Genomic DNA, 68,938 nt, shown 5'->3' on the forward strand with positions numbered 1-68,938 from the left:
AGTGCTGCCCGACGCCTTTCGCCACCGGGCATCCCTGTTTCTCCACAACACAAAGACGTTGCTTGTGTGGAGCGGCCGCGTGTGCGGCTGGCTCTGCTGAAGGCAGTGCGTGCAGCCAGGGATCTCTCGGGACTTGTGCTCCCACAGGCCTGACCCTGTCTTGCTATCCTTTTGCTACCACCACTGCGTGCTACTCAGCCCTCCCAACCCCACCAGGTCTCTCTCGGCGGTGGTCCGGGCCCCTCGGCCCAGGGAGAAAGCATTCACGCTCTTCCTGCCATGGACTTGCAGGCAAACCTGGTTTGCTCCCCGGCACCTTGCCCCTGCGCGTGGACCGTACCTTCAGAGGGAAGGTCTGAATGGCCTCCTTTGCCACGTTGTACGTGAACGTCCCAAGGAGAGTTTCCTCTTCTCCGTCCGCACCCACTCCCTCAGGGGCAAAGCACAAGGAGAGCAGCTCAGACTCGTCCCCACAAAGAGGGAACCTACGTGCTGGATCAGCCCTGCTATCTCCCCACCCTCTCCTGGGGCTCTAGCAGTAGGCTAGCACTCGCCATGGTGGAGCTCAGTCTCAGCCTTGACTTGTGCTCAGGAACCCTGAGGTGCGTGTCCCGAACAAGTCTCAAGAGGGATGAAACCCCTAGAGCCCTTGAAGTGTCCCGCTAGGGCACTGCGGTGCTCAGGAGAGAGCAGGACGTAAACCTCAGAGGACGCACAAAAGCAAGCAAGACCCTGCCATGGCTTTCCCCCAGGGCCAGATCCCCGCCAGAAGCGCCCAGCAGAGACTCACAAAGACAGCGACGTCTCTGGGGGCGCTGATGACAGTCCCAGATGGAGAGACTTCTTTGAAGATGTGCTGCACAGTGATGGCAGTCAGATGGACTCGTGCTGGCAGCCTGATGACCACCTGGCCCTGATCCCCTTGTAAAGGCCAGCAGTTTCCTGGGGAAATATCCGGCTGCAAGCAGAACGCGAGAGCAAGGAAGAGTGAGAGAGTGTTGGGGCCAACACAGCGGCCCGCGTAGCTTGAAGCGTAGGCGCCGTTGTGTCCGCGGGGTCTATTTTGGCTTGAAAATGAGGCGCGTGGGAGGAAATGGACAGAAGCAGGAGGCCTTTGTCCCTGCCTGACCGAAAGGGGGCTCTCAGGATTATGGGGCAGAGGAGACTAGCAGTTATGAAACCGTCCCAGTCAGGGCCTAGCAGAAACACCTCTCTGCCCAGTGGCTCTGCAGGGCACCCCCCACCAGGGAGAAAGTCTTTCACCCAGCTGGGGCAGAGCACTGTGGGCGAGATGCAGCAGTTTGGCTCCGTTCAGCTCCATTCCCCTCCTGAGGGGAAGCGCTGATTGCTAGCAAGCCCAGCCCTGTGTTCGAGCTTTGCTTTCAGGAACCTGATCAACACTGTGGGCTTGAGCAGTGCCACTGGAGCGAGGGGAGAGCCCCTGAGGTCGGTCCCCAACTTCAGCGGGAGGCAGGCAACCTTCCCGGAGGAGTTCCGCTACGATACCTGCAAAATAGTGTCGGGAGGGTTGGCAGTGCGAAAGAGCCATAAAAGCCTGCAGCCCCAATTCTCTTTGCAGATGTAGGTCTCGGAAGTTCTCTGCATGTCGATGGTGGCACCTGGAAGGGAGGGAGAGCAGGTGACTACTGGAAGAGGCCACATTCTAGGAGGACTCGGTGCTCAGACAGCATTTCTGATGCTGCCGGCCAGCTCCACGTCTGTCAGTCCTCTCCTCCTCCCCACGCTGCTGGGGGTGCCCAGCTGCACAAGGGAATGACGGCCGCCACGTGCCTGGTGGTGACTGCTTCTCTCACAGTGCCACGAGGAGAAGGTGTGAGCGTTCTGGGAGACAGCAGGCGCCCACGTCAATGACAGCACACCAAAACTGAGGGCTTGCGGCATGGGCAGCAAAGGATGGCCCAGCCATTCCCTCTTCCAATGCAGTGGAGAGGAAGAGAGCCCTTCCAACAGCACAGGAACACGTGCGGGGGCAGCGGCGGAGGCCCCCGTGCGGAGGCCCCCGTGCGGAGGCGGAGGGCAGGACTGGGAGGGAGTCTGGGAGGGCCACTGTGCCACAGCCTTGCTCTTGGACCCCATGAAGCATTGAAGCTCCCCCCCTTTGGAGAGCAGCGCCCGGAGCACAGGCTTCTTTGGGGAGTGCTGCAGACAAGCGCAGGGCAAGGAGACTGGGCTGCTCGTGTCCATACCAGAGCTTTTCAGGGCCCAGTCAGACATCTCGACGTAGACTTCCGAAGCCATCTGGGACGCTGCCTGGTTCACTTCCTGGGAACGCCATAAACGAACACAGAAAAGGACCACATCAGCGGGCAGTTCAGCATGGCTACTAGCGCCGGCAGAGGCAAAGGGTCAGTGTCAGAAAGGCAAGGCAAGCCTAGTCCACAGAGCTGCAAGACTCTCTGCTGCTGACGTGCTGACGGCCATGGCCGCGAGGTGGGTTGACGAGGGTCCCCACACCCTCGTCCCCACCCTCCACGCTCTGCAGGTAAGCGGGGAGATGGGCTCGGGCCCTGCAAGCGACGGCTGGCCCCGTCAGCGTGCCTGGGTCTCATCCCTGCCTCAGGAGCCCAGCCAGAGGAGCCAGAGTGCCGGCGTGCCAAGGGAAGGCTCTCAGGAGTCCTCTGCTGCCTCAAGCAGCCTGCTTGAACTGGGCCTGGAGAAGGGCCTGTGCAGCGCAGAAGCTCACCCAGCAAGCCCCTGGGGCAAAGGCTGGCTTGCTGCAGTCAGCAGTCCGACCCCACCAACAAGCCCAAGGAGTGCTTTCTCAGGGGTTCTGCCCAGCCAAGCCTCCTTCCCCAAAACGCAGCATCACCTTTGCACTGCTGATCTCTGCCCTCAGTTGAGCCACCTCCTCCATCAGAAGCTGCATCTTTTGGCTGTGCTCCGCCAACAAAACGCGAAAGTTCCTGCATGAAAGCACGAAAGCAGATCTTGTCAGAGAGCGGCCCGTCCCCTCTGGGGAGCGTCTCAGCTCGGCAAGAAGGAGAGACACGTGTGCTTTCCCTGCTTTGCGAGTGCTTCCCTTCCACACCAGTTTGAGCAGAAGGCAAAGGCAGGTAGGAGGTATGGGAGCCCTGGCTGTTAGCAAAACGAGTGCAGGTAGCACGAGGTCGGCTGACGCTTCTGCACAGAACCAATGCCAGCTCAGGAAACGTCTCTTACCGCAGGGTCTTCAGGTCTTCTGCAGACACAAGTGCCAGCTCCTGAAAGGGAAAAACGCTCGGTTCGAGCATCCGCTACCAGAGCCGCCGGGGCTTCCCAGGAGAGGCTTCCCTAGGAAGACTCGGCACAAGCTGCTGCTTCTTTGGGTCACCCTGCGTGGCAGCAGGAGAGCCCGTGATTTATCCAGCCGCTCTCAGCAATGCTCTGTTGCAGGAGGTGCCTGTGCCACAGGAGTCACCGACCTCTAGCAGTGCCTTTGTCCGCATTGTCCACCCTGGCAGTGAGGTCCCGCAGTAAACACCGGCTGCAATTCACATCATCAAGAGAGAGTTATTTTACTGAGGTCGCTAGCGATGCCTGCCGTCGCGTTGTCTCCAGCCTGTTGCCTTAGGGGTGGGGCAGCAGGTGAGCTGAGGAGGTGGGGAACGTGGGGTGCGGAGAGAGGACGCGCCTCTGCCCAGAAGCCATCGGCCCAGGCTTGAGGGGACTGCGCAGCCGTGGGCCTCAGGTGTGCTCAGTGCCCCAGAGCTATTCCCCGCTTCCCCTCGCTGCTTCAGGGAGCCCCGAGACCAGGCTGCATGGGCTAGGAGAGGTACCTCCCCATGGGTCCCCCTGCACGGCCCCTCCCCTCTGGGAATGCCCAGTTCAGGCTTGGAAGTAGCTACGCCCTTCTCTCGCGGACTTGCAGACGAAGCAAGCCATGTGGTCCAGTGGCCAGAGCAGCAGCATGGCTGGGAGACTCCCAGTCTTACTGGCAGGCCAAAAGGCAGTCCCAGTCCGGGACGTACTCGGGAAGCGCTTGGGTCATGGGAGTTTCCGCCCATACTGGCCCAAAAGGAAAGCCGGGCAGCTGAAAGCTGGCATCCAGCACAGCCTGGCTGTCGCTCTCAGGTGTCTGCTCATGCAAACTCACCAAGAGCCACGGGGAGCAACAAGAAGACAGCTTGGAAGATCCTCTTCTTCTGCAGGGCCACCTTTTGCCTGAAAAAGAGGGAGTCCTGTGGCTGCCCATGATCCAAGTCTTGGGCAAAGCCCTCCACCGGTGGAGTTCCCTTTTCAGGCCAGAAAGCCAGCCTTTTGGAAGCCTCCTGCTGCCAGAGAGCTGCCAGAGCAGCGCCCAGGAGGAAGACGATTTCTGTCCACACCGTTCAACACTGCCGGCAGATCTTCCCCAGAGGAAGGCCTCCAGAAGCACCATCCCAAAGGGAATGAAAATTATGCAGGGAAGTAAAGAGGCCGAGCAAACGAAGACTGCTTTTCAGCCGTCTTTCTGGTGGGGACCTTGCTCTCCCTTTGGCTGAGAAAGCAGGCCTGTTCTCACTTGCGATCACACAGATCTCTTAGGGGTGTTTTTCTGCACAGCTGGGAAGCGCAGGAGCCTTGTCTGCCTTTCCTCCCAGAGCCCTCCCAGACCTGCGCGGTCACTTGCCAGAGCTGGGGAAAAGCCTTCCCCTGCGGAGGCTTGGCTCTGCACCCGAGCGTCTGGCTACGCGGCAGTTTGCCCTACCGTAGCCAAAGTGTGGGGCTCTGGCAAACGCGTGGGAGTGAGACTGCCGAGGGGCTTTGCTCTTGGCTCTCCCTGAGAATGGCCACAGCACGAGCAGCGCCCCAGCTTGGGCTCCCGACTGGGAGCCCTGGGCTGCTGGCTGGGGAACACCCTCTGCTCTCCCCTTTGCTTGCACCGGCCCTCAGACATCCCCTTTCTTTCCCCCGTCCACAGCAGAAACGTGGTGTAATACGTACACGGCGGAGATGCACGTCCTCAGCAGACGTCTCCGCGGGGAGACAAGGGCGCCTGCCGGACAGCACGTAAGGCTGAAGACTGTCCCTGCGCAAGGAAAGCAGAGAAAAGTTAGGCCTGTCTCTTGAGGTCTCCTCTCTAGGATGCCCAGCCCCACGTGTCTCAGCTGCCTGCGGGGAGGCGGGCACCGTGTCCTACACACTCCCTCCCTGGGGCAAAGAGCAGGGCAGCCTGCACTTCTCCTGCCGCCTGTGACGTTTGGCCAGAGCTCCAGCGCAGCGCAGCTCTCCAAGTTCACCCCCGAGGAGGTCACAGCAAGCAGCAGTGCTGAGCTTACTTGCAATTTCCGTGGCCTTGTGTCGTGGTTTAACCCCAGCCAGCAACTAAGCACCACACAGCCGCTCGCTCACTCCCCCCCGGTGGGATGGGGGAGAGAATCGGAAGAGTAAAAGTGAGAAAACTCATGGGTTGAGATAAAGACAGTTTAATAGGTAAAGCAAAAGCCGCGCGCACAAGCAAAGCAAAGCAAGGAATTCCTTCACTACTTCCCAGCGGCAGGCAGGTGTTCAGCCATCCCCAGGAAAGCAGGGCTCCATCACGCGTAACGGTTACTTGGGAAGACAAACGCCATCACTCCGAACGTCCCCCCCTTCCTTCTTCTTCCCCCAGCTTATATACTGAGCATGATGTCATATGGTATGGAATAGCCCTTTGGCCAGTCTGGGTCAGCTGTCCTAGCTATGCTCCCTCCCAGCTTCTTATGCACCTGGCAGAGCACAAGAAGCTAAAAAGTCCTTGACTAGTGTAAACTCTACTCAGCAAGAACCAAAACATCAGTGTCTTATCAACATTATTCTCATCCTAAATTCAAAACACAGCACTCTACCAGCTACTAAGAAGAAAATTAACTCTATCCCAGCTGAAACCAGGACAGTATCCACCCCTTATTCCATACCATTTACGTCATGCTCAGGTCCCACATTATCCAATACATCCTCATTAACCACCACCCCACTTATTCTATGGACCACTCCTGTAAAATGTCTGTAAAATGTCCATAAACATCCACAAATGTCCACATAATGTCCATTGGGTTCATTTAGTCCGTGACTGGGCTCCATCGGTGATGGTGATCACTCAGGACAGGAGAGGTGGTGTGTTGCGTGGAGTTATTGGGCACCAAAGCCAGCTCAGGTCGGGTTACTGCTGCACTTGCACTGCTTCTTGTAAGGCTTCTCCTCCATTTGTTCAGGTGGTTCCTGCTATGGTAATTCCTATAACATGTAACTCAGATCATGGGTTACAACAATTTAAAGGTATTTCCATTACAATCTCCACCCCTGGCCCCTTTGGACCAGACCATTGGGTTTAACACTGCAATGGACTCCTCCCCTTGCCCCTGCTTCGGCTTGGACTTATCCACAGACTGTAGTCCCTTAGGGGTTTACCTGCTCCAAGCGGAGCCTTGTCTATGAGCCACAGTCTCTCCAGGGGTATACCTGCTGTGGCATGGATTTATCCACAGCCACAGTCACTTAGAGGTGCACCTGTTCCCACATGACCTTCTCCATGGGCCACAATGCTTTCAGAGATATACCTGCTCCAGCGTGGCCTTGCCCGCAGCCACAGTCTCTTCAGAAGTAAACTTGCTCCACCATGGCCTTACCCGCAGCCACAGTCTCTTCAGAAGTAAACTTGCTCCATCATGGCCTTACCCATGGCCACACGCTTTGAGGTGCTCCAGCATGACCTCATGCACAGCCACTGATGCTTCAAGGTGTACCTGCTGCAGCACGGACTTATCCACAGCCACAGATGCTTCGAGGTGTACCTTCTCCAGCGTGGACTTATCCTTGGGCCACAATCCCTTCAAGAAGTATACCTGCTGTGGCACAGACATAACCATGGCCACAGACTCTTCGAGACATACCTGCTCTGGTATGGGCTTATCCACGTCCACAGGCGCTTCGGGGTGTCCTGCTCCCACATGGACTCATCCACAGGTCACAGTCCCTTTGACTCGAGTTCACACTGGAGTTCCAGCCTGTCCAGTACAGCAGTGCAGAAACAGCAGCGATGCCCTGGCCATCTGCCAGCCCAGGGCATGGCCGTTGTTGTTATCAAAATGTTCCCAGGCACAGCACAGTAAGATGATAAGCAGTTCAGCAAGTAGCAAAAGCAAAAAGCAGCCACTAACGAGCACTAGACTCGAATATACAGTAAGGCAAGCAAGCCCCATGGCAAGTACAGAAGCGTGCTGATTAATACCTAAACAGCACTAACAACTATAAATTCAATCTAGCACACTCCAATTAAATCTGTCATTATCTCGAACCCTTCGAGCCCCACGTTGGGCGCCAAAAAGGACTGTCGTGGTTTAACCCCAGCCAGCAACTAAGCACCACACAGCCGCTCGCTCACTCCCCCCCGGTGGGATGGGGGAGAGAATCGGAAGAGTAAAAGTGAGAAAACTCATGGGTTGAGATAAAGACAGTTTAATAGGTAAAGCAAAAGCCGCGCGCACAAGCAAAGCAAAGCAAGGAATTCCTTCACTACTTCCCAGCGGCAGGCAGGTGTTCAGCCATCCCCAGGAAAGCAGGGCTCCATCACGCGTAACGGTTACTTGGGAAGACAAACGCCATCACTCCGAACGTCCCCCCCTTCCTTCTTCTTCCCCCAGCTTATATACTGAGCATGATGTCATATGGTATGGAATAGCCCTTTGGCCAGTCTGGGTCAGCTGTCCTAGCTATGCTCCCTCCCAGCTTCTTATGCACCTGGCAGAGCACAAGAAGCTAAAAAGTCCTTGACTAGTGTAAACTCTACTCAGCAAGAACCAAAACATCAGTGTCTTATCAACATTATTCTCATCCTAAATTCAAAACACAGCACTCTACCAGCTACTAAGAAGAAAATTAACTCTATCCCAGCTGAAACCAGGACACCTTGTCACGCCACTTGGCAGGCCCTTGAGTGGCTGAGCCGGGAGCTGACATCGAAGAGAGTATCCCCAGCTCCACCTGCATGCGGAGGTTCCTGTCGGAGGAAAAAGACAAATGCCCGTTGCCCACCATCCCCACGCCGTGGGAGCCGAGGCGGGCAGGAGTAGCCTGAGCGGCGGCCCTTGCCAGAGGACGGGCCTTCCCAGCAGCAGCGACAGAGGCCAGCACAGCTGGGCTGCTCCCAGCGGGCCCCCCCCCCCCCCGCTTCCCCATCCTTTGCTTTACAGGCCTGCAGTGGGAGCAAGCTGGCAGCAGCAGACCCCTGCCTCGGGAAGCCCACCCGGCAGCACAGCCCGATTCTCAGCCCGTCCCTCCCTGGCCCCTGGCACCACCCTGCCCCACGGCAGACACCTCCCAGTGGCCATTTGGGGAGGGGGCACAGGCTGCTGCCCCCCCCCCCCAGCCCCCCCACCTCTTCCCTGGGCACTCCCAGGTCTCCCGACCCCTCTCTGCCCCGCACAGCTGCTCCCATCAGCCAGGCAGGATCGCGCCTCAGCGTCCCGAGGGGACCAGTCTCAGGCCCCAGGGGCTTGGCCTCCCCGTACAGCAAAACCGCCCCGTGCAGCAGGGCTGGGCTCCGACCCTGCAGCACGAGGCTACCGCCTCCCCAAAAGCCCCTGCTGCACACTGCCTTTTGGCTGCGAGAGTGAGCCAGGCTTTCCACCGAGACCCGTCCTCACAGAAGGGGGGCTTCGCAAACCACGGGGCTCTTCTTCAGAAAACTTCTGTCGGCTTCCCCAGGCTGCTCCGCACCCCACTGACCGTGCTAGGCCACGTCCGTGCTACCAGCCCAACCTGATGCCCCGGGCACATGCCAGGCTTCGTACCTACTCGTCTGGCAGCGGCTCGGCCCCGCTGCCTCCCCTGCCGGCTGTTGGCCAGCCTCGTTCCCCAAGGAGCCTTGGGAGGGCCCTTGGCGTCTTCTCTCGGGGGCCTTTCTCCTCGCCATCTCTGGGCAAAGGCAGGCTCCCCGCTCTGCTCTTCCCTCTCAGCCCCAGCAGTGTGGCCTGCCCAGGCAAAAACAGCTCCGGCAGCAGCCCCACGCTGCCCCACAGCAGGAGCGCGCCTGCCCAAGGTAAGAGCCACACGGCAGCTGTGGGCTCCTTCCCCACGCGCCACAGGGCTGTGCGGGCGGCCAGCTCTGACCTCACACGGGTGGCTCTGACATCACACTGGGGGAGGCATGCGGCCTCAGTCAGAACCTGAGAGCAATGAAGTGAGAGAGGGTGTTGGGACCGTTAAGCGTCTAGTCATGTTTAGAGCCCCAGTGTCTGTGGGGCTGTGAAGTGCTCCCAAGGGAAGGTTAGGGTCAGAAACAGCTTTTAGTCCTGGCACCTTTGGTGTGGGTGAAATTGCCGTCTATTTGCAACTTCAGAGCTGGGCTCTGGCTACAATGAGCGGGAGACAGAGAGAGTTTTGGACTTTTAGGAGGGCAGGCAAGCGCAGAGGCCCAGTGTTTATGGGCCTGTGTCATGGTTTAACCCCAGTCAGCAACTAAGCGCCACGCAGCCGCTCACTCACTCCCCCCTCTCCAGTGTGATGAGGGAAAGAATCGGAAGGGTAAAAGGGGGAAAAACTCGTGGGTTGTGATAAGAACATTTCAATAATGGAAATAAAGTAAAATAGAAGTAGTAGTAGTAGTAGTAGTAGTAATAATAATAATAATAGTAATAATAATATAGTAATATACAAAGCAAGTGATGCACGATACAACTGCTCACCACCTGCCGACTGATGCCCAGCCTGTCCTCGAGCAGCGATCGCTGCCCCCCAGCCAACTCCCCTCAGTTTATATACTGAGCATGACGCCATACGGTATGGAAGAGCCCTTTGGCCAGTCGGGGTCACCTGTCCTGGCTGTGCTCCCTCCCAGCTTCTCACTGTCAGGGTAGGGGAAGCTGAACAGTCCTTGACTGGTGTAAGCACTACTTAGCAAGAACTAAAACATCAGTGTGTTATCAACATTATTCTCATACGAAATCCAAAACACAGCACTACACCAGCTACTAGGAAGAAAATGAACTCTAGCCCAGCTGAAACCAGGACATTTTGCTATTGTCCTGAGCATTGTTTTTATTATAGTTCTAAGGCTAATTTTTCTAAAAAGAAGCATATTTTTCAGGTGTGGTCTTCAAGAAACTATGCAGATTAACAAGTACATGAAGAAAAGCTAGGTCCCTGCGGCCATTGCCACTGCCTAATTCTCTTACTATTCCATTAGTTACTAATATATGCCTCTAGGGATACTAAATTTGATACGAGCGCAACCCTTACACAGTTCATACTTTTGGGGGGAAAAGATACACACATCTTCCCATTGTGACGCTAACAGGTAGAACTTTACCTCTGCCAGCTGGAAGAGTGCCAAATTCCTACAGTGCTTTACTGGCTCAGGCCTTGACAACTGGGAAGTACTTGATGAGATCTAGGTCTTAAATGAACAGAGAAAATAGCTCAGTGGCACACAGGAAAGACTGAAAGGAAGGGAGAAAAAAAAGCTGCTTATGGCTTGGATGGGCGTGCTCTTTGCTGGGTAAAAAACTGGCTGAATGGCCGGGCCCAAAGAGTTGTGGTGAATGGAGTTAAATGCAGCCGGTGGCTGGTCACAAGTGGTGTTCCCCAGGGCTCAGCATTGGGGCCAGTCCTGTTTAATGTCTTTCTCAATGATCAGGATGAGGGGATCAAGTACACCCTCAGTAAGTTTGCAGATGACGCCAAGTTGGGTGGGAGCGTTGGTCTCCTGGAGGGCAGGAAGGCCCTACGGAGGGACCTGGCCAGGCTGGATTGATGGGCCAAGGCCAACTGTGTGAGGTTCAACAAGGCTCAGTGCCGGGTCCTGCGCTTGGGTCACAACAACCCCATGCAACGCTACAGGCTGGGGGAAGAGGGGCTGGAGAGCTGCCCGGGGCAAAAGGAGGGGGTATTGGTGGACAGCCAGCTGAATATGAGGCAGCAGTGTGCCCAGGTGGCCAAGAGGCCAATAGCATCCTGGCTTGTATCAGAAATAGCGTGGCCAGCAGGACTAGGGAAGTGATCGTCCCCCCATACTGGGCACTGGTGAGGCCACACCTTGAATCCTGTGTTCAGTGTTGGGCCCCTCACTACAAGAAGGACACTGATAGAGCACAAATTGCTACTTAGCACGGAAGGTAAGTGTGGGCAGGGGCACAACCGGTGCAGGTACTTTAAGAAGAGATACCAGATCCATCCCAGACACCAAGGGAACTGCCTTTTATACTGTTCAACTTGTGTCAGTTATTTTTGTTGCAAATGACACCCCTGATTAATGTTAGACCTAGGTACAGTACCAATTGCTTTGCCATTGACACACATACCTGCCACGCACTGTTTAGGTGCAGCCTCACTCCAGGCTGCTGAACATCCTTGAAAAGTAAGACTGGCCAACATGCATGTCTAACTACTGATCATCAGTGAGCTACTGCTGAACCGCACGTTTTAGCGGTGTCCATGAGCTCGTTTCCTGGCACCTACTCAAGTTCTTCTTTGATGGGTAAGGAAAAGCCAGCAGCCACAAGCCCTTACCAAGACTGCATCTTGCAGCACAGAACACAATTCCTGCCTACTACCACATGGCTCTGGCACTTTCCTTCTTGGGCGCTGTAAAATGAACTGAAACAATTCAGTGCGCTGGTATTTGTCTTACTCTTTAAAGGACTTAGCAGTGAATTTCAAGAAACAGACTGTTATCAAGAGGAACTATACAAAGTATTACATTGCTCAACTGACAGTATAACTGACCGTTTAAGCATGCAAAAGCATCTTAGAAATGCTGGAAGATGGCTGTGGAGTTATTACCACAGAAGTATCATAAGAGACACTGGAATTAACCAATTTTAAGAAGCTTGTAAGCTCCTGCTGCAGGAGCTCCTGCAGACACCGCTCCCTCCCCGCGCTGCCGCTGATGCACCCGCGGTGACGGAGGATTGAGCGCGCCCCAGGCCCGGCTCGCTGCTGCCAGGACAGGCCGTGGGGGCCTGGGGCTGCGGGACAAGCCTCAGGGGAGGTGCTGGGGCCAGGGCAGCTGCAGGGGCTGAGCGGGGCTGGGGAGGCTCCGGGGGCGCTCTGGGAGTCGGGCTGCCCGGTGCCTGTGCCCGGGGGGGTCCGTCTGCGTCTCCTTCGCCTCCCCAGCTCTCGGGTCACTCCCGGGGCTGCCCCGGCCGGGCCCGGCTCCAGCTTGGAGCTCCCCCCGCCACCCGTGGGGGGCCAGCAGGCAGGAGACACCCCCGCGCCCGCCCAAGGGCCTCACTCACCTCACGGGCAGCCCCAGGCCTCACCTCAGCCGGGCCGCAGCTGGAGCTGCACCTCCCGAGACCAACACGGCTGCCGGGAAGGTGAGCGTGGGGCCATGACGGCTCCGGGCATGCCCCGGTAACCAACATGGCCGCCCGGCAGCCCCATGTCTCAGGACTACAGCTCCCGGCATGCCGTGCTAACCAACATGGCCACCTGGCAGCCATGTGCCCCAGGACTACAGCTCCCGGCATGCCACGGGGCGCAACTGCCCTGCTGCCTGACCCTGCGCGGCCACCGTCCCCCGCCCCGGCTGGGCCCTGCCCCACGAGCAGGCCCCATGGCTGCCTGCGCGGGGCTGCGCTGGCCCCAGAGCCCCGGTGGAGAGGGAGGAGGAGGGGGAGAGGGGGACAGAGCGGCGGAGAAGGGTGGGGCAGGGCGGTGGGGTGGCCGGAGAGGGACAGGAGCAGGACAGAGGGACAGGAGATGGACAGAGGGATGGTGGGAAAAAGGGGTAGCTGGGCAGGGAGTGGAGAAAGGAAAAATAGTGGTGAGGAGCAGAAACAGGGACAGAGAAGGAAGGAGATGGAGGGCAAGTGAAGAACATGGCGCAGGAAGAAAAGTAGTGCTAAGCAGCAGGACAGAGGGACAGAGAGAGAAGAGGGGCAGGAGGGAGAACAGAGGGATGGACAGACACAGAAAGGGCAAGGGCACGGGACAAGGGGGTGGAGAGACAGAAGAGTCAGCAGGAGGGCAGAGTGACAGAGAAGTGGGGCAGGGAACAGGACAGAAGGCCAGAAGGCAAAGGGTGAGAGGGAAAAGAAAGGGGAGAGGGAAGGGGAGAGGCAGGGGCAGAGAGTGGGACACAGAGCAAGGGAACAGACACTCTCTGTTTCTGGAGCCTCCCAGTGTTGAATGGAGTCTCTCTCCCTGGCCTGCTGAGTACAGCCAAAGTCCAGAAAGAAAACTGCGAACGTCCAGGGATTCCTCCCACCCCAAAGGTGCCAGGACCAAAAGCTCTTGCTGCTTTTGCAGGAGCGCGCCTGCCCAGGGCAAGAGCCACACGGCAGCCGTGGGCTCCTTCCCCGCGCGCCACAGGGCTGTGCGAAAGGAGCTGATTTTCCCCTTCCCCTGCTTCTTCCCGGTAACCCCTTCCTGTGCCTCCCTTCTCTATCGGTTCCTCTAGGAGCCCCTGTTAAAGCAGCAATCCATCTCCCCTCTCTTAGGTGTTCCCTTTGAACCTGTCGTGCCTCTTTTTCCTTCTCTCTCCTATGAAAAATCATCCACGCTACCTCTAACATCTTTCCCAAATCCCTGGCTCCCCTCCCAATTTCCTCCAATGTTTCACGATACGTCCTAGGGGAGATCTTTTCCGAATCCCCCCTTCCGCAGAGGGCTTAGTACCCACCACAAAAGACACAGCAACACCAAACAGAGAAACAATAACTTTGCACAAAATAGTCAGAGGCATTCCCCAGAAGGGGACTCGAACCCCTAGATTACCTTCAGTGGGGCTCCAACCCACCCCTTCGGCCAAAGGTTTCCAGACACAGGTGTCCTAGGGACTTTGGCCCGATAGGATCCAATCCTTCCCTTAGGTACCTTTACAGCCCAACCCTGCGAGGCCTTCGCCGCGCCTGACGGGCAGGCAACTGCCCTTTTAATGAGAAAAGGGATGCTTTTACCTTCCCAGAGGTCCTGCTCAGAGCTCTTCGGTCCGGGCTTCGGAGGTTCTTCCCGAGAATCCCTCGGTGCCGGCTGGGGGTCCTGCGATCCCACGGATCCATCGAGATTCAGAAGCAGAGTCCCATCTGGGTCGCCCAAACTGTCACCGAAATGGGGAATCAACCTCTTCACACCCATGTAGCATCGAGAAGCAGGCATTCTCTTTATTACAGCACTGGATGCGTGGGGGATGGTCCCACCTAAGGTGCCTACCATCATACAAAGCTAATGGGAAAATTGCCGTTTCTGCTTAGCTTTAGAAGCCATTTCCAGCAGCATGAGAAACCCCCCAAGCATCCTGGGATGCCCACTCCCCAGCCCCATCTCTCAGGAACCCCTTGGGAGCCTCCAGCACCCCCCAGGGAATGCTCCTGCCACCCTGACCCCCTCCCAATACTCCCTGCTGTTAGGCAGCTGCCAGGAAGACGGGGTTCTAACCCTCCCCATCCCTGGAATCCTTTGGACGAGCTTTCCGACTGGCTGCCCGGGATGTCCTTAGCACAGGCGGCGTTGTAGCCCAGGACACGATGCCCATGATAGCAACAGCGGGAGGGAACAGCCAAGTGTTGCAGAATGCAGCACTGGGGGACCGAGGGGCCTCGAGTGTTAGATGGTGGAGCCCATGACGGGAACAGCCCAAGGGCTGCAGAACCGCACAGCCTTTCTGGGAACCCCAGAGAGGGTGGTCCGTCAAGAAGACAGACAGGTCAGGGTTGTCCCAATGCCAAGGGGAGAATAACCAGGGGCCAAACGCTGGAAAATTCCCCGTCGACACTACTCAATGTGACACAAAAGGACCCCCAACAGAGAGCAGCGAGCTCTAGAGTGGGGACGTTGATGGGCCGAGGAACGGGGCTTCCCACAGGCCACTCAGACAGGCTCCCCACCCCCCTTTCACAGAAACTGGGGGGTAACCGACAAACCGACAGCCGGGATGCTGGGAAGGTGCTAGGCCAAACGGTTCCATCGGCTCCTGCGGCAGTTGTAAACTGCAGCCGGGCCCCTCTGCCTGCCCTGGGCTGGTGCCACTTGCGGAGCCTCCCGGGGTGGCGGGAGAAGGAGCGGTGCCAGGCTGGGCCTCTCCTCTCTGGAGTAAACCTTAGGAGTGCTTACTGCCTTCCTCAGGTTGAAGAAAAAATTAAGGAGAGGTCCTAACGGTTCCCGCACGCTCCCGCCCTCCCCCCAAAGGGCCTTCTTGCGCACCCCACTTTGGAGACAGAGCTTCTGCACCAATCTCAATTGCCACATCTTTTTTATTTTTTTGTTCCTTCCCCTTCTGCTGCTCTTTTTCTGTATGCCCTTCTCTTTTTCCTCTGGTTTCAGTCGAGGCTTTCTGGTTTTGCCATCTTCCCGTGAACCTGCACTCGATAAATGCAGGTGTACGCTGGGTTTCCCCAGTTGCTCTTCACCAGAAGTTTGACACGTGCAAAGGCTCTGGGAAGCGGCGCGTTCTGGGAAGAAAAGCGGGAAAAGGAAGCGGGGGTGTTAGGAGCGACAATGCAAGGAAGGTGTCTCCCCCTGCCAGCCCTGCTCCTGCTCAGGAGCGAGCTCCTGCAAGTGGGTGGGAGCGGCTGTGGCAATCTGAGGCTCGCTGCTGGTACCGGGGCTGCTGGGGAGGCTGGGGACACGGGAAGGGGGAAGGCAGCTGGCATCCTCTGCATGCCGGCCCTGCTGGGGCTCAGTCTCCCTCCCCTCTGCCCCTTCCCTCTGCTGCTTGCTCTGTGCTGGCAGAGAGGCCGGGGAGGTGCTCCTGTGCGGGGGGCGGCTGCTGTGCAACCCCACCAAGCTCCCGCTGTCTGCTCTGCCTGCTTTCCTCCTGGCAGGCGTGAGAGCACGGGGAGAGAAGGGGCACGCTGTGCTGGGAGGAGAGGACACTGCCCAGCCTGCCAGCAGGCCACAGGACGGAGCGACAGTGCTGCCCGACGCCTTTCGCCACCGGGCATCCCTGTTTCTCCACAACACAAAGACGTTGCTTGTGTGGAGCGGCCGCGTGTGCGGCTGGCTCTGCTGAAGGCAGTGCGTGCAGCCAGGGATCTCTCGGGACTTGTGCTCCCACAGGCCTGACCCTGTCTTGCTATCCTTTTGCTACCACCACTGCGTGCTACTCAGCCCTCCCAACCCCACCAGGTCTCTCTCGGCGGTGGTCCGGGCCCCTCGGCCCAGGGAGAAAGCATTCACGCTCTTCCTGCCATGGACTTGCAGGCAAACCTGGTTTGCTCCCCGGCACCTTGCCCCTGCGCGTGGACCGTACCTTCAGAGGGAAGGTCTGAATGGCCTCCTTTGCCACGTTGTACGTGAACGTCCCAAGGAGAGTTTCCTCTTCTCCGTCCGCACCCACTCCCTCAGGGGCAAAGCACAAGGAGAGCAGCTCAGACTCGTCCCCACAAAGAGGGAACCTACGTGCTGGATCAGCCCTGCTATCTCCCCACCCTCTCCTGGGGCTCTAGCAGTAGGCTAGCACTCGCCATGGTGGAGCTCAGTCTCGGCCTTGACTTGTGCTCAGGAACCCTGAGGTGCGTGTCCCGAACAAGTCTCAAGAGGGATGAAACCCCTAGAGCCCTTGAAGTGTCCCGCTAGGGCACTGCGGTGCTCAGGAGAGAGCAGGACGTAAACCTCAGAGGACGCACAAAAGCAAGCAAGACCCTGCCATGGCTTTCCCCCAGGGCCAGATCCCCGCCAGAAGCGCCCAGCAGAGACTCACAAAGACAGCGACGTCTCTGGGGGCGCTGATGACAGTCCCAGATGGAGAGACTTCTTTGAAGATGTGCTGCACAGTGATGGCAGTCAGATGGACTCGTGCTGGCAGCCTGATGACCACCTGGCCCTGATCCCCTTGTAAAGGCCAGCAGTTTCCTGGGGAAACATCCGGCTGCAAGCAGAACGCGAGAGCAAGGAAGAGTGAGAGAGTGTTGGGGCCAACACAGCGGCCCGCGTAGCTTGAAGCGTAGGCGCCGTTGTGTCCGCGGGGTCTATTTTGGCTTGAAAATGAGGCGCGTGGGAGGAAATGGACAGAAGCAGGAGGCCTTCGTCCCTGCCTGACCGAAAGGGGGCTCTCAGGATTATGGGGCAGAGGAGACTAGCAGTTATGAAACCGTCCCAGTCAGGGCCTAGCAGAAACACCTCTCTGCCCAGTGGCTCTGCAGGGCACCCCCCACCAGGGAGAAAGTCTTTCACCCAGCTGGGGCAGAGCACTGTGGGCGAGATGCAGCAGTTTGGCTCCGTTCAGCTCCATTCCCCTCCTGAGGGGAAGCGCTGATTGCTAGCAAGCCCAGCCCTGTGTTCGAGCTTTGCTTTCAGGAACCTGATCAACACTGTGGGCTTGAGCAGTGCCACTGGAGCGAGGGGAGAGCCCCTGAGGTCGGTCCCCAACTTCAGCGGGAGGCAGGCAACCTTCCCGGAGGAGTTCCGCTACGATACCTGCAAAATAGTGTCGGGAGGGTTGGCAGTGCGAAAGAGCCATAAAAGCCTGCAGCCCCAATTCTCTTTGCAGATGTAGGTCTCGGAAGTTCTCTGCATGTCGATGGTGGCACCTGGAAGGGAGGGAGAGCAGGTGACTACTGGAAGAGGCCACATTCTAGGAGGACTCGGTGCTCAGACAGCATTTCTGATGCTGCCGGCCAGCTCCACGTCTGTCAGTCCTCTCCTCCTCCCCACGCTGCTGGGGGTGCCCAGCTGCACAAGGGAATGACGGCCGCCACGTGCCTGGTGGTGACTGCTTCTCTCACAGCGCCACGAGGAGAAGGTGTGAGCGTTCTGGGAGACAGCAGGCGCCCACGTCAATGACAGCACACCAAAACTGAGGGCTTGCGGCATGGGCAGCAAAGGATGGCCCAGCCATTCCCTCTTCCAATGCAGTGGAGAGGAAGAGAGCCCTTCCAACAGCACAGGAACACGTGCGGGGGCAGCGGCGGAGGCCCCCGTGCGGAGGCCCCCGTGCGGAGGCGGAGGGCAGGACTGGGAGGGAGTCTGGGAGAGCCACTGTGCCACAGCCTTGCTCTTGGACCCCATGAAGCATTGAAGCTCCCCCCCTTTGGAGAGCAGCGCCCGGAGCACAGGCTTCTTTGGGGAGTGCTGCAGACAAGCGCAGGGCAAGGAGACTGGGCTGCTCGTGTCCATACCAGAGCTTTTCAGGGCCCAGTCAGACATCTCGACGTAGACTTCCGAAGCCATCTGGGACGCTGCCTGGTTCACTTCCTGGGAACGCCATAAACGAACACAGAAAAGGACCACATCAGCGGGCAGTTCAGCATGGCTACTAGCGCCGGCAGAGGCAAAGGGTCAGTGTCAGAAAGGCAAGGCAAGCCTAGTCCACAGAGCTGCAAGACTCTCTGCTGCTGACGTGCTGACGGCCATGGCCGCGAGGTGGGTTGACGAGGGTCCCCACACCCTCGTCCCCACCCTCCACGCTCTGCAGGTAAGCGGGGAGATGGGCTCGGGCCCTGCAAGCGACGGCTGGCCCCGTCAGCGTGCCTGGGTCTCATCCCTGCCTCAGGAGCCCAGCCAGAGGAGCCAGAGTGCCGGCGTGCCAAGGGAAGGCTCTCAGGAGTCCTCTGCTGCCTCAAGCAGCCTGCTTGAACTGGGCCTGGAGAAGGGCCTGTGCAGCGCAGAAGCTCACCCAGCAAGCCCCTGGGGCAAAGGCTGGCTTGCTGCAGTCAGCAGTCCGACCCCACCAACAAGCCCAAGGAGTGCTTTCTCAGGGGTTCTGCCCAGCCAAGCCTCCTTCCCCAAAACGCAGCATCACCTTTGCACTGCTGATCTCTGCCCTCAGTTGAGCCACCTCCTCCATCAGAAGCTGCATCTTTTGGCTGTGCTCCGCCAACAAAACGCGAAAGTTCCTGCATGAAAGCACGAAAGCAGATCTTGTCAGAGAGCGGCCCGTCCCCTCTGGGGAGCGTCTCAGCTCGGCAAGAAGGAGAGACACGTGTGCTTTCCCTGCTTTGCGAGTGCTTCCCTTCCACACCAGTTTGAGCAGAAGGCAAAGGCAGGTAGGAGGTATGGGAGCCCTGGCTGTTAGCAAAACGAGTGCAGGTAGCACGAGGTCGGCTGACGCTTCTGCACAGAACCAATGCCAGCTCAGGAAACGTCTCTTACCGCAGGGTCTTCAGGTCTTCTGCAGACACAAGTGCCAGCTCCTGAAAGGGAAAAACGCTCGGTTCGAGCATCCGCTACCAGAGCCGCCGGGGCTTCCCAGGAGAGGCTTCCCTAGGAAGACTCGGCACAAGCTGCTGCTTCTTTGGGTCACCCTGCGTGGCAGCAGGAGAGCCCGTGATTTATCCAGCCGCTCTCAGCAATGCTCTGTTGCAGGAGGTGCCTGTGCCACAGGAGTCACCGACCTCTAGCAGTGCCTTTGTCCGCATTGTCCACCCTGGCAGTGAGGTCCCGCAGTAAACACCGGCTGCAATTCACATCATCAAGAGAGAGTTATTTTACTGAGGTCGCTAGCGATGCCTGCCGTCGCGTTGTCTCCAGCCTGTTGCCTTAGGGGTGGGGCAGCAGGTGAGCTGAGGAGGTGGGGAACGTGGGGTGCGGAGAGAGGACGCGCCTCTGCCCAGAAGCCATCGGCCCAGGCTTGAGGGGACTGCGCAGCCGTGGGCCTCAGGTGTGCTCAGTGCCCCAGAGCTATTCCCCGCTTCCCCTCGCTGCTTCAGGGAGCCCCGAGACCAGGCTGCATGGGCTAGGAGAGGTACCTCCCCATGGGTCCCCCTGCACGGCCCCTCCCCTCTGGGAATGCCCAGTTCAGGCTTGGAAGTAGCTACGCCCTTCTCTCGCGGACTTGCAGACGAAGCAAGCCATGTGGTCCAGTGGCCAGAGCAGCAGCATGGCTGGGAGACTCCCAGTCTTACTGGCAGGCCAAAAGGCAGGCCCAGTCCGGGACGTACTCGGGAAGCGCTTGGGTCATGGGAGTTTCCGCCCATACTGGCCCAAAAGGAAAGCCGGGCAGCTGAAAGCTGGCATCCAGCACAGCCTGGCTGTCGCTCTCAGGTGTCTGCTCATGCAAACTCACCAAGAGCCACGGGGAGCAACAAGAAGACAGCTTGGAAGATCCTCTTCTTCTGCAGGGCCACCTTTTGCCTGAAAAAGAGGGAGTCCTGTGGCTGCCCATGATCCAAGTCTTGGGCAAAGCCCTCCACCGGTGGAGTTCCCTTTTCAGGCCAGAAAGCCAGCCTTTTGGAAGCCTCCTGCTGCCAGAGAGCTGCCAGAGCAGCGCCCAGGAGGAAGACGATTTCTGTCCACACCGTTCAACACTGCCGGCAGATCTTCCCCAGAGGAAGGCCTCCAGAAGCACCATCCCAAAGGGAATGAAAATTATGCAGGGAAGTAAAGAGGCCGAGCAAACGAAGACTGCTTTTCAGCCGTCTTTCTGGTGGGGACCTTGCTCTCCCTTTGGCTGAGAAAGCAGGCCTGTTCTCACTTGCGATCACACAGATCTCTTAGGGGTGTTTTTCTGCACAGCTGGGAAGCGCAGGAGCCTTGTCTGCCTTTCCTCCCAGAGCCCTCCCAGACCTGCGCGGTCACTTGCCAGAGCTGGGGAAAAGCCTTCCCCTGCGGAGGCTTGGCTCTGCACCCGAGCGTCTGGCTACGCGGCAGTTTGCCCTACCGTAGCCAAAGTGTGGGGCTCTGGCAAACGCGTGGGAGTGAGACTGCCGAGGGGCTTTGCTCTTGGCTCTCCCTGAGAATGGCCACAGCACGAGCAGCGCCCCAGCTTGGGCTCCCGACTGGGAGCCCTGGGCTGCTGGCTGGGGAACACCCTCTGCTCTCCCCTTTGCTTGCACCGGCCCTCAGACATCCCCTTTCTTTCCCCCGTCCACAGCAGAAACGTGGTGTAATACGTACACGGCGGAGATGCACGTCCTCAGCAGACGTCTCCGCGGGGAGACAAGGGCGCCTGCCGGACAGCACGTAAGGCTGAAGACTGTCCCTGCGCAAGGAAAGCAGAGAAAAGTTAGGCCTGTCTCTTGAGGTCTCCTCTCTAGGATGCCCAGCCCCACGTGTCTCAGCTGCCTGCGGGGAGGCGGGCACCGTGTCCTACACACTCCCTCCCTGGGGCAAAGAGCAGGGCAGCCTGCACTTCTCCTGCCGCCTGTGACGTTTGGCCAGAGCTCCAGCGCAGCGCAGCTCTCCAAGTTCACCCCCGAGGAGGTCACAGCAAGCAGCAGTGCTGAGCTTACTTGCAATTTCCGTGGCCTTGTCACGCCACTTGGCAGGCCCTTGAGTGGCTGAGCCGGGAGCTGACATCGAAGAGAGTATCCCCAGCTCCACCTGCATGCGGAGGTTCCTGTCGGAGGAAAAAGACAAATGCCCGTTGCCCACCATCCCCACGCCGTGGGAGCCGAGGCGGGCAGGAGTAGCCTGAGCGGCGGCCCTTGCCAGAGGACGGGCCTTCCCAGCAGCAGCGACAGAGGCCAGCACAGCTGGGCTGCTCCCAGCGGGCCCCCCCCCCCCCCCCCCCCCCCTTCCCCATCCTTTGCTTTACAGGCCTGCAGTGGGAGCAAGCTGGCAGCAGCAGACCCCTGCCTCGGGAAGCCCACCCGGCAGCACAGCCCGATTCTCAGCCCGTCCCTCCCTGGCCCCTGGCACCACCCTGCCCCACGGCAGACACCTCCCAGTGGCCATTTGGGGAGGGGGCACAGGCTGCTGCCCCCCCCCCCCAGCCCCCCAACCTCTTCCCTGGGCACTCCCAGGTCTCCCGACCCCTCTCTGCCCCGCACAGCTGCTCCCATCAGCCAGGCAGGATCGCGCCTCAGCGTCCCGAGGGGACCAGTCTCAGGCCCCAGGGGCTTGGCCTCCCCGTACAGCAAAACCGCCCCGTGCAGCAGGGCTGGGCTCCGACCCTGCAGCACGAGGCTACCGCCTCCCCAAAAGCCCCTGCTGCACACTGCCTTTTGGCTGCGAGAGTGAGCCAGGCTTTCCACCGAGACCCGTCCTCACAGAAGGGGGGCTTCGCAAACCACGGGGCTCTTCTTCAGAAAACTTCTGTCGGCTTCCCCAGGCTGCTCCGCACCCCACTGACCGTGCTAGGCCACGTCCGTGCTACCAGCCCAACCTGATGCCCCGGGCACATGCCAGGCTTCGTACCTACTCGTCTGGCAGCGGCTCGGCCCCGCTGCCTCCCCTGCCGGCTGTTGGCCAGCCTCGTTCCCCAAGGAGCCTTGGGAGGGCCCTTGGCGTCTTCTCTCGGGGGCCTTTCTCCTCGCCATCTCTGGGCAAAGGCAGGCTCCCCGCTCTGCTCTTCCCTCTCAGCCCCAGCAGTGTGGCCTGCCCAGGCAAAAACAGCTCCGGCAGCAGCCCCACGCTGCCCCACAGCAGGAGCGCGCCTGCCCAAGGTAAGAGCCACACGGCAGCTGTGGGCTCCTTCCCCACGCGCCACAGGGCTGTGCGGGCGGCCAGCTCTGACCTCACACTGGTGGCTCTGACATCACACTGGGGGAGGCATGCGGCCTCAGTCAGAACCTGAGAGCAATGAAGTGAGAGAGGGTGTTGGGACCGTTAAGCGTCTAGTCATGTTTAGAGCCCCAGTGTCTGTGGGGCTGTGAAGTGCTCCCAAGGGAAGGTTAGGGTCAGAAACAGCTTTTAGTCCTGGCACCTTTGGTGTGGGTGAAATTGCCGTCTATTTGCAACTTCAGAGCTGGGCTCTGGCTACAATGAGCGGGAGACAGAGAGAGTTTTGGACTTTTAGGAGGGCAGGCAAGCGCAGAGGCCCAGTGTTTGTGGGCCTGTGTCATGGTTTAACCCCAGTCAGCAACTAAGCGCCACGCAGCCGCTCACTCACTCCCCCCTCTCCAGTGTGATGAGGGAAAGAATCGGAAGGGTAAAAGGGGGAAAAACTCGTGGGTTGTGATAAAAACATTTCAATAATGGAAATAAAGTAAAATAGAAGTAGTAGTAGTACTAGTAGTAGTAGTAGTAATAATAATAGTAATAATAATATAGTAATATACAAAGCAAGTGATGCACGATACAACTGCTCACCACCTGCCGACTGATGCCCAGCCTGTCCTCGAGCAGCGATCGCTGCCCCCCAGCCAACTCCCCTCAGTTTATATACTGAGCATGACGCCATACGGTATGGAAGAGCCCTTTGGCCAGTCGGGGTCACCTGTCCTGGCTGTGCTCCCTCCCAGCTTCTCACTGTCAGGGTAGGGGAAGCTGAACAGTCCTTGACTGGTGTAAGCACTACTTAGCAAGAACTAAAACATCAGTGTGTTATCAACATTATTCTCATACGAAATCCAAAACACAGCACTACACCAGCTACTAGGAAGAAAATGAACTCTAGCCCAGCTGAAACCAGGACATTTTGCTATTGTCCTGAGCATTGTTTTTATTATAGTTCTAAGGCTAATTTTTCTAAAAAGAAGCATATTTTTCAGGTGTGGTCTTCAAGAAACTATGCAGATTAACAAGTACATGAAGAAAAGCTAGGTCCCTGCGGCCATTGCCACTGCCTAATTCTCTTACTATTCCATTAGTTACTAATATATGCCTCTAGGGATACTAAATTTGATACGAGCGCAACCCTTACACAGTTCATACTTTTGGGGGGAAAAGATACACACATCTTCCCATTGTGACGCTAACAGGTAGAACTTTACCTCTGCCAGCTGGAAGAGTGCCAGATTCCTACAGTGCTTTACTGGCTCAGGCCTTGACAACTGGGAAGTACTTGATGAGATCTAGGTCTTAAATGAACAGAGAAAATAGCTCAGTGGCACACAGGAAAGACTGAAAGGAAGGGAGAAAAAAAAGCTGCTTATGGCTTGGATGGGCGTGCTCTTTGCTGGGTAAAAAACTGGCTGAATGGCCGGGCCCAAAGAGTTGTGGTGAATGGAGTTAAATGCAGCCGGTGGCTGGTCACAAGTGGTGTTCCCCAGGGCTCAGCATTGGGGCCAGTCCTGTTTAATGTCTTTCTCAATGATCAGGATGAGGGGATCAAGTACACCCTCAGTAAGTTTGCAGATGACGCCAAGTTGGGTGGGAGCGTTGGTCTCCTGGAGGGCAGGAAGGCCCTACGGAGGGACCTGGCCAGGCTGGATTGATGGGCCAAGGCCAACTGTGTGAGGTTCAACAAGGCTCAGTGCCGGGTCCTGCGCTTGGGTCACAACAACCCCATGCAACGCTACAGGCTGGGGGAAGAGGGGCTGGAGAGCTGCCCGGGGCAAAAGGAGGGGGTATTGGTGGACAGCCAGCTGAATATGAGGCAGCAGTGTGCCCAGGTGGCCAAGAGGCCAATAGCATCCTGGCTTGTATCAGAAATAGCGTGGCCAGCAGGACTAGGGAAGTGATCGTCCCCCCATACTGGGCACTGGTGAGGCCACACCTTGAATCCTGTGTTCAGTGTTGGGCCCCTCACTACAAGAAGGACACTGATAGAGCACAAATTGCTACTTAGCACGGAAGGTAAGTGTGGGCAGGGGCACAACCGGTGCAGGTACTTTAAGAAGAGATACCAGATCCATCCCAGACACCAAGGGAACTGCCTTTTATACTGTTCAACTTGTGTCAGTTATTTTTGTTGCAAATGACACCCCTGATTAATGTTAGACCTAGGTACAGTACCAATTGCTTTGCCATTGACACACATACCTGCCACGCACTGTTTAGGTGCAGCCTCACTCCAGGCTGCTGAACATCCTTGAAAAGTAAGACTGGCCAACATGCATGTCTAACTACTGATCATCAGTGAGCTACTGCTGAACCGCACGTTTTAGCGGTGTCCATGAGCTTGTTTCCTGGCACCTACTCAAGTTCTTCTTTGATGGGTAAGGAAAAGCCAGCAGCCACAAGCCCTTACCAAGACTGCATCTTGCAGCACAGAACACAATTCCTGCCTACTACCACATGGCTCTGGCACTTTCCTTCTTGGGCGCTGTAAAATGAACTGAAACAATTCAGTGCGCTGGTATTTGTCTTACTCTTTAAAGGACTTAGCAGTGAATTTCAAGAAACAGACTGTTATCAAGAGGAACTATACAAAGTATTACATTGCTCAACTGACAGTATAACTGACCGTTTAAGCATGCAAAAGCATCTTAGAAATGCTGGAAGATGGCTGTGGAGTTATTACCACAGAAGTATCATAAGAGACACTGGAATTAACCAATTTTAAGAAGCTTGTAAGCTCCTGCTGCAGGAGCTCCTGCAGACACCGCTCCCTCCCCGTGCTGCCGCTGATGCACCCGCGGTGACGGAGGATTGAGCGCGCCCCAGGCCCGGCTCGCTGCTGCCAGGACAGGCCGTGGGGGCCTGGGGCTGCGGGACAAGCCTCAGGGGAGGTGCTGGGGCCAGGGCAGCTGCAGGGGCTGAGCGGGGCTGGGGAGGCTCCGGGGGCGCTCTGGGAGTCGGGCTGCCCGGTGCCTGTGCCCGGGGGGGTCCGTCTGCGTCTCCTTCGCCTCCCCAGCTCTCGGGTCACTCCCGGGGCTGCCCCGGCCGGGCCCGGCTCCAGCTTGGAGCTCCCCCCGCCACCCGTGGGGGGCCAGCAGGCAGGAGACACCCCCGCGCCCGCCCAAGGGCCTCACTCACCTCACGGGCAGCCCCAGGCCTCACCTCAGCCGGGCCGCAGCTGGAGCTGCACCTCCCGAGACCAACACGGCTGCCGGGAAGGTGAGCGTGGGGCCATGACGGCTCCGGGCATGCCCCGGTAACCAACATGGCCGCCCGGCAGCCCCATGTCTCAGGACTACAGCTCCCGGCATGCCGTGCTAACCAACATGGCCACCTGGCAGCCATGTGCCCCAGGACTACAGCTCCCGGCATGCCACGGGGCGCAACTGCCCTGCTGCCTGACCCTGCGCGGCCACCGTCCCCCGCCCCGGCTGGGCCCTGCCCCACGAGCAGGCCCCATGGCTGCCTGCGCGGGGCTGCGCTGGCCCCAGAGCCCCGGTGGAGAGGGAGGAGGAGGGGGAGAGGGGGACAGAGCGGCGGAGAAGGGTGGGGCAGGGCGGTGGGGTGGCCGGAGAGGGACAGGAGCAGGACAGAGGGACAGGAGATGGACAGAGGGATGGTGGGAAAAAGGGGTAGCTGGGCAGGGAGTGGAGAAAGGAAAAATAGTGGTGAGGAGCAGAAACAGGGACAGAGAAGGAAGGAGATGGAGGGCAAGTGAAGAACATGGCGCAGGAAGAAAAGTAGTGCTAAGCAGCAGGACAGAGGGACAGAGAGAGAAGAGGGGCAGGAGGGAGAACAGAGGGATGGACAGACACAGAAAGGGCAAGGGCACGGGACAAGGGGGTGGAGAGACAGAAGAGTCAGCAGGAGGGCAGAGTGACAGAGAAGTGGGGCAGGGAACAGGACAGAAGGCCAGAAGGCAAAGGGTGAGAGGGAAAAGAAAGGGGAGAGGGAAGGGGAGAGGCAGGGGCAGAGAGTGGGACACAGAGCAAGGGAACAGACACTCTCTGTTTCTGGAGCCTCCCAGTGTTGAATGGAGTCTCTCTCCCTGGCCTGCTGAGTACAGCCAAAGTCCAGAAAGAAAACTGCGAACGTCCAGGGATTCCTCCCACCCCAAAGGTGCCAGGACCAAAAGCTCTTGCTGCTTTTGCAGGAGCGCGCCTGCCCAGGGCAAGAGCCACACGGCAGCCGTGGGCTCCTTCCCCGCGCGCCACAGGGCTGTGCGAAAGGAGCTGATTTTCCCCTTCCCCTGCTTCTTCCCGGTAACCCCTTCCTGTGCCTCCCTTCTCTATCGGTTCCTCTAGGAGCCCCTGTTAAAGCAGCAATCCATCTCCCCTCTCTTAGGTGTTCCCTTTGAACCTGTCGTGCCTCTTTTTCCTTCTCTCTCCTATGAAAAATCATCCACGCTACCTCTAACATCTTTCCCAAATCCCTGGCTCCCCTCCCAATTTCCTCCAACGTTTCACGATACGTCCTAGGGGAGATCTTTTCCGAATCCCCCCTTCCGCAGAGGGCTTAGTACCCACCACAAAAGACACAGCAACACCAAACAGAGAAACAATAACTTTGCACAAAATAGTCAGAGGCATTCCCCAGAAGGGGACTCGAACCCCTAGATTACCTTCAGTGGGGCTCCAACCCACCCCTTCGGCCAAAGGTTTCCAGACACAGGTGTCCTAGGGACTTTGGCCCAATAGGATCCAATCCTTCCCTTAGGTACCTTTACAGCCCAACCCTGCGAGGCCTTCGCCGCGCCTGACGGGCAGGCAACTGCCCTTTTAATGAGAAAAGGGATGCTTTTACCTTCCCAGAGGTCCTGCTCAGAGCTCTTCGGTCCGGGCTTCGGAGGTTCTTCCCGAGAATCCCTCGGTGCCGGCTGGGGGTCCTGCGATCCCACGGATCCATCGAGATTCAGAAGCAGAGTCCCATCTGGGTCGCCCAAACTGTCACCGAAATGGGGAATCAACCTCTTCACACCCATGTAGCATCGAGAAGCAGGCATTCTCTTTATTACAGCACTGGATGCGTGGGGGATGGTCCCACCTAAGGTGCCTACCATCATACAAAGCTAATGGGAAAATTGCCGTTTCTGCTTAGCTTTAGAAGCCATTTCCAGCAGCATGAGAAACCCCCCAAGCATCCTGGGATGCCCACTCCCCAGCCCCATCTCTCAGGAACCCCTTGGGAGCCTCCAGCACCCCCCAGGGAATGCTCCTGCCACCCTGACCCCCTCCCAATACTCCCTGCTGTTAGGCAGCTGCCAGGAAGACGGGGTTCTAACCCTCCCCATCCCTGGAATCCTTTGGACGAGCTTTCCGACTGGCTGCCCGGGATGTCCTTAGCGGAGGCGGCGTTGTAGCCCAGGACACGATGCCCATGATAGCAACAGCGGGAGGGAACAGCCAAGTGTTGCAGAATGCAGCACTGGGGGACCGAGGGGCCTCGAGTGTTAGATGGTGGAGCCCATGACGGGAACAGCCCAAGGGCTGCAGAACCGCACAGCCTTTCTGGGAACCCCAGAGAGGGTGGTCCGTCAAGAAGAAAGACAGGTCAGGGTTGTCCCAATGCCAAGGGGAGAATAACCAGGGGCCAAACGCTGGAAAATTCCCCGTCGACACTACTCAATGTGACACAAAAGGACCCCCAACAGAGAGCAGCGAGCTCTAGAGTGGGGACGTTGATGGGCCGAGGAACGGGGCTTCCCACAGGCCACTCAGACAGGCTCCCCACCCCCCTTTCACAGAAACTGGGGGGTAACCGACAAACCGACAGCCGGGATGCTGGGAAGGTGCTAGGCCAAACGGTTCCATCGGCTCCTGCGGCAGTTGTAAACTGCAGCCGGGCCCCTCTGCCTGCCCTGGGCTGGTGCCACTTGCGGAGCCTCCCGGGGTGGTGGGAGAAGGAGCGGTGCCAGGCTGGGCCTCTCCTCTCTGGAGTAAACCTTAGGAGTGCTTACTGCCTTCCTCAGGTTGAAGAAAAAATTAAGGAGAGGTCCTAACGGTTCCCGCACGCTCCCGCCCTCCCCCCAAAGGGCCTTCTTGCGCACCCCACTTTGGAGACAGAGCTTCTGCACCAATCTCAATTGCCACATCTTTTTTATTTTTTTGTTCCTTCCCCTTCTGCTGCTCTTTTTCTGTATGCCCTTCTCTTTTTCCTCTGGTTTCAGTCGAGGCTTTCTGGTTTTGCCATCTTCCCGTGAACCTGCACTCGATAAATGCAGGTGTACGCTGGGTTTCCCCAGTTGCTCTTCACCAGAAGTTTGACACGTGCAAAGGCTCTGGGAAGCGGCGCGTTCTGGGAAGAAAAGCGGGAAAAGGAAGCGGGGGTGTTAGGAGCGACAATGCAAGGAAGGTGTCTCCCCCTGCCAGCCCTGCTCCTGCTCAGGAGCGAGCTCCTGCAAGTGGGTGGGAGCGGCTGTGGCAATCTGAGGCTCGCTGCTGGTACCGGGGCTGCTGGGGAGGCTGGGGACACGGGAAGGGGGAAGGCAGCTGGCATCCTCTGCATGCCGGCCCTGCTGGGGCTCAGTCTCCCTCCCCTCTGCCCCTTCCCTCTGCTGCTTGCTCTGTGCTGGCAGAGAGGCCGGGGAGGTGCTCCTGTGCGGGGGGCGGCTGCTGTGCAACCCCACCAAGCTCCCGCTGTCTGCTCTGCCTGCTTTCCTCCTGGCAGGCGTGAGAGCACGGGGAGAGAAGGGGCACGCTGTGCTGGGAGGAGAGGACACTGCCCAGCCTGCCAGCAGGCCACAGGACGGAGCGACAGTGCTGCCCGACGCCTTTCGCCACCGGGCATCCCTGTTTCTCCACAACACAAAGACGTTGCTTGTGTGGAGCGGCCGCGTGTGCGGCTGGCTCTGCTGAAGGCAGTGCGTGCAGCCAGGGATCTCTCGGGACTTGTGCTCCCACAGGCCTGACCCTGTCTTGCTATCCTTTTGCTACCACCACTGCGTGCTACTCAGCCCTCCCAACCCCACCAGGTCTCTCTCGGCGGTGGTCCGGGCCCCTCGGCCCAGGGAGAAAGCATTCACGCTCTTCCTGCCATGGACTTGCAGGCAAACCTGGTTTGCTCCCCGGCACCTTGCCCCTGCGCGTGGACCGTACCTTCAGAGGGAAGGTCTGAATGGCCTCCTTTGCCACGTTGTACGTGAACGTCCCAAGGAGAGTTTCCTCTTCTCCGTCCGCACCCACTCCCTCAGGGGCAAAGCACAAGGAGAGCAGCTCAGACTCGTCCCCACAAAGAGGGAACCTACGTGCTGGATCAGCCCTGCTATCTCCCCACCCTCTCCTGGGGCTCTAGCAGTAGGCTAGCACTCGCCATGGTGGAGCTCAGTCTCGGCCTTGACTTGTGCTCAGGAACCCTGAGGTGCGTGTCCCGAACAAGTCTCAAGAGGGATGAAACCCCTAGAGCCCTTGAAGTGTCCTGCTAGGGCACTGCGGTGCTCAGGAGAGAGCAGGACGTAAACCTCAGAGGACGCACAAAAGCAAGCAAGACCCTGCCATGGCTTTCCCCCAGGGCCAGATCCCCGCCAGAAGCGCCCAGCAGAGACTCACAAAGACAGCGACGTCTCTGGGGGCGCTGATGACAGTCCCAGATGGAGAGACTTCTTTGAAGATGTGCTGCACAGTGATGGCAGTCAGATGGACTCGTGCTGGCAGCCTGATGACCACCTGGCCCTGATCCCCTTGTAAAGGCCAGCAGTTTCCTGGGGAAACATCCGGCTGCAAGCAGAACGCGAGAGCAAGGAAGAGTGAGAGAGTGTTGGGGCCAACACAGCGGCCCGCGTAGCTTGAAGCGTAGGCGCCGTTGTGTCCGCGGGGTCTATTTTGGCTTGAAAATGAGGCGCGTGGGAGGAAATGGACAGAAGCAGGAGGCCTTCGTCCCTGCCTGACCGAAAGGGGGCTCTCAGGATTATGGGGCAGAGGAGACTAGCAGTTATGAAACCGTCCCAGTCAGGGCCTAGCAGAAACACCTCTCTGCCCAGTGGCTCTGCAGGGCACCCCCCACCAGGGAGAAAGTCTTTCACCCAGCTGGGGCAGAGCACTGTGGGCGAGATGCAGCAGTTTGGCTCCGTTCAGCTCCATTCCCCTCCTGAGGGGAAGCGCTGATTGCTAGCAAGCCCAGCCCTGTGTTCGAGCTTTGCTTTCAGGAACCTGATCAACACTGTGGGCTTGAGCAGTGCCACTGGAGCGAGGGGAGAGCCCCTGAGGTCGGTCCCCAACTTCAGCGGGAGGCAGGCAACCTTCCCGGAGGAGTTCCGCTACGATACCTGCAAAATAGTGTCGGGAGGGTTGGCAGTGCGAAAGAGCCATAAAAGCCTGCAGCCCCAATTCTCTTTGCAGATGTAGGTCTCGGAAGTTCTCTGCATGTCGATGGTGGCACCTGGAAGGGAGGGAGAGCAGGTGACTACTGGAAGAGGCCACATTCTAGGAGGACTCGGTGCTCAGACAGCATTTCTGATGCTGCCGGCCAGCTCCACGTCTGTCAGTCCTCTCCTCCTCCCCACGCTGCTGGGGGTGCCCAGCTGCACAAGGGAATGACGGCCGCCACGTGCCTGGTGGTGACTGCTTCTCTCACAGCGCCACGAGGAGAAGGTGTGAGCGTTCTGGGAGACAGCAGGCGCCCACGTCAATGACAGCACGCCAAAACTGAGGGCTTGCGGCATGGGCAGCAAAGGATGGCCCAGCCATTCCCTCTTCCAATGCAGTGGAGAGGAAGAGAGCCCTTCCAACAGCACAGGAACACGTGCGGGGGCAGCGGCGGAGGCCCCCGTGCGGAGGCCCCCGTGCGGAGGCGGAGGGCAGGACTGGGAGGGAGTCTGGGAGAGCCACTGTGCCACAGCCTTGCTCTTGGACCCCATGAAGCATTGAAGCTCCCCCCCTTTGGAGAGCAGCGCCCGGAGCACAGGCTTCTTTGGGGAGTGCTGCAGACAAGCGCAGGGCAAGGAGACTGGGCTGCTCGTGTCCATACCAGAGCTTTTCAGGGCCCAGTCAGACATCTCGACGTAGACTTCCGAAGCCATCTGGGACGCTGCCTGGTTCACTTCCTGGGAACGCCATAAACGAACACAGAAAAGGACCACATCAGCGGGCAGTTCAGCATGGCTACTAGCGCCGGCAGAGGCAAAGGGTCAGTGTCAGAAAGGCAAGGCAAGCCTAGTCCACAGAGCTGCAAGACTCTCTGCTGCTGACGTGCTGACGGCCATGGCCGCGAGGTGGGTTGACGAGGGTCCCCACACCCTCGTCCCCACCCTCCACGCTCTGCAGGTAAGCGGGGAGATGGGCTCGGGCCCTGCAAGCGACGGCTGGCCCCGTCAGCGTGCCTGGGTCTCATCCCTGCCTCAGGAGCCCAGCCAGAGGAGCCAGAGTGCCGGCGTGCCAAGGGAAGGCTCTCAGGAGTCCTCTGCTGCCTCAAGCAGCCTGCTTGAACTGGGCCTGGAGAAGGGCCTGTGCAGCGCAGAAGCTCACCCAGCAAGCCCCTGGGGCAAAGGCTGGCTTGCTGCAGTCAGCAGTCCGACCCCACCAACAAGCCCAAGGAGTGCTTTCTCAGGGGTTCTGCCCAGCCAAGCCTCCTTCCCCAAAACGCAGCATCACCTTTTCACTGCTGATCTCTGCCCTCAGTTGAGCCACCTCCTCCATCAGAAGCTGCATCTTTTGGCTGTGCTCCGCCAACAAAACGCGAAAGTTCCTGCATGAAAGCACGAAAGCAGATCTTGTCAGAGAGCGGCCCGTCCCCTCTGGGGAGCGTCTCAGCTCGGCAAGAAGGAGAGACACGTGTGCTTTCCCTGCTTTGCGAGTGCTTCCCTTCCACACCAGTTTGAGCAGAAGGCAAAGGCAGGTAGGAGGTATGGGAGCCCTGGCTGTTAGCAAAACGAGTGCAGGTAGCACGAGGTCGGCTGACGCTTCTGCACAGAACCAATGCCAGCTCAGGAAACGTCTCTTACCGCAGGGTCTTCAGGTCTTCTGCAGACACAAGTGCCAGCTCCTGAAAGGGAAAAACGCTCGGTTCGAGCATCCGCTACCAGAGCCGCCGGGGCTTCCCAGGAGAGGCTTCCCTAGGAAGACTCGGCACAAGCTGCTGCTTCTTTGGGTCACCCTGCGTGGCAGCAGGAGAGCCCGTGATTTATCCAGCCGCTCTCAGCAATGCTCTGTTGCAGGAGGTGCCTGTGCCACAGGAGTCACCGACCTCTAGCAGTGCCTTTGTCCGCATTGTCCACCCTGGCAGTGAGGTCCCGCAGTAAACACCGGCTGCAATTCACATCATCAAGAGAGAGTTATTTTACTGAGGTCGCTAGCGATGCCTGCCGTCGCGTTGTCTCCAGCCTGTTGCCTTAGGGGTGGGGCAGCAGGTGAGCTGAGGAGGTGGGGAACGTGGGGTGCGGAGAGAGGACGCGCCTCTGCCCAGAAGCCATCGGCCCAGGCTTGAGGGGACTGCGCAGCCGTGGGCCTCAGGTGTGCTCAGTGCCCCAGAGCTATTCCCCGCTTCCCCTCGCTGCTTCAGGGAGCCCCGAGACCAGGCTGCATGGGCTAGGAGAGGTACCTCCCCATGGGTCCCCCTGCACGGCCCCTCCCCTCTGGGAATGCCCAGTTCAGGCTTGGAAGTAGCTACGCCCTTCTCTCGCGGACTTGCAGACGAAGCAAGCCATGTGGTCCAGTGGCCAGAGCAGCAGCATGGCTGGGAGACTCCCAGTCTTACTGGCAGGCCAAAAGGCAGGCCCAGTCCGGGACGTACTCGGGAAGCGCTTGGGTCATGGGAGTTTCCGCCCATACTGGCCCAAAAGGAAAGCCGGGCAGCTGAAAGCTGGCATCCAGCACAGCCTGGCTGTCGCTCTCAGGTGTCTGCTCATGCAAACTCACCAAGAGCCACGGGGAGCAACAAGAAGACAGCTTGGAAGATCCTCTTCTTCTGCAGGGCCACCTTTTGCCTGAAAAAGAGGGAGTCCTGTGGCTGCCCATGATCCAAGTCTTGGGCAAAGCCCTCCACCGGTGGAGTTCCCTTTTCAGGCCAGAAAGCCAGCCTTTTGGAAGCCTCCTGCTGCCAGAGAGCTGCCAGAGCAGCGCCCAGGAGGAAGACGATTTCTGTCCACACCGTTCAACACTGCCGGCAGATCTTCCCCAGAGGAAGGCCTCCAGAAGCACCATCCCAAAGGGAATGAAAATTATGCAGGGAAGTAAAGAGGCCGAGCAAACGAAGACTGCTTTTCAGCCGTCTTTCTGGTGGGGACCTTGCTCTCCCTTTGGCTGAGAAAGCAGGCCTGTTCTCACTTGCGATCACACAGATCTCTTAGGGGTGTTTTTCCGCAGAGCTGGGAAGCGCAGGAGCCTTGTCTGCCTTTCCTCCCAGAGCCCTCCCAGACCTGCGCGGTCACTTGCCAGAGCTGGGGAAAAGCCTTCCCCTGCGGAGGCTTGGCTCTGCACCCGAGCGTCTGGCTACGCGGCAGTTTGCCCTACCGTAGCCAAAGTGTGGGGCTCTGGCAAACGCGTGGGAGTGAGACTGCCGAGGGGCTTTGCTCTTGGCTCTCCCTGAGAATGGCCACAGCACGAGCAGCGCCCCAGCTTGGGCTCCCGACTGGGAGCCCTGGGCTGCTGGCTGGGGAACACCCTCTGCTCTCCCCTTTGCTTGCACCGGCCCTCAGACATCCCCTTTCTTTCCCCCGTCCACAGCAGAAACGTGGTGTAATACGTACACGGCGGAGATGCACGTCCTCAGCAGACGTCTCCGCGGGGAGACAAGGGCGCCTGCCGGACAGCACGTAAGGCTGAAGACTGTCCCTGCGCAAGGAAAGCAGAGAAAAGTTAGGCCTGTCTCTTGAGGTCTCCTCTCTAGGATGCCCAGCCCCACGTGTCTCAGCTGCCTGCGGGGAGGCGGGCACCGTGTCCTACACACTCCCTCCCTGGGGCAAAGAGCAGGGCAGCCTGCACTTCTCCTGCCGCCTGTGACGTTTGGCCAGAGCTCCAGCGCAGCGCAGCTCTCCAAGTTCACCCCCGAGGAGGTCACAGCAAGCAGCAGTGCTGAGCTTACTTGCAATTTCCGTGGCCTTGTCACGCCACTTGGCAGGCCCTTGAGTGGCTGAGCCGGGAGCTGACATCGAAGAGAGTATCCCCAGCTCCACCTGCATGCGGAGGTTCCTGTCGGAGGAAAAAGACAAATGCCTGTTGCCCACCATCCCCACGCCGTGGGAGCCGAGGCGGGCAGGAGTAGCCTGAGCGGCGGCCCTTGCCAGAGGACGGGCCTTCCCAGCAGCAGCGACAGAGGCCAGCACAGCTGGGCTGCTCCCAGCGGGCCCCCCCCCCCCCCCCCCCCCCCTTCCCCATCCTTTGCTTTACAGGCCTGCAGTGGGAGCAAGCTGGCAGCAGCAGACCCCTGCCTCGGGAAGCCCACCCGGCAGCACAGCCCGATTCTCAGCCCGTCCCTCCCTGGCCCCTGGCACCACCCTGCCCCACGGCAGACACCTCCCAGTGGCCATTCGGGGAGGGGGCACAGGCTGCTGCCCCCCCCCCCCAGCCCCCCCACCTCTTCCCTGGGCACTCCCAGGTCTCCCGACCCCTCTCTGCCCCGCACAGCTGCTCCCATCAGCCAGGCAGGATCGCGCCTCAGCGTCCCGAGGGGACCAGTCTCAGGCCCCAGGGGCTTGGCCTCCCCGTACAGCAAAACCGCCCCGTGCAGCAGGGCTGGGCTCCGACCCTGCAGCACGAGGCTACCGCCTCCCCAAAAGCCCCTGCTGCACACTGCCTTTTGGCTGCGAGAGTGAGCCAGGCTTTCCACCGAGACCCGTCCTCACAGAAGGGGGGCTTCGCAAACCACGGGGCTCTTCTTCAGAAAACTTCTGTCGGCTTCCCCAGGCTGCTCCGCACCCCACTGACCGTGCTAGGCCACGTCCGTGCTACCAGCCCAACCTGATGCCCCGGGCACATGCCAGGCTTCGTACCTACTCGTCTGGCAGCGGCTCGGCCCCGCTGCCTCCCCTGCCGGCTGTTGGCCAGCCTCGTTCCCCAAGGAGCCTTGGGAGGGCCCTTGGCGTCTTCTCTCGGGGGCCTTTCTCCTCGCCATCTCTGGGCAAAGGCAGGCTCCCCGCTCTGCTCTTCCCTCTCAGCCCCAGCAGTGTGGCCTGCCCAGGCAAAAACAGCTCCGGCAGCAGCCCCACGCTGCCCCACAGCAGGAGCGCGCCTGCCCAAGGTAAGAGCCACACGGCAGCTGTGGGCTCCTTCCCCACGCGCCACAGGGCTGTGCGGGCGGCCAGCTCTGACCTCACACTGGTGGCTCTGACATCACACTGGGGGAGGCATGCGGCCTCAGTCAGAACCTGAGAGCAATGAAGTGAGAGAGGGTGTTGGGACCGTTAAGCATCTAGTCATGTTTAGAGCCCCAGTGTCTGTGGGGCTGTGAAGTGCTCCCAAGGGAAGGTTAGGGTCAGAAACAGCTTTTAGTCCTGGCACCTTTGGTGTGGGTGAAATTGCCGTCTATTTGCAACTTCAGAGCTGGGCTCTGGCTACAATGAGCGGGAGACAGAGAGAGTTTTGGACTTTTAGGAGGGCAGGCAAGCGCAGAGGCCCAGTGTTTGTGGGCCTGTGTCATGGTTTAACCCCAGTCAGCAACTAAGCGCCACGCAGCCGCTCACTCACTCCCCCCTCTCCAGTGTGATGAGGGAAAGAATCGGAAGGGTAAAAGGGGGAAAAACTCGTGGGTTGTGATAAAAACATTTCAATAATGGAAATAAAGTAAAATAGAAGTAGTAGTAGTACTAGTAGTAGTAGTAGTAATAATAATAGTAATAATAATATAGTAATATACAAAGCAAGTGATGCACGATACAACTGCTCACCACCTGCCGACTGATGCCCAGCCTGTCCTCGAGCAGCGATCGCTGCCCCCCAGCCAACTCCCCTCAGTTTATATACTGAGCATGACGCCATACGGTATGGAAGAGCCCTTTGGCCAGTCGGGGTCACCTGTCCTGGCTGTGCTCCCTCCCAGCTTCTCACTGTCAGGGTAGGGGAAGCTGAACAGTCCTTGACTGGTGTAAGCACTACTTAGCAAGAACTAAAACATCAGTGTGTTATCAACATTATTCTCATACGAAATCCAAAACACAGCACTACACCAGCTACTAGGAAGAAAATGAACTCTAGCCCAGCTGAAACCAGGACATTTTGCTATTGTCCTGAGCATTGTTTTTATTATAGTTCTAAGGCTAATTTTTCTAAAAAGAAGCATATTTTTCAGGTGTGGTCTTCAAGAAACTATGCAGATTAACAAGTACATGAAGAAAAGCTAGGTCCCTGCGGCCATTGCCACTGCCTAATTCTCTTACTATTCCATTAGTTACTAATATATGCCTCTAGGGATACTAAATTTGATACGAGCGCAACCCTTACACAGTTCATACTTTTGGGGGGAAAAGATACACACATCTTCCCATTGTGACGCTAACAGGTAGAACTTTACCTCTGCCAGCTGGAAGAGTGCCAAATTCCTACAGTGCTTTACTGGCTCAGGCCTTGACAACTGGGAAGTACTTGATGAGATCTAGGTCTTAAATGAACAGAGAAAATAGCTCAGTGGCACACAGGAAAGACTGAAAGGAAGGGAGAAAAAAAAGCTGCTTATGGCTTGGATGGGCGTGCTCTTTGCTGGGTAAAAAACTGGCTGAATGGCCGGGCCCAAAGAGTTGTGGTGAATGGAGTTAAATGCAGCCGGTGGCTGGTCACAAGTGGTGTTCCCCAGGGCTCAGCATTGGGGCCAGTCCTGTTTAATGTCTTTCTCAATGATCAGGATGAGGGGATCAAGTACACCCTCAGTAAGTTTGCAGATGACGCCAAGTTGGGTGGGAGCGTTGGTCTCCTGGAGGGCAGGAAGGCCCTACGGAGGGACCTGGCCAGGCTGGATTGATGGGCCAAGGCCAACTGTGTGAGGTTCAACAAGGCTCAGTGCCGGGTCCTGCGCTTGGGTCACAACAACCCCATGCAACGCTACAGGCTGGGGGAAGAGGGGCTGGAGAGCTGCCCGGGGCAAAAGGAGGGGGTATTGGTGGACAGCCAGCTGAATATGAGGCAGCAGTGTGCCCAGGTGGCCAAGAGGCCAATAGCATCCTGGCTTGTATCAGAAATAGCGTGGCCAGCAGGACTAGGGAAGTGATCGTCCCCCCATACTGGGCACTGGTGAGGCCACACCTTGAATCCTGTGTTCAGTGTTGGGCCCCTCACTACAAGAAGGACACTGATAGAGCACAAATTGCTACTTAGCACGGAAGGTAAGTGTGGGCAGGGGCACAACCGGTGCAGGTACTTTAAGAAGAGATACCAGATCCATCCCAGACACCAAGGGAACTGCCTTTTATACTGTTCAACTTGTGTCAGTTATTTTTGTTGCAAATGACACCCCTGATTAATGTTAGACCTAGGTACAGTACCAATTGCTTTGCCATTGACACACATACCTGCCACGCACTGTTTAGGTGCAGCCTCACTCCAGGCTGCTGAACATCCTTGAAAAGTAAGACTGGCCAACATGCATGTCTAACTACTGATCATCAGTGAGCTACTGCTGAACCGCACGTTTTAGCGGTGTCCATGAGCTTGTTTCCTGGCACCTACTCAAGTTCTTCTTTGATGGGTAAGGAAAAGCCAGCAGCCACAAGCCCTTACCAAGACTGCATCTTGCAGCACAGAACACAATTCCTGCCTACTACCACATGGCTCTGGCACTTTCCTTCTTGGGCGCTGTAAAATGAACTGAAACAATTCAGTGCGCTGGTATTTGTCTTACTCTTTAAAGGACTTAGCAGTGAATTTCAAGAAACAGACTGTTATCAAGAGGAACTATACAAAGTATTACATTGCTCAACTGACAGTATAACTGACCGTTTAAGCATGCAAAAGCATCTTAGAAATGCTGGAAGATGGCTGTGGAGTTATTACCACAGAAGTATCATAAGAGACACTGGAATTAACCAATTTTAAGAAGCTTGTAAGCTCCTGCTGCAGGAGCTCCTGCAGACACCGCTCCCTCCCCGCGCTGCCGCTGATGCACCCGCGGTGACGGAGGATTGAGCGCGCCCCAGGCCCGGCTCGCTGCTGCCAGGACAGGCCGTGGGGGCCTGGGGCTGCGGGACAAGCCTCAGGGGAGGTGCTGGGGCCAGGGCAGCTGCAGGGGCTGAGCGGGGCTGGGGAGGCTCCGGGGGCGCTCTGGGAGTCGGGCTGCCCGGTGCCTGTGCCCGGGGGGGTCCGTCTGCGTCTCCTTCGCCTCCCCAGCTCTCGGGTCACTCCCGGGGCTGCCCCGGCCGGGCCCGGCTCCAGCTTGGAGCTCCCCCCGCCACCCGTGGGGGGCCAGCAGGCAGGAGACACCCCCGCGCCCGCCCAAGGGCCTCACTCACCTCACGGGCAGCCCCAGGCCTCACCTCAGCCGGGCCGCAGCTGGAGCTGCACCTCCCGAGACCAACACGGCTGCCGGGAAGGTGAGCGTGGGGCCATGACGGCTCCGGGCATGCCCCGGTAACCAACATGGCCGCCCGGCAGCCCCATGTCTCAGGACTACAGCTCCCGGCATGCCGTGCTAACCAACATGGCCACCTGGCAGCCATGTGCCCCAGGACTACAGCTCCCGGCATGCCACGGGGCGCAACTGCCCTGCTGCCTGACCCTGCGCGGCCACCGTCCCCCGCCCCGGCTGGGCCCTGCCCCACGAGCAGGCCCCATGGCTGCCTGCGCGGGGCTGCGCTGGCCCCAGAGCCCCGGTGGAGAGGGAGGAGGAGGGGGAGAGGGGGACAGAGCGGCGGAGAAGGGTGGGGCAGGGCGGTGGGGTGGCCGGAGAGGGACAGGAGCAGGACAGAGGGACAGGAGATGGACAGAGGGATGGTGGGAAAAAGGGGTAGCTGGGCAGGGAGTGGAGAAAGGAAAAATAGTGGTGAGGAGCAGAAACAGGGACAGAGAAGGAAGGAGATGGAGGGCAAGTGAAGAACATGGCGCAGGAAGAAAAGTAGTGCTAAGCAGCAGGACAGAGGGACAGAGAGAGAAGAGGGGCAGGAGGGAGAACAGAGGGATGGACAGACACAGAAAGGGCAAGGGCACGGGACAAGGGGGTGGAGAGACAGAAGAGTCAGCAGGAGGGCAGAGTGACAGAGAAGTGGGGCAGGGAACAGGACAGAAGGCCAGAAGGCAAAGGGTGAGAGGGAAAAGAAAGGGGAGAGGGAAGGGGAGAGGCAGGGGCAGAGAGTGGGACACAGAGCAAGGGAACAGACACTCTCTGTTTCTGGAGCCTCCCAGTGTTGAATGGAGTCTCTCTCCCTGGCCTGCTGAGTACAGCCAAAGTCCAGAAAGAAAACTGCGAACGTCCAGGGATTCCTCCCACCCCAAAGGTGCCAGGACCAAAAGCTCTTGCTGCTTTTGCAGGAGCGCGCCTGCCCAGGGCAAGAGCCACACGGCAGCCGTGGGCTCCTTCCCCGCGCGCCACAGGGCTGTGCGAAAGGAGCTGATTTTCCCCTTCCCCTGCTTCTTCCCGGTAACCCCTTCCTGTGCCTCCCTTCTCTATCGGTTCCTCTAGGAGCCCCTGTTAAAGCAGCAATCCATCTCCCCTCTCTTAGGTGTTCCCTTTGAACCTGTCGTGCCTCTTTTTCCTTCTCTCTCCTATGAAAAATCATCCACGCTACCTCTAACATCTTTCCCAAATCCCTGGCTCCCCTCCCAATTTCCTCCAATGTTTCACGATACGTCCTAGGGGAGATCTTTTCCGAATCCCCCCTTCCGCAGAGGGCTTAGTACCCACCACAAAAGACACAGCAACACCAAACAGAGAAACAATAACTTTGCACAAAATAGTCAGAGGCATTCCCCAGAAGGGGACTCGAACCCCTAGATTACCTTCAGTGGGGCTCCAACCCACCCCTTCGGCCAAAGGTTTCCAGACACAGGTGTCCTAGGGACTTTGGCCCGATAGGATCCAATCCTTCCCTTAGGTACCTTTACAGCCCAACCCTGCGAGGCCTTCGCCGCGCCTGACGGGCAGGCAACTGCCCTTTTAATGAGAAAAGGGATGCTTTTACCTTCCCAGAGGTCCTGCTCAGAGCTCTTCGGTCCGGGCTTCGGAGGTTCTTCCCGAGAATCCCTCGGTGCCGGCTGGGGGTCCTGCGATCCCACGGATCCATCGAGATTCAGAAGCAGAGTCCCATCTGGGTCGCCCAAACTGTCACCGAAATGGGGAATCAACCTCTTCACACCCATGTAGCATCGAGAAGCAGGCATTCTCTTTATTACAGCACTGGATGCGTGGGGGATGGTCCCACCTAAGGTGCCTACCATCATACAAAGCTAATGGGAAAATTGCCGTTTCTGCTTAGCTTTAGAAGCCATTTCCAGCAGCATGAGAAACCCCCCAAGCATCCTGGGATGCCCACTCCCCAGCCCCATCTCTCAGGAACCCCTTGGGAGCCTCCAGCACCCCCCAGGGAATGCTCCTGCCACCCTGACCCCCTCCCAATACTCCCTGCTGTTAGGCAGCTGCCAGGAAGACGGGGTTCTAACCCTCCCCATCCCTGGAATCCTTTGGACGAGCTTTCCGACTGGCTGCCCGGGATGTCCTTAGCGGAGGCGGCGTTGTAGCCCAGGACACGATGCCCATGATAGCAACAGCGGGAGGGAACAGCCAAGTGTTGCAGAATGCAGCACTGGGGGACCGAGGGGCCTCGAGTGTTAGATGGTGGAGCCCATGACGGGAACAGCCCAAGGGCTGCAGAACCGCACAGCCTTTCTGGGAACCCCAGAGAGGGTGGTCCGTCAAGAAGAAAGACAGGTCAGGGTTGTCCCAATGCCAAGGGGAGAATAACCAGGGGCCAAACGCTGGAAAATTCCCCGTCGACACTACTCAATGTGACACAAAAGGACCCCCAACAGAGAGCAGCGAGCTCTAGAGTGGGGACGTTGATGGGCCGAGGAACGGGGCTTCCCACAGGCCACTCAGACAGGCTCCCCACCCCCCTTTCACAGAAACTGGGGGGTAACCGACAAACCGACAGCCGGGATGCTGGGAAGGTGCTAGGCCAAACGGTTCCATCGGCTCCTGCGGCAGTTGTAAACTGCAGCCGGGCCCCTCTGCCTGCCCTGGGCTGGTGCCACTTGCGGAGCCTCCCGGGGTGGCGGGAGAAGGAGCGGTGCCAGGCTGGGCCTCTCCTCTCTGGAGTAAACCTTAGGAGTGCTTACTGCCTTCCTCAGGTTGAAGAAAAAATTAAGGAGAGGTCCTAACGGTTCCCGCACGCTCCCGCCCTCCCCCCAAAGGGCCTTCTTGCGCACCCCACTTTGGAGACAGAGCTTCTGCACCAATCTCAATTGCCACATCTTTTTTATTTTTTTGTTCCTTCCCCTTCTGCTGCTCTTTTTCTGTATGCCCTTCTCTTTTTCCTCTGGTTTCAGTCGAGGCTTTCTGGTTTTGCCATCTTCCCGTGAACCTGCACTCGATAAATGCAGGTGTACGCTGGGTTTCCCCAGTTGCTCTTCACCAGAAGTTTGACACGTGCAAAGGCTCTGGGAAGCGGCGCGTTCTGGGAAGAAAAGCGGGAAAAGGAAGCGGGGGTGTTAGGAGCGACAATGCAAGGAAGGTGTCTCCCCCTGCCAGCCCTGCTCCTGCTCAGGAGCGAGCTCCTGCAAGTGGGTGGGAGCGGCTGTGGCAATCTGAGGCTCGCTGCTGGTACCGGGGCTGCTGGGGAGGCTGGGGACACGGGAAGGGGGAAGGCAGCTGGCATCCTCTGCATGCCGGCCCTGCTGGGGCTCAGTCTCCCTCCCCTCTGCCCCTTCCCTCTGCTGCTTGCTCTGTGCTGGCAGAGAGGCCGGGGAGGTGCTCCTGTGCGGGGGGCGGCTGCTGTGCAACCCCACCAAGCTCCCGCTGTCTGCTCTGCCTGCTTTCCTCCTGGCAGGCGTGAGAGCACGGGGAGAGAAGGGGCACGCTGTGCTGGGAGGAGAGGACACTGCCCAGCCTGCCAGCAGGCCACAGGACGGAGCGACAGTGCTGCCCGACGCCTTTCGCCACCGGGCATCCCTGTTTCTCCACAACACAAAGACGTTGCTTGTGTGGAGCGGCCGCGTGTGCGGCTGGCTCTGCTGAAGGCAGTGCGTGCAGCCAGGGATCTCTCGGGACTTGTGCTCCCACAGGCCTGACCCTGTCTTGCTATCCTTTTGCTACCACCACTGCATGCTACTCAGCCCTCCCAACCCCACCAGGTCTCTCTCGGCGGTGGTCCGGGCCCCTCGGCCCAGGGAGAAAGCATTCACGCTCTTCCTGCCATGGACTTGCAGGCAAACCTGGTTTGCTCCCCGGCACCTTGCCCCTGCGCGTGGACCGCACCTTCAGAGGGAAGGTCTGAATGGCCTCCTTTGCCACGTTGTACGTGAACGTCCCAAGGAGAGTTTCCTCTTCTCCGTCCGCACCCACTCCCTCAGGGGCAAAGCACAAGGAGAGCAGCTCAGACTCGTCCCCACAAAGAGGGAACCTACGTGCTGGATCAGCCCTGCTATCTCCCCACCCTCTCCTGGGGCTCTAGCAGTAGGCTAGCACTCGCCATGGTGGAGCTCAGTCTCGGCCTTGACTTGTGCTCAGGAACCCTGAGGTGCGTGTCCCGAACAAGTCTCAAGAGGGATGAAACCCCTAGAGCCCTTGAAGTGTCCCGCTAGGGCACTGCGGTGCTCAGGAGAGAGCAGGACGTAAACCTCAGAGGACGCACAAAAGCAAGCAAGACCCTGCCATGGCTTTCCCCCAGGGCCAGATCCCCGCCAGAAGCGCCCAGCAGAGACTCACAAAGACAGCGACGTCTCTGGGGGCGCTGATGACAGTCCCAGATGGAGAGACTTCTTTGAAGATGTGCTGCACAGTGATGGCAGTCAGATGGACTCGTGCTGGCAGCCTGATGACCACCTGGCCCTGATCCCCTTGTAAAGGCCAGCAGTTTCCTGGGGAAACATCCGGCTGCAAGCAGAACGCGAGAGCAAGGAAGAGTGAGAGAGTGTTGGGGCCAACACAGCGGCCCGCGTAGCTTGAAGCGTAGGCGCCGTTGTGTCCGCGGGGTCTATTTTGGCTTGAAAATGAGGCGCGTGGGAGGAAATGGACAGAAGCAGGAGGCCTTCGTCCCTGCCTGACCGAAAGGGGGCTCTCAGGATTATGGGGCAGAGGAGACTAGCAGTTATGAAACCGTCCCAGTCAGGGCCTAGCAGAAACACCTCTCTGCCCAGTGGCTCTGCAGGGCACCCCCCACCAGGGAGAAAGTCTTTCACCCAGCTGGGGCAGAGCACTGTGGGCGAGATGCAGCAGTTTGGCTCCGTTCAGCTCCATTCCCCTCCTGAGGGGAAGCGCTGATTGCTAGCAAGCCCAGCCCTGTGTTCGAGCTTTGCTTTCAGGAACCTGATCAACACTGTGGGCTTGAGCAGTGCCACTGGAGCGAGGGGAGAGCCCCTGAGGTCGGTCCCCAACTTCAGCGGGAGGCAGGCAACCTTCCCGGAGGAGTTCCGCTACGATACCTGCAAAATAGTGTCGGGAGGGTTGGCAGTGCGAAAGAGCCATAAAAGCCTGCAGCCCCAATTCTCTTTGCAGATGTAGGTCTCGGAAGTTCTCTGCATGTCGATGGTGGCACCTGGAAGGGAGGGAGAGCAGGTGACTACTGGAAGAGGCCACATTCTAGGAGGACTCGGTGCTCAGACAGCATTTCTGATGCTGCCGGCCAGCTCCACGTCTGTCAGTCCTCTCCTCCTCCCCACGCTGCTGGGGGTGCCCAGCTGCACAAGGGAATGACGGCCGCCACGTGCCTGGTGGTGACTGCTTCTCTCACAGCGCCACGAGGAGAAGGTGTGAGCGTTCTGGGAGACAGCAGGCGCCCACGTCAATGACAGCACACCAAAACTGAGGGCTTGCGGCATGGGCAGCAAAGGATGGCCCAGCCATTCCCTCTTCCAATGCAGTGGAGAGGAAGAGAGCCCTTCCAACAGCACAGGAACACGTGCGGGGGCAGCGGCGGAGGCCCCCGTGCGGAGGCCCCCGTGCGGAGGCGGAGGGCAGGACTGGGAGGGAGTCTGGGAGAGCCACTGTGCCACAGCCTTGCTCTTGGACCCCATGAAGCATTGAAGCTCCCCCCCTTTGGAGAGCAGCGCCCGGAGCACAGGCTTCTTTGGGGAGTGCTGCAGACAAGCGCAGGGCAAGGAGACTGGGCTGCTCGTGTCCATACCAGAGCTTTTCAGGGCCCAGTCAGACATCTCGACGTAGACTTCCGAAGCCATCTGGGACGCTGCCTGGTTCACTTCCTGGGAACGCCATAAACGAACACAGAAAAGGACCACATCAGCGGGCAGTTCAGCATGGCTACTAGCGCCGGCAGAGGCAAAGGGTCAGTGTCAGAAAGGCAAGGCAAGCCTAGTCCACAGAGCTGCAAGACTCTCTGCTGCTGACGTGCTGACGGCCATGGCCGCGAGGTGGGTTGACGAGGGTCCCCACACCCTCGTCCCCACCCTCCACGCTCTGCAGGTAAGCGGGGAGATGGGCTCGGGCCCTGCAAGCGACGGCTGGCCCCGTCAGCGTGCCTGGGTCTCATCCCTGCCTCAGGAGCCCAGCCAGAGGAGCCAGAGTGCCGGCGTGCCAAGGGAAGGCTCTCAGGAGTCCTCTGCTGCCTCAAGCAGCCTGCTTGAACTGGGCCTGGAGAAGGGCCTGTGCAGCGCAGAAGCTCACCCAGCAAGCCCCTGGGGCAAAGGCTGGCTTGCTGCAGTCAGCAGTCCGACCCCACCAACAAGCCCAAGGAGTGCTTTCTCAGGGGTTCTGCCCAGCCAAGCCTCCTTCCCCAAAACGCAGCATCACCTTTTCACTGCTGATCTCTGCCCTCAGTTGAGCCACCTCCTCCATCAGAAGCTGCATCTTTTGGCTGTGCTCCGCCAACAAAACGCGAAAGTTCCTGCATGAAAGCACGAAAGCAGATCTTGTCAGAGAGCGGCCCGTCCCCTCTGGGGAGCGTCTCAGCTCGGCAAGAAGGAGAGACACGTGTGCTTTCCCTGCTTTGCGAGTGCTTCCCTTCCACACCAGTTTGAGCAGAAGGCAAAGGCAGGTAGGAGGTATGGGAGCCCTGGCTGTTAGCAAAACGAGTGCAGGTAGCACGAGGTCGGCTGACGCTTCTGCACAGAACCAATGCCAGCTCAGGAAACGTCTCTTACCGCAGGGTCTTCAGGTCTTCTGCAGACACAAGTGCCAGCTCCTGAAAGGGAAAAACGCTCGGTTCGAGCATCCGCTACCAGAGCCGCCGGGGCTTCCCAGGAGAGGCTTCCCTAGGAAGACTCGGCACAAGCTGCTGCTTCTTTGGGTCACCCTGCGTGGCAGCAGGAGAGCCCGTGATTTATCCAGCCGCTCTCAGCAATGCTCTGTTGCAGGAGGTGCCTGTGCCACAGGAGTCACCGACCTCTAGCAGTGCCTTTGTCCGCATTGTCCACCCTGGCAGTGAGGTCCCGCAGTAAACACCGGCTGCAATTCACATCATCAAGAGAGAGTTATTTTACTGAGGTCGCTAGCGATGCCTGCCGTCGCGTTGTCTCCAGCCTGTTGCCTTAGGGGTGGGGCAGCAGGTGAGCTGAGGAGGTGGGGAACGTGGGGTGCGGAGAGAGGACGCGCCTCTGCCCAGAAGCCATCGGCCCAGGCTTGAGGGGACTGCGCAGCCGTGGGCCTCAGGTGTGCTCAGTGCCCCAGAGCTATTCCCCGCTTCCCCTCGCTGCTTCAGGGAGCCCCGAGACCAGGCTGCATGGGCTAGGAGAGGTACCTCCCCATGGGTCCCCCTGCACGGCCCCTCCCCTCTGGGAATGCCCAGTTCAGGCTTGGAAGTAGCTACGCCCTTCTCTCGCGGACTTGCAGACGAAGCAAGCCATGTGGTCCAGTGGCCAGAGCAGCAGCATGGCTGGGAGACTCCCAGTCTTACTGGCAGGCCAAAAGGCAGGCCCAGTCCGGGACGTACTCGGGAAGCGCTTGGGTCATGGGAGTTTCCGCCCATACTGGCCCAAAAGGAAAGCCGGGCAGCTGAAAGCTGGCATCCAGCACAGCCTGGCTGTCGCTCTCAGGTGTCTGCTCATGCAAACTCACCAAGAGCCACGGGGAGCAACAAGAAGACAGCTTGGAAGATCCTCTTCTTCTGCAGGGCCACCTTTTGCCTGAAAAAGAGGGAGTCCTGTGGCTGCCCATGATCCAAGTCTTGGGCAAAGCCCTCCACCGGTGGAGTTCCCTTTTCAGGCCAGAAAGCCAGCCTTTTGGAAGCCTCCTGCTGCCAGAGAGCTGCCAGAGCAGCGCCCAGGAGGAAGACGATTTCTGTCCACACCGTTCAACACTGCCGGCAGATCTTCCCCAGAGGAAGGCCTCCAGAAGCACCATCCCAAAGGGAATGAAAATTATGCAGGGAAGTAAAGAGGCCGAGCAAACGAAGACTGCTTTTCAGCCGTCTTTCTGGTGGGGACCTTGCTCTCCCTTTGGCTGAGAAAGCAGGCCTGTTCTCACTTGCGATCACACAGATCTCTTAGGGGTGTTTTTCTGCACAGCTGGGAAGCGCAGGAGCCTTGTCTGCCTTTCCTCCCAGAGCCCTCCCAGACCTGCGCGGTCACTTGCCAGAGCTGGGGAAAAGCCTTCCCCTGCGGAGGCTTGGCTCTGCACCCGAGCGTCTGGCTACGCGGCAGTTTGCCCTACCGTAGCCAAAGTGTGGGGCTCTGGCAAACGCGTGGGAGTGAGACTGCCGAGGGGCTTTGCTCTTGGCTCTCCCTGAGAATGGCCACAGCACGAGCAGCGCCCCAGCTTGGGCTCCCGACTGGGAGCCCTGGGCTGCTGGCTGGGGAACACCCTCTGCTCTCCCCTTTGCTTGCACCGGCCCTCAGACATCCCCTTTCTTTCCCCCGTCCACAGCAGAAACGTGGTGTAATACGTACACGGCGGAGATGCACGTCCTCAGCAGACGTCTCCGCGGGGAGACAAGGGCACCTGCCGGACAGCACGTAAGGCTGAAGACTGTCCCTGCGCAAGGAAAGCAGAGAAAAGTTAGGCCTGTCTCTTGAGGTCTCCTCTCTAGGATGCCCAGCCCCACGTGTCTCAGCTGCCTGCGGGGAGGCGGGCACCGTGTCCTACACACTCCCTCCCTGGGGCAAAGAGCAGGGCAGCCTGCACTTCTCCTGCCGCCTGTGACGTTTGGCCAGAGCTCCAGCGCAGCGCAGCTCTCCAAGTTCACCCCCGAGGAGGTCACAGCAAGCAGCAGTGCTGAGCTTACTTGCAATTTCCGTGGCCTTGTCACGCCACTTGGCAGGCCCTTGAGTGGCTGAGCCGGGAGCTGACATCGAAGAGAGTATCCCCAGCTCCACCTGCATGCGGAGGTTCCTGTCGGAGGAAAAAGACAAATGCCCGTTGCCCACCATCCCCACGCCGTGGGAGCCGAGGCGGGCAGGAGTAGCCTGAGCGGCGGCCCTTGCCAGAGGACGGGCCTTCCCAGCAGCAGCGAGAGAGGCCAGCACAGCTGGGCTGCTCCCAGCGGGCCCCCCCCCCCCCCCCCCCGCTTCCCCATCCTTTGCTTTACAGGCCTGCAGTGGGAGCAAGCTGGCAGCAGCAGACCCCTGCCTCGGGAAGCCCACCCGGCAGCACAGCCCGATTCTCAGCCCGTCCCTCCCTGGCCCCTGGCACCACCCTGCCCCACGGCAGACACCTCCCAGTGGCCATTTGGGGAGGGGGCACAGGCTGCTGCCCCCCCCCCCCAGCCCCCCAACCTCTTCCCTGGGCACTCCCAGGTCTCCCGACCCCTCTCTGCCCCGCACAGCTGCTCCCATCAGCCAGGCAGGATCGCGCCTCAGCGTCCCGAGGGGACCAGTCTCAGGCCCCAGGGGCTTGGCCTCCCCGTACAGCAAAACCGCCCCGTGCAGCAGGGCTGGGCTCCGACCCTGCAGCACGAGGCTACCGCCTCCCCAAAAGCCCCTGCTGCACACTGCCTTTTGGCTGCGAGAGTGAGCCAGGCTTTCCACCGAGACCCGTCCTCACAGAAGGGGGGCTTCGCAAACCACGGGGCTCTTCTTCAGAAAACTTCTGTCGGCTTCCCCAGGCTGCTCCGCACCCCACTGACCGTGCTAGGCCACGTCCGTGCTACCAGCCCAACCTGATGCCCCGGGCACATGCCAGGCTTCGTACCTACTCGTCTGGCAGCGGCTCGGCCCCGCTGCCTCCCCTGCCAGCTGTTGGCCAGCCTCGTTCCCCAAGGAGCCTTGGGAGGGCCCTTGGCGTCTTCTCTCGGGGGCCTTTCTCCTCGCCATCTCTGGGCAAAGGCAGGCTCCCCGCTCTGCTCTTCCCTCTCAGCCCCAGCAGTGTGGCCTGCCCAGGCAAAAACAGCTCCGGCAGCAGCCCCACGCTGCCCCACAGCAGGAGCGCGCCTGCCCAAGGTAAGAGCCACACGGCAGCTGTGGGCTCCTTCCCCACGCGCCACAGGGCTGTGCGGGCGGCCAGCTCTGACCTCACACTGGTGGCTCTGACATCACACTGGGGGAGGCATGCGGCCTCAGTCAGAACCTGAGAGCAATGAAGTGAGAGAGGGTGTTGGGACCGTTAAGCGTCTAGTCATGTTTAGAGCCCCAGTGTCTGTGGGGCTGTGAAGTGCTCCCAAGGGAAGGTTAGGGTCAGAAACAGCTTTTAGTCCTGGCACCTTTGGTGTGGGTGAAATTGCCGTCTATTTGCAACTTCAGAGCTGGGCTCTGGCTACAATGAGCGGGAGACAGAGAGAGTTTTGGACTTTTAGGAGGGCAGGCAAGCGCAGAGGCCCAGTGTTTATGGGCCTGTGTCATGGTTTAACCCCAGTCAGCAACTAAGCGCCACGCAGCCGCTCACTCACTCCCCCCTCTCCAGTGTGATGAGGGAAAGAATCGGAAGGGTAAAAGGGGGAAAAACTCGTGGGTTGTGATAAGAACATTTCAATAATGGAAATAAAGTAAAATAGAAGTAGTAGTAGTAGTAGTAATAATAATAATAATAGTAATAATAATATAGTAATATACAAAGCAAGTGATGCACGATACAACTGCTCACCACCTGCCGACTGATGCCCAGCCTGTCCTCGAGCAGCGATCGCTGCCCCCCAGCCAACTCCCCTCAGTTTATATACTGAGCATGACGCCATACGGTATGGAAGAGCCCTTTGGCCAGTCGGGGTCACCTGTCCTGGCTGTGCTCCCTCCCAGCTTCTCACTGTCAGGGTAGGGGAAGCTGAACAGTCCTTGACTGGTGTAAGCACTACTTAGCAAGAACTAAAACATCAGTGTGTTATCAACATTATTCTCATACGAAATCCAAAACACAGCACTACACCAGCTACTAGGAAGAAAATGAACTCTAGCCCAGCTGAAACCAGGACATTTTGCTATTGTCCTGAGCATTGTTTTTATTATAGTTCTAAGGCTAATTTTTCTAAAAAGAAGCATATTTTTCAGGTGTGGTCTTCAAGAAACTATGCAGATTAACAAGTACATGAAGAAAAGCTAGGTCCCTGCGGCCATTGCCACTGCCTAATTCTCTTACTATTCCATTAGTTACTAATATATGCCTCTAGGGATACTAAATTTGATACGAGCGCAACCCTTACACAGTTCATACTTTTGGGGGGAAAAGATACACACATCTTCCCATTGTGACGCTAACAGGTAGAACTTTACCTCTGCCAGCTGGAAGAGTGCCAAATTCCTACAGTGCTTTACTGGCTCAGGCCTTGACAACTGGGAAGTACTTGATGAGATCTAGGTCTTAAATGAACAGAGAAAATAGCTCAGTGGCACACAGGAAAGACTGAAAGGAAGGGAGAAAAAAAAGCTGCTTATGGCTTGGATGGGCGTGCTCTTTGCTGGGTAAAAAACTGGCTGAATGGCCGGGCCCAAAGAGTTGTGGTGAATGGAGTTAAATGCAGCCGGTGGCTGGTCACAAGTGGTGTTCCCCAGGGCTCAGCATTGGGGCCAGTCCTGTTTAATGTCTTTCTCAATGATCAGGATGAGGGGATCAAGTACACCCTCAGTAAGTTTGCAGATGACGCCAAGTTGGGTGGGAGCGTTGGTCTCCTGGAGGGCAGGAAGGCCCTACGGAGGGACCTGGCCAGGCTGGATTGATGGGCCAAGGCCAACTGTGTGAGGTTCAACAAGGCTCAGTGCCGGGTCCTGCGCTTGGGTCACAACAACCCCATGCAACGCTACAGGCTGGGGGAAGAGGGGCTGGAGAGCTGCCCGGGGCAAAAGGAGGGGGTATTGGTGGACAGCCAGCTGAATATGAGGCAGCAGTGTGCCCAGGTGGCCAAGAGGCCAATAGCATCCTGGCTTGTATCAGAAATAGCGTGGCCAGCAGGACTAGGGAAGTGATCGTCCCCCCATACTGGGCACTGGTGAGGCCACACCTTGAATCCTGTGTTCAGTGTTGGGCCCCTCACTACAAGAAGGACACTGATAGAGCACAAATTGCTACTTAGCACGGAAGGTAAGTGTGGGCAGGGGCACAACCGGTGCAGGTACTTTAAGAAGAGATACCAGATCCATCCCAGACACCAAGGGAACTGCCTTTTATACTGTTCAACTTGTGTCAGTTATTTTTGTTGCAAATGACACCCCTGATTAATGTTAGACCTAGGTACAGTACCAATTGCTTTGCCATTGACACACATACCTGCCACGCACTGTTTAGGTGCAGCCTCACTCCAGGCTGCTGAACATCCTTGAAAAGTAAGACTGGCCAACATGCATGTCTAACTACTGATCATCAGTGAGCTACTGCTGAACCGCACGTTTTAGCGGTGTCCATGAGCTTGTTTCCTGGCACCTACTCAAGTTCTTCTTTGATGGGTAAGGAAAAGCCAGCAGCCACAAGCCCTTACCAAGACTGCATCTTGCAGCACAGAACACAATTCCTGCCTACTACCACATGGCTCTGGCACTTTCCTTCTTGGGCGCTGTAAAATGAACTGAAACAATTCAGTGCGCTGGTATTTGTCTTACTCTTTAAAGGACTTAGCAGTGAATTTCAAGAAACAGACTGTTATCAAGAGGAACTATACAAAGTATTACATTGCTCAACTGACAGTATAACTGACCGTTTAAGCATGCAAAAGCATCTTAGAAATGCTGGAAGATGGCTGTGGAGTTATTACCACAGAAGTATCATAAGAGACACTGGAATTAACCAATTTTAAGAAGCTTGTAAGCTCCTGCTGCAGGAGCTCCTGCAGACACCGCTCCCTCCCCGCGCTGCCGCTGATGCACCCGCGGTGACGGAGGATTGAGCGCGCCCCAGGCCCGGCTCGCTGCTGCCAGGACAGGCCGTGGGGGCCTGGGGCTGCGGGACAAGCCTCAGGGGAGGTGCTGGGGCCAGGGCAGCTGCAGGGGCTGAGCGGGGCCGGGGAGGCTCCGGGGGGGCTCTGGGAGTCGGGCTGCCCGGTGCCTGTGCCCGGGGGGGTCCGTCTGCGTCTCCTTCGCCTCCCCAGCTCTCGGGTCACTCCCGGGGCTGCCCCGGCCGGGCCCGGCTCCAGCTTGGAGCTCCCCCCGCCACCCGTGGGGGGCCAGCAGGCAGGAGACACCCCCGCGCCCGCCCAAGGGCCTCACTCACCTCACGGGCAGCCCCAGGCCTCACCTCAGCCGGGCCGCAGCTGGAGCTGCACCTCCCGAGACCAACACGGCTGCCGGGAAGGTGAGCGTGGGGCCATGACGGCTCCGGGCATGCCCCGGTAACCAACATGGCCGCCTGGCAGCCCCATGTCTCAGGACTACAGCTCCCGGCATGCCGTGCTAACCAACATGGCCACCTGGCAGCCATGTGCCCCAGGACTACAGCTCCCGGCATGCCACGGGGCGCAACTGCCCTGCTGCCTGACCCTGCGCGGCCACCGTCCCCCGCCCCGGCTGGGCCCTGCCCCACGAGCAGGCCCCATGGCTGCCTGCGCGGGGCTGCGCTGGCCCCAGAGCCCCGGTGGAGAGGGAGGAGGAGGGGGAGAGGGGGACAGAGCGGCGGAGAAGGGTGGGGCAGGGCGGTGGGGTGGCCGGAGAGGGACAGGAGCAGGACAGAGGGACAGGAGATGGACAGAGGGATGGTGGGAAAAAGGGGTAGCTGGGCAGGGAGTGGAGAAAGGAAAAATAGTGGTGAGGAGCAGAAACAGGGACAGAGAAGGAAGGAGATGGAGGGCAAGTGAAGAACATGGCGCAGGAAGAAAAGTAGTGCTAAGCAGCAGGACAGAGGGACAGAGAGAGAAGAGGGGCAGGAGGGAGAACAGAGGGATGGACAGACACAGAAAGGGCAAGGGCACGGGACAAGGGGGTGGAGAGACAGAAGAGTCAGCAGGAGGGCAGAGTGACAGAGAAGTGGGGCAGGGAACAGGACAGAAGGCCAGAAGGCAAAGGGTGAGAGGGAAAAGAAAGGGGAGAGGGAAGGGGAGAGGCAGGGGCAGAGAGTGGGACACAGAGCAAGGGAACAGACACTCTCTGTTTCTGGAGCCTCCCAGTGTTGAATGGAGTCTCTCTCCCTGGCCTGCTGAGTACAGCCAAAGTCCAGAAAGAAAACTGCGAACGTCCAGGGATTCCTCCCACCCCAAAGGTGCCAGGACCAAAAGCTCTTGCTGCTTTTGCAGGAGCGCGCCTGCCCAGGGCAAGAGCCACACGGCAGCCGTGGGCTCCTTCCCCGCGCGCCACAGGGCTGTGCGAAAGGAGCTGATTTTCCCCTTCCCCTGCTTCTTCCCGGTAACCCCTTCCTGTGCCTCCCTTCTCTATCGGTTCCTCTAGGAGCCCCTGTTAAAGCAGCAATCCATCTCCCCTCTCTTAGGTGTTCCCTTTGAACCTGTCGTGCCTCTTTTTCCTTCTCTCTCCTATGAAAAATCATCCACGCTACCTCTAACATCTTTCCCAAATCCCTGGCTCCCCTCCCAATTTCCTCCAACGTTTCACGATACGTCCTAGGGGAGATCTTTTCCGAATCCCCCCTTCCGCAGAGGGCTTAGTACCCACCACAAAAGACACAGCAACACCAAACAGAGAAACAATAACTTTGCACAAAATAGTCAGAGGCATTCCCCAGAAGGGGACTCGAACCCCTAGATTACCTTCAGTGGGGCTCCAACCCACCCCTTCGGCCAAAGGTTTCCAGACACAGGTGTCCTAGGGACTTCGGCCCGATAGGATCCAATCCTTCCCTTAGGTACCTTTACAGCCCAACCCTGCGAGGCCTTCGCCGCGCCTGACGGGCAGGCAACTGCCCTTTTAATGAGAAAAGGGATGCTTTTACCTTCCCAGAGGTCCTGCTCAGAGCTCTTCGGTCCGGGCTTCGGAGGTTCTTCCCGAGAATCCCTCGGTGCCGGCTGGGGGTCCTGCGATCCCACGGATCCATCGAGATTCAGAAGCAGAGTCCCATCTGGGTCGCCCAAACTGTCACCGAAATGGGGAATCAACCTCTTCACACCCATGTAGCATCGAGAAGCAGGCATTCTCTTTATTACAGCACTGGATGCGTGGGGGATGGTCCCACCTAAGGTGCCTACCATCATACAAAGCTAATGGGAAAATTGCCGTTTCTGCTTAGCTTTAGAAGCCATTTCCAGCAGCATGAGAAACCCCCCAAGCATCCTGGGATGCCCACTCCCCAGCCCCATCTCTCAGGAACCCCTTGGGAGCCTCCAGCACCCCCCAGGGAATGCTCCTGCCACCCTGACCCCCTCCCAATACTCCCTGCTGTTAGGCAGCTGCCAGGAAGACGGGGTTCTAACCCTCCCCATCCCTGGAATCCTTTGGACGAGCTTTCCGACTGGCTGCCCGGGATGTCCTTAGCGGAGGCGGCGTTGTAGCCCAGGACACGATGCCCATGATAGCAACAGCGGGAGGGAACAGCCAAGTGTTGCAGAATGCAGCACTGGGGGACCGAGGGGCCTCGAGTGTTAGATGGTGGAGCCCATGACGGGAACAGCCCAAGGGCTGCAGAACCGCACAGCCTTTCTGGGAACCCCAGAGAGGGTGGTCCGTCAAGAGGAAAGACAGGTCAGGGTTGTCCCAATGCCAAGGGGAGAATAACCAGGGGCCAAACGCTGGAAAATTCCCCGTCGACACTACTCAATGTGACACAAAAGGACCCCCAACAGAGAGCAGCGAGCTCTGGAGTGGGGACGTTGATGGGCCGAGGAACGGGGCTTCCCACAGGCCACTCAGACAGGCTCCCCACAGCCCTTTCACAGAAACTGGGGGGTAACCGACAAACCGACAGCCGGGATGCTGGGAAGGTGCTAGGCCAAACGGTTCCATCGGCTCCTGCGGCAGTTGTAAACTGCAGCCGGGCCCCTCTGCCTGCCCTGGGCTGGTGCCACTTGCGGAGCCTCCCGGGGTGGCGGGAGAAGGAGCGGTGCCAGGCTGGGCCTCTCCTCTCTGGAGTAAACCTTAGGAGTGCTTACTGCCTTCCTCAGGTTGAAGAAAAAATTAAGGAGAGGTCCTAACGGTTCCCGCACGCTCCCGCCCTCCCCCCAAAGGGCCTTCTTGCGCACCCCACTTTGGAGACAGAGCTTCTGCACCAATCTCAATTGCCACATCTTTTTTATTTTTTTGTTCCTTCCCCTTCTGCTGCTCTTTTTCTGTATGCCCTTCTCTTTTTCCTCTGGTTTCAGTCGAGGCTTTCTGGTTTTGCCATCTTCCCGTGAACCTGCACTCGATAAATGCAGGTGTACGCTGGGTTTCCCCAGTTGCTCTTCACCAGAAGTTTGACACGTGCAAAGGCTCTGGGAAGCGGCGCGTTCTGGGAAGAAAAGCGGGAAAAGGAAGCGGGGGTGTTAGGAGCGACAATGCAAGGAAGGTGTCTCCCCCTGCCAGCCCTGCTCCTGCTCAGGAGCGAGCTCCTGCAAGTGGGTGGGAGCGGCTGTGGCAATCTGAGGCTCGCTGCTGGTACCGGGGCTGCTGGGGAGGCTGGGGACACGGGAAGGGGGAAGGCAGCTGGCATCCTCTGCATGCCGGCCCTGCTGGGGCTCAGTCTCCCTCCCCTCTGCCCCTTCCCTCTGCTGCTTGCTCTGTGCTGGCAGAGAGGCCGGGGAGGTGCTCCTGTGCGGGGGGCGGCTGCTGTGCAACCCCACCAAGCTCCCGCTGTCTGCTCTGCCTGCTTTCCTCCTGGCAGGCGTGAGAGCACGGGGAGAGAAGGGGCACGCTGTGCTGGGAGGAGAGGACACTGCCCAGCCTGCCAGCAGGCCACAGGACGGAGCGACAGTGCTGCCCGACGCCTTTCGCCACCGGGCATCCCTGTTTCTCCACAACACAAAGACGTTGCTTGTGTGGAGCGGCCGCGTGTGCGGCTGGCTCTGCTGAAGGCAGTGCGTGCAGCCAGGGATCTCTCGGGACTTGTGCTCCCACAGGCCTGACCCTGTCTTGCTATCCTTTTGCTACCACCACTGCGTGCTACTCAGCCCTCCCAACCCCACCAGGTCTCTCTCGGCGGTGGTCCGGGCCCCTCGGCCCAGGGAGAAAGCATTCACGCTCTTCCTGCCATGGACTTGCAGGCAAACCTGGTTTGCTCCCCGGCACCTTGCCCCTGCGCGTGGACCGTACCTTCAGAGGGAAGGTCTGAATGGCCTCCTTTGCCACGTTGTACGTGAACGTCCCAAGGAGAGTTTCCTCTTCTCCGTCCGCACCCACTCCCTCAGGGGCAAAGCACAAGGAGAGCAGCTCAGACTCGTCCCCACAAAGAGGGAACCTACGTGCTGGATCAGCCCTGCTATCTCCCCACCCTCTCCTGGGGCTCTAGCAGTAGGCTAGCACTCGCCATGGTGGAGCTCAGTCTCGGCCTTGACTTGTGCTCAGGAACCCTGAGGTGCGTGTCCCGAACAAGTCTCAAGAGGGATGAAACCCCTAGAGCCCTTGAAGTGTCCCGCTAGGGCACTGCGGTGCTCAGGAGAGAGCAGGACGTAAACCTCAGAGGACGCACAAAAGCAAGCAAGACCCTGCCATGGCTTTCCCCCAGGGCCAGATCCCCGCCAGAAGCGCCCAGCAGAGACTCACAAAGACAGCGACGTCTCTGGGGGCGCTGATGACAGTCCCAGATGGAGAGACTTCTTTGAAGATGTGCTGCACAGTGATGGCAGTCAGATGGACTCGTGCTGGCAGCCTGATGACCACCTGGCCCTGATCCCCTTGTAAAGGCCAGCAGTTTCCTGGGGAAACATCCGGCTGCAAGCAGAACGCGAGAGCAAGGAAGAGTGAGAGAGTGTTGGGGCCAACACAGCGGCCCGCGTAGCTTGAAGCGTAGGCGCCGTTGTGTCCGCGGGGTCTATTTTGGCTTGAAAATGAGGCGCGTGGGAGGAAATGGACAGAAGCAGGAGGCCTTCGTCCCTGCCTGACCGAAAGGGGGCTCTCAGGATTATGGGGCAGAGGAGACTAGCAGTTATGAAACCGTCCCAGTCAGGGCCTAGCAGAAACACCTCTCTGCCCAGTGGCTCTGCAGGGCACCCCCCACCAGGGAGAAAGTCTTTCACCCAGCTGGGGCAGAGCACTGTGGGCGAGATGCAGCAGTTTGGCTCCGTTCAGCTCCATTCCCCTCCTGAGGGGAAGCGCTGATTGCTAGCAAGCCCAGCCCTGTGTTCGAGCTTTGCTTTCAGGAACCTGATCAACACTGTGGGCTTGAGCAGTGCCACTGGAGCGAGGGGAGAGCCCCTGAGGTCGGTCCCCAACTTCAGCGGGAGGCAGGCAACCTTCCCGGAGGAGTTCCGCTACGATACCTGCAAAATAGTGTCGGGAGGGTTGGCAGTGCGAAAGAGCCATAAAAGCCTGCAGCCCCAATTCTCTTTGCAGATGTAGGTCTCGGAAGTTCTCTGCATGTCGATGGTGGCACCTGGAAGGGAGGGAGAGCAGGTGACTACTGGAAGAGGCCACATTCTAGGAGGACTCGGTGCTCAGACAGCATTTCTGATGCTGCCGGCCAGCTCCACGTCTGTCAGTCCTCTCCTCCTCCCCACGCTGCTGGGGGTGCCCAGCTGCACAAGGGAATGACGGCCGCCACGTGCCTGGTGGTGACTGCTTCTCTCACAGCGCCACGAGGAGAAGGTGTGAGCGTTCTGGGAGACAGCAGGCGCCCACGTCAATGACAGCACACCAAAACTGAGGGCTTGCGGCATGGGCAGCAAAGGATGGCCCAGCCATTCCCTCTTCCAATGCAGTGGAGAGGAAGAGAGCCCTTCCAACAGCACAGGAACACGTGCGGGGGCAGCGGCGGAGGCCCCCGTGCGGAGGCCCCCGTGCGGAGGCGGAGGGCAGGACTGGGAGGGAGTCTGGGAGAGCCACTGTGCCACAGCCTTGCTCTTGGACCCCATGAAGCATTGAAGCTCCCCCCCTTTGGAGAGCAGCGCCCGGAGCACAGGCTTCTTTGGGGAGTGCTGCAGACAAGCGCAGGGCAAGGAGACTGGGCTGCTCGTGTCCATACCAGAGCTTTTCAGGGCCCAGTCAGACATCTCGACGTAGACTTCCGAAGCCATCTGGGACGCTGCCTGGTTCACTTCCTGGGAACGCCATAAACGAACACAGAAAAGGACCACATCAGCGGGCAGTTCAGCATGGCTACTAGCGCCGGCAGAGGCAAAGGGTCAGTGTCAGAAAGGCAAGGCAAGCCTAGTCCACAGAGCTGCAAGACTCTCTGCTGCTGACGTGCTGACGGCCATGGCCGCGAGGTGGGTTGACGAGGGTCCCCACACCCTCGTCCCCACCCTCCACGCTCTGCAGGTAAGCGGGGAGATGGGCTCGGGCCCTGCAAGCGACGGCTGGCCCCGTCAGCGTGCCTGGGTCTCATCCCTGCCTCAGGAGCCCAGCCAGAGGAGCCAGAGTGCCGGCGTGCCAAGGGAAGGCTCTCAGGAGTCCTCTGCTGCCTCAAGCAGCCTGCTTGAACTGGGCCTGGAGAAGGGCCTGTGCAGCGCAGAAGCTCACCCAGCAAGCCCCTGGGGCAAAGGCTGGCTTGCTGCAGTCAGCAGTCCGACCCCACCAACAAGCCCAAGGAGTGCTTTCTCAGGGGTTCTGCCCAGCCAAGCCTCCTTCCCCAAAACGCAGCATCACCTTTTCACTGCTGATCTCTGCCCTCAGTTGAGCCACCTCCTCCATCAGAAGCTGCATCTTTTGGCTGTGCTCCGCCAACAAAACGCGAAAGTTCCTGCATGAAAGCACGAAAGCAGATCTTGTCAGAGAGCAGCCCGTCCCCTCTGGGGAGCGTCTCAGCTCGGCAAGAAGGAGAGACACGTGTGCTTTCCCTGCTTTGCGAGTGCTTCCCTTCCACACCAGTTTGAGCAGAAGGCAAAGGCAGGTAGGAGGTATGGGAGCCCTGGCTGTTAGCAAAACGAGTGCAGGTAGCACGAGGTCGGCTGACGCTTCTGCACAGAACCAATGCCAGCTCAGGAAACGTCTCTTACCGCAGGGTCTTCAGGTCTTCTGCAGACACAAGTGCCAGCTCCTGAAAGGGAAAAACGCTCGGTTCGAGCATCCGCTACCAGAGCCGCCGGGGCTTCCCAGGAGAGGCTTCCCTAGGAAGACTCGGCACAAGCTGCTGCTTCTTTGGGTCACCCTGCGTGGCAGCAGGAGAGCCCGTGATTTATCCAGCCGCTCTCAGCAATGCTCTGTTGCAGGAGGTGCCTGTGCCACAGGAGTCACCGACCTCTAGCAGTGCCTTTGTCCGCATTGTCCACCCTGGCAGTGAGGTCCCGCAGTAAACACCGGCTGCAATTCACATCATCAAGAGAGAGTTATTTTACTGAGGTCGCTAGCGATGCCTGCCGTCGCGTTGTCTCCAGCCTGTTGCCTTAGGGGTGGGGCAGCAGGTGAGCTGAGGAGGTGGGGAACGTGGGGTGCGGAGAGAGGACGCGCCTCTGCCCAGAAGCCATCGGCCCAGGCTTGAGGGGACTGCGCAGCCGTGGGCCTCAGGTGTGCTCAGTGCCCCAGAGCTATTCCCCGCTTCCCCTCGCTGCTTCAGGGAGCCCCGAGACCAGGCTGCATGGGCTAGGAGAGGTACCTCCCCATGGGTCCCCCTGCACGGCCCCTCCCCTCTGGGAATGCCCAGTTCAGGCTTGGAAGTAGCTACGCCCTTCTCTCGCGGACTTGCAGACGAAGCAAGCCATGTGGTCCAGTGGCCAGAGCAGCAGCATGGCTGGGAGACTCCCAGTCTTACTGGCAGGCCAAAAGGCAGGCCCAGTCCAGGACGTACTCGGGAAGCGCTTGGGTCATGGGAGTTTCCGCCCATACTGGCCCAAAAGGAAAGCCGGGCAGCTGAAAGCTGGCATCCAGCACAGCCTGGCTGTCGCTCTCAGGTGTCTGCTCATGCAAACTCACCAAGAGCCACGGGGAGCAACAAGAAGACAGCTTGGAAGATCCTCTTCTTCTGCAGGGCCACCTTTTGCCTGAAAAAGAGGGAGTCCTGTGGCTGCCCATGATCCAAGTCTTGGGCAAAGCCCTCCACCGGTGGAGTTCCCTTTTCAGGCCAGAAAGCCAGCCTTTTGGAAGCCTCCTGCTGCCAGAGAGCTGCCAGAGCAGCGCCCAGGAGGAAGACGATTTCTGTCCACACCGTTCAACACTGCCGGCAGATCTTCCCCAGAGGAAGGCCTCCAGAAGCACCATCCCAAAGGGAATGAAAATTATGCAGGGAAGTAAAGAGGCCGAGCAAACGAAGACTGCTTTTCAGCCGTCTTTCTGGTGGGGACCTTGCTCTCCCTTTGGCTGAGAAAGCAGGCCTGTTCTCACTTGCGATCACACAGATCTCTTAGGGGTGTTTTTCTGCACAGCTGGGAAGCGCAGGAGCCTTGTCTGCCTTTCCTCCCAGAGCCCTCCCAGACCTGCGCGGTCACTTGCCAGAGCTGGGGAAAAGCCTTCCCCTGCGGAGGCTTGGCTCTGCACCCGAGCGTCTGGCTACGCGGCAGTTTGCCCTACCGTAGCCAAAGTGTGGGGCTCTGGCAAACGCGTGGGAGTGAGACTGCCGAGGGGCTTTGCTCTTGGCTCTCCCTGAGAATGGCCACAGCACGAGCAGCGCCCCAGCTTGGGCTCCCGACTGGGAGCCCTGGGCTGCTGGCTGGGGAACACCCTCTGCTCTCCCCTTTGCTTGCACCGGCCCTCAGACATCCCCTTTCTCTCCCCCGTCCACAGCAGAAACGTGGTGTAATACGTACACGGCGGAGATGCACGTCCTCAGCAGACGTCTCCGCGGGGAGACAAGGGCACCTGCCGGACAGCACGTAAGGCTGAAGACTGTCCCTGCGCAAGGAAAGCAGAGAAAAGTTAGGCCTGTCTCTTGAGGTCTCCTCTCTAGGATGCCCAGCCCCACGTGTCTCAGCTGCCTGCGGGGAGGCGGGCACCGTGTCCTACACACTCCCTCCCTGGGGCAAAGAGCAGGGCAGCCTGCACTTCTCCTGCCGCCTGTGACGTTTGGCCAGAGCTCCAGCGCAGCGCAGCTCTCCAAGTTCACCCCCGAGGAGGTCACAGCAAGCAGCAGTGCTGAGCTTACTTGCAATTTCCGTGGCCTTGTCACGCCACTTGGCAGGCCCTTGAGTGGCTGAGCCGGGAGCTGACATCGAAGAGAGTATCCCCAGCTCCACCTGCATGCGGAGGTTCCTGTCGGAGGAAAAAGACAAATGCCCGTTGCCCACCATCCCCACGCCGTGGGAGCCGAGGCGGGCAGGAGTAGCCTGAGTGGCGGCCCTTGCCAGAGGACGGGCCTTCCCAGCAGCAGCGACAGAGGCCAGCACAGCTGGGCTGCTCCCAGCGGGCCCCCCCCCCCCCCCTTCCCCATCCTTTGCTTTACAGGCCTGCAGTGGGAGCAAGCTGGCAGCAGCAGACCCCTGCCTCAGGAAGCCCACCCGGCAGCACAGCCCGATTCTCAGCCCGTCCCTCCCTGGCCCCTGGCACCACCCTGCCCCACGGCAGACACCTCCCAGTGGCCATTTGGGGAGGGGGCACAGGCTGCTGCCCCCCCCCCCAGCCCCCCCACCTCTTCCCTGGGCACTCCCAGGTCTCCCGACCCCTCTCTGCCCCGCACAGCTGCTCCCATCAGCCAGGCAGGATCGCGCCTCAGCGTCCCGAGGGGACCAGTCTCAGGCCCCAGGGGCTTGGCCTCCCCGTACAGCAAAACCGCCCCGTGCAGCAGGGCTGGGCTCCGACCCTGCAGCACGAGGCTACCGCCTCCCCAAAAGCCCCTGCTGCACACTGCCTTTTGGCTGCGAGAGTGAGCCAGGCTTTCCACCGAGACCCGTCCTCACAGAAGGGGGGCTTCGCAAACCACGGGGCTCTTCTTCAGAAAACTTCTGTCGGCTTCCCCAGGCTGCTCCGCACCCCACTGACCGTGCTAGGCCACGTCCGTGCTACCAGCCCAACCTGATGCCCCGGGCACATGCCAGGCTTCGTACCTACTCGTCTGGCAGCGGCTCGGCCCCGCTGCCTCCCCTGCCGGCTGTTGGCCAGCCTCGTTCCCCAAGGAGCCTTGGGAGGGCCCTTGGCGTCTTCTCTCGGGGGCCTTTCTCCTCGCCATCTCTGGGCAAAGGCAGGCTCCCCGCTCTGCTCTTCCCTCTCAGCCCCAGCAGTGTGGCCTGCCCAGGCAAAAACAGCTCCGGCAGCAGCCCCACGCTGCCCCACAGCAGGAGCGCGCCTGCCCAAGGTAAGAGCCACACGGCAGCTGTGGGCTCCTTCCCCACGCGCCACAGGGCTGTGCGGGCGGCCAGCTCTGACCTCACACTGGTGGCTCTGACATCACACTGGGGGAGGCATGCGGCCTCAGTCAGAACCTGAGAGCAATGAAGTGAGAGAGGGTGTTGGGACCGTTAAGCGTCTAGTCATGTTTAGAGCCCCAGTGTCTGTGGGGCTGTGAAGTGCTCCCAAGGGAAGGTTAGGGTCAGAAACAGCTTTTAGTCCTGGCACCTTTGGTGTGGGTGAAATTGCCGTCTATTTGCAACTTCAGAGCTGGGCTCTGGCTACAATGAGCGGGAGACAGAGAGAGTTTTGGACTTTTAGGAGGGCAGGCAAGCGCAGAGGCCCAGTGTTTGTGGGCCTGTGTCATGGTTTAACCCCAGTCAGCAACTAAGCGCCACGCAGCCGCTCACTCACTCCCCCCTCTCCAGTGTGATGAGGGAAAGAATCCGAAGGGTAAAAGGGGGAAAAACTCGTGGGTTGTGATAAGAACATTTCAATAATGGAAATAAAGTAAAATAGAAGTAGTAGTAGTAGTAGTAATAATAATAATAATAGTAATAATAATATAGTAATATACAAAGCAAGTGATGCACGATACAACTGCTCACCACCTGCCGACTGATGCCCAGCCTGTCCTCGAGCAGCGATCGCTGCCCCCCAGCCAACTCCCCTCAGTTTATATACTGAGCATGACGCCATACGGTATGGAAGAGCCCTTTGGCCAGTCGGGGTCACCTGTCCTGGCTGTGCTCCCTCCCAGCTTCTCACTGTCAGGGTAGGGGAAGCTGAACAGTCCTTGACTGGTGTAAGCACTACTTAGCAAGAACTAAAACATCAGTGTGTTATCAACATTATTCTCATACGAAATCCAAAACACAGCACTACACCAGCTACTAGGAAGAAAATGAACTCTAGCCCAGCTGAAACCAGGACATTTTGCTATTGTCCTGAGCATTGTTTTTATTATAGTTCTAAGGCTAATTTTTCTAAAAAGAAGCATATTTTTCAGGTGTGGTCTTCAAGAAACTATGCAGATTAACAAGTACATGAAGAAAAGCTAGGTCCCTGCGGCCATTGCCACTGCCTAATTCTCTTACTATTCCATTAGTTACTAATATATGCCTCTAGGGATACTAAATTTGATACGAGCGCAACCCTTACACAGTTCATACTTTTGGGGGGAAAAGATATACACATCTTCCCATTGTGATGCTAACAGGTAGAACTTTACCTCTGCCAGCTGGAAGAGTGCCAAATTCCTACAGTGCTTTACTGGCTCAGGCCTTGACAACTGGGAAGTACTTGATGAGATCTAGGTCTTAAATGAACAGAGAAAATAGCTCAGTGGCACACAGGAAAGACTGAAAGGAAGGGAGAAAAAAAAGCTGCTTATGGCTTGGATGGGCGTGCTCTTTGCTGGGTAAAAAACTGGCTGAATGGCCGGGCCCAAAGAGTTGTGGTGAATGGAGTTAAATGCAGCCGGTGGCTGGTCACAAGTGGTGTTCCCCAGGGCTCAGCATTGGGGCCAGTCCTGTTTAATGTCTTTCTCAATGATCAGGATGAGGGGATCAAGTACACCCTCAGTAAGTTTGCAGATGACGCCAAGTTGGGTGGGAGCGTTGGTCTCCTGGAGGGCAGGAAGGCCCTACGGAGGGACCTGGCCAGGCTGGATTGATGGGCCAAGGCCAACTGTGTGAGGTTCAACAAGGCTCAGTGCCGGGTCCTGCGCTTGGGTCACAACAACCCCATGCAACGCTACAGGCTGGGGGAAGAGGGGCTGGAGAGCTGCCCGGGGCAAAAGGAGGGGGTATTGGTGGACAGCCAGCTGAATATGAGGCAGCAGTGTGCCCAGGTGGCCAAGAGGCCAATAGCATCCTGGCTTGTATCAGAAATAGCGTGGCCAGCAGGACTAGGGAAGTGATCGTCCCCCCATACTGGGCACTGGTGAGGCCACACCTTGAATCCTGTGTTCAGTGTTGGGCCCCTCACTACAAGAAGGACACTGATAGAGCACAAATTGCTACTTAGCACGGAAGGTAAGTGTGGGCAGGGGCACAACCGGTGCAGGTACTTTAAGAAGAGATACCAGATCCATCCCAGACACCAAGGGAACTGCCTTTTATACTGTTCAACTTGTGTCAGTTATTTTTGTTGCAAATGACACCCCTGATTAATGTTAGACCTAGGTACAGTACCAATTGCTTTGCCATTGACACACATACCTGCCACGCACTGTTTAGGTGCAGCCTCACTCCAGGCTGCTGAACATCCTTGAAAAGTAAGACTGGCCAACATGCATGTCTAACTACTGATCATCAGTGAGCTACTGCTGAACCGCACGTTTTAGCGGTGTCCATGAGCTTGTTTCCTGGCACCTGCTCAAGTTCTTCTTTGATGGGTAAGGAAAAGCCAGCAGCCACAAGCCCTTACCAAGACTGCATCTTGCAGCACAGAACACAATTCCTGCCTACTACCACATGGCTCTGGCACTTTCCTTCTTGGGCGCTGTAAAATGAACTGAAACAATTCAGTGCGCTGGTATTTGTCTTACTCTTTAAAGGACTTAGCAGTGAATTTCAAGAAACAGACTGTTATCAAGAGGAACTATACAAAGTATTACATTGCTCAACTGACAGTATAACTGACCGTTTAAGCATGCAAAAGCATCTTAGAAATGCTGGAAGATGGCTGTGGAGTTATTACCACAGAAGTATCATAAGAGACACTGGAATTAACCAATTTTAAGAAGCTTGTAAGCTCCTGCTGCAGGAGCTCCTGCAGACACCGCTCCCTCCCCACGCTGCCGCTGATGCACCCGCGGTGACGGAGGATTGAGCGCGCCCCAGGCCCGGCTCGCTGCTGCCAGGACAGGCCGTGGGGGCCTGGGGCTGCGGGACAAGCCTCAGGGGAGGTGCTGGGGCCAGGGCAGCTGCAGGGGCTGAGCGGGGCTGGGGAGGCTCCGGGGGCGCTCTGGGAGTCGGGCTGCCCGGTGCCTGTGCCCGGGGGGGTCCGTCTGCGTCTCCTTCGCCTCCCCAGCTCTCGGGTCACTCCCGGGGCTGCCCCGGCCGGGCCCGGCTCCAGCTTGGAGCTCCCCCCGCCACCCGTGGGGGGCCAGCAGGCAGGAGACACCCCCGCGCCCGCCCAAGGGCCTCACTCACCTCACGGGCAGCCCCAGGCCTCACCTCAGCCGGGCCGCAGCTGGAGCTGCACCTCCCGAGACCAACACGGCTGCCGGGAAGGTGAGCGTGGGGCCATGACGGCTCCGGGCATGCCCCGGTAACCAACATGGCCGCCCGGCAGCCCCATGTCTCAGGACTACAGCTCCCGGCATGCCGTGCTAACCAACATGGCCACCTGGCAGCCATGTGCCCCAGGACTACAGCTCCCGGCATGCCACGGGGCGCAACTGCCCTGCTGCCTGACCCTGCGCGGCCACCGTCCCCCGCCCCGGCTGGGCCCTGCCCCACGAGCAGGCCCCATGGCTGCCTGCGCGGGGCTGCGCTGGCCCCAGAGCCCCGGTGGAGAGGGAGGAGGAGGGGGAGAGGGGGACAGAGCGGCGGAGAAGGGTGGGGCAGGGCGGTGGGGTGGCCGGAGAGGGACAGGAGCAGGACAGAGGGACAGGAGATGGACAGAGGGATGGTGGGAAAAAGGGGTAGCTGGGCAGGGAGTGGAGAAAGGAAAAATAGTGGTGAGGAGCAGAAACAGGGACAGAGAAGGAAGGAGATGGAGGGCAAGTGAAGAACATGGCGCAGGAAGAAAAGTAGTGCTAAGCAGCAGGACAGAGGGACAGAGAGAGAAGAGGGGCAGGAGGGAGAACAGAGGGATGGACAGACACAGAAAGGGCAAGGGCACGGGACAAGGGGGTGGAGAGACAGAAGAGTCAGCAGGAGGGCAGAGTGACAGAGAAGTGGGGCAGGGAACAGGACAGAAGGCCAGAAGGCAAAGGGTGAGAGGGAAAAGAAAGGGGAGAGGGAAGGGGAGAGGCAGGGGCAGAGAGTGGGACACAGAGCAAGGGAACAGACACTCTCTGTTTCTGGAGCCTCCCAGTGTTGAATGGAGTCTCTCTCCCTGGCCTGCTGAGTACAGCCAAAGTCCAGAAAGAAAACTGCGAACGTCCAGGGATTCCTCCCACCCCAAAGGTGCCAGGACCAAAAGCTCTTGCTGCTTTTGCAGGAGCGCGCCTGCCCAGGGCAAGAGCCACACGGCAGCCGTGGGCTCCTTCCCCGCGCGCCACAGGGCTGTGCGAAAGGAGCTGATTTTCCCCTTCCCCTGCTTCTTCCCGGTAACCCCTTCCTGTGCCTCCCTTCTCTATCGGTTCCTCTAGGAGCCCCTGTTAAAGCAGCAATCCATCTCCCCTCTCTTAGGTGTTCCCTTTGAACCTGTCGTGCCTCTTTTTCCTTCTCTCTCCTATGAAAAATCATCCACGCTACCTCTAACATCTTTCCCAAATCCCTGGCTCCCCTCCCAATTTCCTCCAATGTTTCACGATACGTCCTAGGGGAGATCTTTTCCGAATCCCCCCTTCCGCAGAGGGCTTAGTACCCACCACAAAAGACACAGCAACACCAAACAGAGAAACAATAACTTTGCACAAAATAGTCAGAGGCATTCCCCAGAAGGGGACTCGAACCCCTAGATTACCTTCAGTGGGGCTCCAACCCACCCCTTCGGCCAAAGGTTTCCAGACACAGGTGTCCTAGGGACTTTGGCCCGATAGGATCCAATCCTTCCCTTAGGTACCTTTACAGCCCAACCCTGCGAGGCCTTCGCCGCGCCTGACGGGCAGGCAACTGCCCTTTTAATGAGAAAAGGGATGCTTTTACCTTCCCAGAGGTCCTGCTCAGAGCTCTTCGGTCCGGGCTTCGGAGGTTCTTCCCGAGAATCCCTCGGTGCCGGCTGGGGGTCCTGCGATCCCACGGATCCATCGAGATTCAGAAGCAGAGTCCCATCTGGGTCGCCCAAACTGTCACCGAAATGGGGAATCAACCTCTTCACACCCATGTAGCATCGAGAAGCAGGCATTCTCTTTATTACAGCACTGGATGCGTGGGGGATGGTCCCACCTAAGGTGCCTACCATCATACAAAGCTAATGGGAAAATTGCCGTTTCTGCTTAGCTTTAGAAGCCATTTCCAGCAGCATGAGAAACCCCCCAAGCATCCTGGGATGCCCACTCCCCAGCCCCATCTCTCAGGAACCCCTTGGGAGCCTCCAGCACCCCCCAGGGAATGCTCCTGCCACCCTGACCCCCTCCCAATACTCCCTGCTGTTAGGCAGCTGCCAGGAAGACGGGGTTCTAACCCTCCCCATCCCTGGAATCCTTTGGACGAGCTTTCCGACTGGCTGCCCGGGATGTCCTTAGCGGAGGCGGCGTTGTAGCCCAGGACACGATGCCCATGATAGCAACAGCGGGAGGGAACAGCCAAGTGTTGCAGAATGCAGCACTGGGGGACCGAGGGGCCTCGAGTGTTAGATGGTGGAGCCCATGACGGGAACAGCCCAAGGGCTGCAGAACCGCACAGCCTTTCTGGGAACCCCAGAGAGGGTGGTCCGTCAAGAAGAAAGACAGGTCAGGGTTGTCCCAATGCCAAGGGGAGAATAACCAGGGGCCAAGCGCTGGAAAATTCCCCGTCGACACTACTCAATGTGACACAAAAGGACCCCCAACAGAGAGCAGCGAGCTCTAGAGTGGGGACGTTGATGGGCCGAGGAACGGGGCTTCCCACAGGCCACTCAGACAGGCTCCCCACCCCCCTTTCACAGAAACTGGGGGGTAACCGACAAACCGACAGCCGGGATGCTGGGAAGGTGCTAGGCCAAACGGTTCCATCGGCTCCTGCGGCAGTTGTAAACTGCAGCCGGGCCCCTCTGCCTGCCCTGGGCTGGTGCCACTTGCGGAGCCTCCCGGGGTGGCGGGAGAAGGAGCGGTGCCAGGCTGGGCCTCTCCTCTCTGGAGTAAACCTTAGGAGTGCTTACTGCCTTCCTCAGGTTGAAGAAAAAATTAAGGAGAGGTCCTAACGGTTCCCGCACGCTCCCGCCCTCCCCCCAAAGGGCCTTCTTGCGCACCCCACTTTGGAGACAGAGCTTCTGCACCAATCTCAATTGCCACATCTTTTTTATTTTTTTGTTCCTTCCCCTTCTGCTGCTCTTTTTCTGTATGCCCTTCTCTTTTTCCTCTGGTTTCAGTCGAGGCTTTCTGGTTTTGCCATCTTCCCGTGAACCTGCACTCGATAAATGCAGGTGTACGCTGGGTTTCCCCAGTTGCTCTTCACCAGAAGTTTGACACGTGCAAAGGCTCTGGGAAGCGGCGCGTTCTGGGAAGAAAAGCGGGAAAAGGAAGCGGGGGTGTTAGGAGCGACAATGCAAGGAAGGTGTCTCCCCCTGCCAGCCCTGCTCCTGCTCAGGAGCGAGCTCCTGCAAGTGGGTGGGAGCGGCTGTGGCAATCTGAGGCTCGCTGCTGGTACCGGGGCTGCTGGGGAGGCTGGGGACACGGGAAGGGGGAAGGCAGCTGGCATCCTCTGCATGCCGGCCCTGCTGGGGCTCAGTCTCCCTCCCCTCTGCCCCTTCCCTCTGCTGCTTGCTCTGTGCTGGCAGAGAGGCCGGGGAGGTGCTCCTGTGCGGGGGGCGGCTGCTGTGCAACCCCACCAAGCTCCCGCTGTCTGCTCTGCCTGCTTTCCTCCTGGCAGGCGTGAGAGCACGGGGAGAGAAGGGGCACGCTGTGCTGGGAGGAGAGGACACTGCCCAGCCTGCCAGCAGGCCACAGGACGGAGCGACAGTGCTGCCCGACGCCTTTCGCCACCGGGCATCCCTGTTTCTCCACAACACAAAGACGTTGCTTGTGTGGAGCGGCCGCGTGTGCGGCTGGCTCTGCTGAAGGCAGTGCGTGCAGCCAGGGATCTCTCGGGACTTGTGCTCCCACAGGCCTGACCCTGTCTTGCTATCCTTTTGCTACCACCACTGCGTGCTACTCAGCCCTCCCAACCCCACCAGGTCTCTCTCGGCGGTGGTCCGGGCCCCTCGGCCCA

The 68,938-nt window shown here is 58.7% G+C and overlaps 3 protein-coding genes across 3 annotated transcripts in view; all 3 read right to left on the bottom strand.

Annotated features, from left to right (window-relative positions):
* The window catches only part of LOC309598926 (sperm-associated antigen 4 protein-like), a gene marked incomplete at both ends in the record, with an annotated part of 14,368 nt that extends 13,811 nt beyond the window's left edge, over nucleotides 1-557 (bottom strand). The window contains one exon of the mRNA XM_082329954.1: nucleotides 538-557. Coding sequence (XP_082186080.1) covers nucleotides 538-557 — 20 coding nt within the window. The remainder of the gene's footprint in view (nucleotides 1-537) is intronic.
* Nucleotides 558-28,443: 27,886 nt separating this feature from the next.
* On the bottom strand, nucleotides 28,444-31,961 carry LOC309598927 (SUN domain-containing protein 5-like; the record flags this gene model as incomplete). The annotated part of the gene is made up of 6 exons (XM_082329955.1): nucleotides 28,444-28,575; nucleotides 29,376-29,465; nucleotides 29,826-29,993; nucleotides 30,542-30,654; nucleotides 31,243-31,318; nucleotides 31,866-31,961. Coding segments are annotated over 6 exons (675 nt in total), but the record flags the coding sequence as incomplete, so codon positions are not given.
* A 9,707-nt stretch (nucleotides 31,962-41,668) lies between these two features.
* Nucleotides 41,669-45,186, bottom strand: LOC309598929 (SUN domain-containing protein 5-like; the record flags this gene model as incomplete). Its single annotated transcript, XM_082329957.1, has 6 exons — nucleotides 41,669-41,800; nucleotides 42,601-42,690; nucleotides 43,051-43,218; nucleotides 43,767-43,879; nucleotides 44,468-44,543; nucleotides 45,091-45,186. Coding segments are annotated over 6 exons (675 nt in total), but the record flags the coding sequence as incomplete, so codon positions are not given.
* Between the last annotated feature and the right edge of the window lie 23,752 nt (nucleotides 45,187-68,938).

Source organism: Platalea leucorodia (assembly GCF_965183815.1).
Source record: "Platalea leucorodia genome assembly, chromosome: 19".
NCBI lineage: Eukaryota > Metazoa > Chordata > Aves > Pelecaniformes > Threskiornithidae > Platalea > Platalea leucorodia.